This window comes from Hordeum vulgare, chromosome 2H (assembly GCF_904849725.1).
Source record: "Hordeum vulgare subsp. vulgare chromosome 2H, MorexV3_pseudomolecules_assembly, whole genome shotgun sequence".
In the NCBI taxonomy this organism is placed as follows: Eukaryota; Viridiplantae; Streptophyta; class Magnoliopsida; order Poales; family Poaceae; genus Hordeum; species Hordeum vulgare.
Genome location: NC_058519.1, coordinates 403,789,781 through 403,861,869, shown reverse-complemented (window position 1 = coordinate 403,861,869; position 72,089 = coordinate 403,789,781). Strand labels below are relative to the sequence as shown.

At 45.5% G+C, this 72,089-nt stretch overlaps 1 protein-coding gene across 2 annotated transcripts; it reads left to right on the top strand.

The window, feature by feature from the left end:
- The first annotated feature begins 20,197 nt into the window (after positions 1-20,197).
- LOC123426423 (beta-glucuronosyltransferase GlcAT14A-like) lies at positions 20,198-35,857 on the top strand. Of its 2 annotated transcripts, XR_006622203.1 has the most exons (5): positions 20,198-20,928; positions 30,186-30,261; positions 30,351-30,466; positions 34,694-35,378; positions 35,677-35,857. XR_006622203.1 is itself a non-coding variant. In XM_045110261.1 (4 exons), the coding sequence occupies exons 1-4, from the start codon at positions 20,424-20,426 to the stop codon at positions 35,218-35,220; spliced, it is 1,224 nt and encodes a 407-aa protein (XP_044966196.1). In that variant the 5' UTR covers positions 20,198-20,423; the 3' UTR covers positions 35,221-35,616. The 2 variants fall into 2 exon arrangements, 1 of the variants encoding a protein (XP_044966196.1); XM_045110261.1 differs by lacking the exon at positions 35,677-35,857 and having other exon boundaries at positions 34,694-35,616.
- Positions 35,858-72,089: the final 36,232 nt, after the last annotated feature.

Sequence of the window (72,089 nt, the reverse complement as noted above, 5' to 3'; positions counted from 1 at the left end):
CGCGCCTGGCAGGCTTGTCGCCTCCTCGCCCGCTTTCCGGACTACTTCCAATTTTTCTATTTTTTCAAATATTCCAAAACGGAGAAAAAAATCCTACTGGAAAAGTATTCGAGTCTGTTTACTTACCGAAACACATACCTCTTTGTTTTCGTAGTTTGAAACAGGCTGATAAATATCCCTTAGGTATTCTTCCGGAGTTATGGTATTGATAATATTGCTTTCAACATTTATGGGAGTACCTGAGATATAATGCTTGATTCTCTGCCCATTTACAACTCTCTGACAATTACCTTCCGTGTTGTTGATCTTGATAGCACCGGAACGATATACTTCCTCAACAATACAGGGACCTTCCCATTTAGAGAGAAGCTTGCGTGCAAAGAATCTTAAACGAGAATTATATAGCAAGACATAATCACCTACATTGAACTCACGTTTTTGTATCCTCTTATCATGCCACCTCTTAACCTTTTCTTTGAACAACTTGGCATTTTCATATGCCTGAGTTCTCCGTTCATCAAGCGAGCTAATGTCAAATAACCTCTTCTCACCAGCAAGTTTGAAATGAAAGTTGAGCTCTTTGATTGCCCAATAGGCTTTATGCTCTAGCTCAAGAGGTAAATGACATGCTTTTCCGTACACCATTTTGTACGGAGACATGCCCATGGGATTCTTATAGGCAGTTCTATAAGCCCACAGTGCATCATCGAGCTTCTTAGACCAATTCTTTATAGACCTGTTGATAGTCTTTTGCAGAATTAGTTTGATCTCTCTATTGCTTAGCTCTACTTGACCACTGGACTGAGGGTGATAGGGAGACGAATTCTATGGTTGACATCGTACTTAGCAAGCATTTTACGGAAAGCACCATGAATGAAATGTGAACCACCGTCGGTCATTAGATATCTAGGGACTCCAAATCTAGGGAAAATAATTTCTTTAAGCATCCCGATAGAGGTGTTGTGATCAGCACTACTAGTGGGGATAGCTTCTACCCACTTAGTGACATAATCAATAGCAACTAGGATATGAGTATACCCATTGGATTTTGGAAAAGGTCCCATATAATCAAAGCCCGAGACATCAAATGGTTCAATGACAAGTGAATAGTTCATAGGCATTTCCTGACGTTTGCTAATATTACCTATTCTTTGACATTCGTCACAAGACAAGACAAACTTACGGGCATCCTTGAAGAGAGTGGGCCAATAGAAACCTGATTGCAATACCTTGTGTGCAGTTCTATCTCCCGCATGGTGTCCTTCGTAGGCCTCGGAGTGAGACTTCTGTATGATCTGTCCCTGTTCATGTTCAGGTACACAACGTCCAATAACACCATCTACTCCTTCCTTATAAAGGTGAGGATCATCCCAGAACTAATGTCTCAAGTCAAAGAAGAATTTCTTGTTTTGCTGGTATGTGAAACTAGGTGGTATATATTTGGCAACAATATAGTTTGCATAATCAGCATACCACGGTGCACTACATGAAGTATTGATGACATTCAATTGCTCATCAGGAAAGCTATCATCAATAGGTTGTGGGTCATCAAGAAAGTTCTCTAACCTAGACAAGTTATCTCCTACTGGGTTATCAGCACCCTTCCTATCAACACATGCAAATCAAATTCTTGTAGGAGGGGAACCCATCTGATAAGTCTAGGTTTAGCTTCTTTCTTCTCCATGAGGTACTTAATAGCAGCATGATCAGTGTGAATAGTGACTTTGGAATCAACTATGTAAGACCTGAACTTTTCACATGCAAACACGACTGCTAAAAATTCCTTTTCCGTAGTAGCATAGTTTCTTTGGGCACTGTCTGGAGTTTACTAGCATAGTGAATAACATTCAACTTCTTATCAACTCTTTGCCCTAGAGCAACACCAACAGCATAATCACTAGCATCACACATGATTTCAAAAGGCAAGTTCCAATCAGGTGGTTGAACAATAGATACAGTTATCAAAGCCTTCTTAAGTATTTCGAAGGCTTCCTCACAATCATCGTCAAAAACAAAAGGAATATCCTTTTGCAAGAGATTGGTAAGAGGCCTAGAAATCTTAGAGAAGTCTTTAATGAACCTTCTATAGAAACGAGCATGACCTAGGAAACTTCTTATACCTTTGATATCTGTGGGGTATGGCATTTTCTCGATTGCATCAACCTTAGCCTTATCGACTTCAATACCTCTTTCAGAAATTTTATGTCCTAAGATGATGCCTTCATTAACCATAAAGTGGCACTTCTCCCAATTCAAGACAAGATTGGTGTCTTTACATCTCTGCAAGACCCGATCAAGGTTGCTGAGGCAATCATCAAAAGAAGACCCATAAACGGAGAAGTCATCCATGAAAACCTCAACAATCTTTTCACAAAAGTCAGAGAATATAGCCATCATACATCTTTGAAAGGTGGGAGGTGCATTACATAAGCCAAAAGGCATACGTCTGTAAGCAAAGGTACCGAAAGGGCAGGTGAAAATGGTTTTCTCCTGATCAGATTGTGCAACAGGTATTTGGGAGAAACCAGAATAACCGTCTAGACAGTAGAAGTGTGTGTGTTTAGACAGTCTTTCTAGCATTTGGTCGATAAAATGCAAAGGGTAATGATCTTTCCTAGTGGCTTTATTCAATTTCCTAAAATCGATCACCATCCTATAGCCGGTAATAATCCTCTGTGGGATCAATTCATCCTTTAGGGACAACGGTAATACCTCCCTTCTTAGGGACGCAATGCACCAGACTCACCCAATCACTATGAGCAACATGATAGATAATACCTGCTTCCAGGAGCTTTAGTATTTCCTTTCTTACTACCTCTTTCATCTTAGGATTTAATCTCCGTTGATGATCAGCAACTGGCTTGGAATCAGGATCAATTTTAATCTTGTGCTGGCATAGAGTGGGACTAATGCCCTTAAGATCATCAAGAGTATATCCAATAGCAGCACGGTGCTTCCTCAGAGTTCTTAGTAACTTCTTTTCTTCATGCTCTGAGAGGCTAGCACTAATTATGACAGGATACGTCTCTTTTTCATCCAGATAAGCATACTTAAGAGTATCAGACAACTGTTTAAGCTCGAACACAGGATCACCCTTTGGTGGGGGTGGATCCCCAAGCAGTTCAACACGCAAGTTATTCTTACGGGTAGGATATTGTTCTAAGACAACTCTATCTATCTCATCCCTTTCATCCATATGCATATTAATACGTCTCCATCGTATCTATAATTTTTGAATCTTTCATGCCAATATTCTACAACTTTCATATACTTTTGGCAACTTTTTATACTATTTTTGGGACTAACATATTGATCCAGTGTCCAGTGTCAGTTCCTATTTGTTGCATGTTTTTTGTTTCGGAGAATATCCATACCAAACGAAGTCCAAACGTAATAAAAACTTACGAGGATTTTTTTTGGAAATATTTTTGATTTTTGGGAAGAAGAATCAACGCGAGGCGATGCACGGAGTGCCCACAAGCCCTGTTGCCGCGGCCAGGGGGTGGGCCCGCGGCAGGCAGGCTTGTGGCCCCTCCTTAAGGCGGCTGGAGCCCTTCTTTCGCCGCAAGAAATATAATATCCGGAATAAAATCTTGTTATATTTTCAGCCCAATCGGAGTTACGGATCTCCGGGAATTTAAGAAACGGTGAAACGCAGAATTTGGGAGCGCAGAAACAGAAGGACACACAGAGAGAGATCCAATCTCGGAGGAAATCAGCACGATACTTTGTTTTACGACACAAGACTTCAACATCCCTAACAATTCCCACAGGGCAGATAGTATCTCTATTAGCAAGCTGAATAGTGAAATCAATAGGCTCTATCTCAATAGGTGCAATCTCGTCTTTTATTTCATCATATAAGTATTGAGGTATTGCACTAACACTAGCACCCAGGTCACATAAACCATGATAGCAATGATCTCCTATCTTAACAGAAACAACAGGCGTGCCAACAATAGGCCTATGTTTGTCTCTAACGTGAGGTTTAGCAATTCTAGCAGCATCTTCATAGAAGTGAATATTATGTCCCTCAACATCATCGGACAGAAGATCTTTGATGATACAATGCTAGGTTCAACTCTAATTTGCTCAGTGGGTGTAGGTGTTCTAATGTAGCCTCTACATATCACAGTTGAAGCTTTAGAATGATCCTTTATCCTAACAGGGAAAGGTGGTTTCTCAATGTAAGCACTGGGAACAATAGGATCATTATAGGCAATGACTTTCTCTTCAACTGGATTGGGTTTAACTACATTGACTTCTAAAGGAGGATGATATTTAAACCACTTCTCTTTGGGGAGATCAATATGAGCAGCAAAGGATTCACACAATGAAGCTACTATCTCATAGTCAAGTCCATACTTAGCGCTAAAGTCACAAAAAGTATTTGTTTCAACAAAGGATTTAATGGAATCAAACTTGAAATTCATACCTGACTCCTTACCTTCTTCAAGCTCCCAATCTTCAGAGTTGCGTTTAATTCTCTACAATAAATTCCATTTGAAGTCAATATATCTCTTCATAAAAGAACCGGTACAAGAAGTATCAAGCATGGTGCGATCATCATGAGAAAGCCGAGCATAGAAGTTCTGAATGATAATTTCTCTCGAGAGCTCATGATTGGGGCATGAATATAACATTGATTTAAGCCTCCCCCAAGCTTGAGCGATGCTTTCTCTGTCACGAGGCCAAAAATTATAAATATAATTCCGATCACGATGTACTAAATGCATAGGATAAAACTTTTGATGAAATTCCAATTTCAACCGATTGTAGTTCCATGATCCAGTATCATCACATAGCCTATACCATGTCAACGCCTTATCCTTCAAAGATAAAGGAAAGAACTTCTTCTTGACCTCATCCTCGGGCAAATCTGCAAGCTTAAATAAACCACAAACTTCATGTACATAGATTAGATGCAAGTCTGGATGTGATGTTCCATCTCCTGTAAAAGGATTAGCCAGCAGTTTCTCAAGCATACCCGAAGGAAATTCAAAGCAAATATTTTCAGTAGGTGCAGCAGGTTGAGGAGAAACTCTTTGTGCTTCCGTTCGAGGTGCAGATACCCCGAACAAGCCCCTCAAAGGATTAGTTTCCATAGTGACAAGTGACAATAAATTTTAGCACACTATATGAATGTTTCCTTACCAAGTTCCACTTACCAAAGGCGCTTCACTCCCCGGCAATGACGCTAGAAAAGAGTCTTGATGACCCACAAGTATAGGGGATCAATCGTAGTCCTTTCGATAAGTAAGAGTGTCGAACCCAACGAGGAGCAGAAGGATCTGACAAGTGGTTTTCAGCAAGGTAATATCTGCAAGCACTGAAATTATCGGTAACAAGTGATTGTGTGGTGAGATGATTCGTAGCAAGCAACAAGTAACAAAAGTAACAACGGTGCAGCAAACTGTCCCAATCCCTTTTGTAGCAAGGGACAAGCCTGGACAAAGTCTTATAGGAGGAAAAGCGCTCCCGAGGACACACAGGAATTTCTGTCATGCTAGTTTTCATCATGTTCATATGATTTGCATTCGTTACTTTGATAGTTTGATATGTGGGTGGACCGGCGCTTGGGTACTGCCCATACTTGGACAAGCGCATCCCACTTATGATTAACCCCTCTCGCAAGCATCCGCAACTACGAAAGAAGAATTAAGACAAAGTCTAAGCATAGCATTAAACTAGTGGATCCAAATCAGCCCCTTGCGAAGCAACGCATAAACTAGGGTTTAAGCTTCTGTCACTCTAGCAACCCATCACCTACTTACTACTTCCCAATGCCTTCCTCTAGGCCCAAATAATGGTGAAGTGTTATGTAGTTGACGTTCACATAACACCACTAGAGGAAAAACAACATACAACACATCAAAATATCGAGCGAATACCAAATTCACATGAGTACTATTAGCATGACTTATCCCATGTCCTCACGAAAAAAAGTAACTACTCACAAAGCATAATCATATTCATGACCAGAGAGGTAATGAGTAGCATCAAAGATCTGAACATAAACTCTTCCACCAAGTAATCCAACTAGCATCAACTACAAAGAGTAATTAACACTACTAGCAACCTTACAAGTACCAATCGGAGTCGCGAGGCGGAGATTGGTTACAAGTGATGAACTAGGGTTTGGAGATGAGATGGTGCTGATGAAGATGTTGATGGTGATGAGTCCCCTCCGATGAGAGGGGTGTTGGTGATGGTTATGGCGATGATTTCCCCCTCCGGGAGGGAAGTTTCCCCGGTAGGATCGTCCTGCCGGAGCTCTAGATTGGTTCTGGTCAAGTTCCGCCTCGTGGCGGCGGCGAATCATCCGAAAAGCCTCCTCCTGATTTTTTTTTCCGGAAGAAACCCTTCTTGTAGCAAAAGGGGGGAGCCAGAGGGCCAGCTGGGTGCCCACAAGCCCCCTAGGCGCGGCCAGGGGGGTGGCCGCGCCTAGCAGGCTTGTGGCCACCTGCTAGTGCCCCTTTGGCACTTCTTCGGCCTAGTATTTTTTATAAATCCCGCAAAAAATCCTCGTTGATTTTCACGGTGTTTGGAGTTGCGCAGAATAGGTATCTTAAACTTGCTCCACTTTCAGGCCAGAATTCCAGCTGCCGGCATTCTCCCTCTTCAAGTAAACCTTGCAAAATAAGAGAGAAAAGGCATAAGTGTTGTACCGTGAAGTGAATTAACATCCCAAAAAGCGATAAATATCAACATGAAAGCATGATGCAAAATGGACACATCAGATATCGTCATGACTTTCCGCGGTTCTATCAATTGCTCGACAGTAATTCGTTCACCCACCGTAATACTATCATGAGAGAAGCCTCTAGTGAACACTATGGCCCCCGGGTCTACTTCACTTCATATTTTCAGCTCTACACTTTCACTTTGTTGCACTTTCCGCCTTCAGATCTCACCTTGCAATCAATCGTGAAGGGATTGACAACCCCTCTATAGTGGTGGGTGCAAGTTTGTTTGTTTTTGCGCAGGTGCTTTGGAGACTTGCCTTGATACTCCTACTGGATTGATACCTTGGTTCCCAAACTGAGGGAAATACTTACTGCTACTGTGTTGCATCACCCTTTCCTCTTCAAGGGAAAAACCAACGCAAGATGAAGAGGTAGCATTGCCCTCCCCACCCTCCTCTATATATAGGATTAAGGGGGAGGGGCACAACCTCCCTTTCCCCCTCCTACAAGGAGGGGGCGGCGGCCCTAGGGAGGAGTGCCCTCCAAGCCAAGTGAAGGGACCTCCCCCTTAGGGTTTCCCTTCATCCTAGGTGCATGGTCCTTATGACGATGGTGCCCCTGGCTCAATAAGTCCAGGATGCCCCTATAGTGCATCCATGCCCTAGGGGCTGTGGGGACCCTTATGGACTCCTCTTGATCCCTCCGGAACCTTCGGAATGCTTCCGAGTACAATACCCGTAAAACCCAAAACTTTCCGGTAACCAAAATACGGCTTCCCATATATAAATCTTTACCTACGAACCATTCTGGATCTCATCATGACGTACCGGATATCATGTGGGACTCCAAACAACATTCGATCACCAACGTACATATCTCAATACTACTCTAGCGTCATCGAACGTTAAGCATGCAGACCTTATGCGTTCGAGAATCATGTAGAAATGACCGAGACATCTCTCCGGTCAATAACCAATTGCAGGACTTGGATGCCATATTGGTTCCTACATATTCCACGAAGATCTTTATTGTTCAAACCATGATGTCAAGGATTCAGTCTATCCCTTATGCAGTTCCCTTTGTCTGGCAGTATGTTACTTGCTCGACATTCGATCATCGGTATCTCCATACCTAGTTCAATCTCATTACCGACAAGTCTCTTTACTCGTTTTGTAATACAAAGTCCCGTGACTAACTCCTTAGTCACATTCCTTGTAAGCTTCTTGTGATGGTGTATTACCGGGAGGGTCCAGAGATACCTCTCCGTCACACGGAGTGACAAATCCTAGTCCCTATCCATGCCAACCCAACAGACACCCTCAGAGATACCTATAGGCTGTATAGTACCTATATGATCACCCGGTTATGAAGTGACCTTTGATACACACAAGGCATTCCTACGATGTTAGGGAGTTGCATGATCTCATGGTCTTAGGAGCAGATACTTGACATGAAGAAAGCAGTAGCAGCAAACTAAGTGATACAATCAAATCCTATGCTCACGGTTGGGTCTTGTCCATCACATCATTCTCCTAATGATGTGATTCCATTATCAAATGACAACTAATGTCTATGGTTAGAAAACCTTAACTATCTTTGATCAATGAGCTTTTATAGTAGAGACTCAGTAGGGACACAGTGTTGTTTATGTATCCACACATGTATATAAGTTTCCCGCCAATACAATTCTAGCATAGATAATAAACTTTTATCATCAACGGGAAAATATGATAATAACCAATTTATTATTGCCTCTAGGACATATTTCCAACAAGCAGGTCTCTAGAACTGTTCGTCCTTGTGATCCTACACCGGGAGAGGACGAATTAGATTTTTGGGAAGCGCTTTACGCGACTGCTCAAGTTAGTCATCACGAGTCATTTTCCATCCACGCTAGTTAGTGCTACTCATGATTGTTTCCACCGCTGTCAACAGCAGATCGTTGCCAACATCGTTATCAACACCGTCGCTCCTGCCGTAACTCACAAAGATTATATTTTACTCGTGTCTCTACATATAGTTATTGTTACATCTGCGATGTTGTTGTGCATGTTTTCATGTTCATCTACTTTACTAGATTAATACGTGTTATTATTTGTTCTAGCCATGGATTATTTACTAGAATTGATCATGAATTCGCCTAATATTCCAATAGTTTCGTGCAAGGTGAAGGCGGTCGAGCGGTTCGGCTGGTGGCGCATGATACAAGTCGATCAGGGATGCCGCGATGCTTGGCGGCCCCTCCGCCCCTGAAAGGACGATGACGACAGCGGATTGGATGCCAACCTCGACGAATGTGCAGTGGCCTTGGCCGGTCAAACTTAGGCCTCGTTTGGTTCATAGGATAGAAACATTGCAAGAATAAAAAACTTGTATAGAAAATAAGAAGACATGTTTCTCAAATCTTATAAGTAGAATTAGCAAAAGTTATGTCATTTGATTCACATCATAGAAATTTTCCTATTGAGTCTAGCCTCGTGAATTCTTTTCTTTAAAATGTGAAGGATATGAAACAATCCTATGTAGGAATAGAAATTCATTCCTATGAACCAAAAATCTCTAAAACAATCCTTCAAAAATTCTATCATATAGAATTCCTGTGAAATTCCTCCAAACCGAAGAAGGCCTTAGTTTTTGTTTAATAAATATCATCCGTTTTATGATATGTAACTTGCTTTCGAATATGATCTGCGTCGGTGTTGCCCTCGGCAAATTTGACAAAATTGACCCCTAGACGAAACAATCTCACAAACTGGACTGCCTTCAAAACAAATTCACTCAGCTCACCTTTTTGTGTGGCACCCGATAGTCAAGCGCCACACTACACTGTGTGACACCTTAGTCAAAGGCGCCACGCCTCTGGCCACGCTGGCGTCCGACCCCACCCGCAGCAGTGTGGGGCCTAAGCTGTAGGCGTTGCACTTCCAATGTGTGGCGCCGAGTGCTTAGGCGCCACACGACCACTTATCCACCTGTGGGCTGGCCCTCTCCCACCCCCTCCGCATTTACCTCCATCAACCAGAACAGAGAGAGGACCCCCTCGAGTTCCCCTCTCCCTTCCTCAAATCCCTCTCCAAATCAAGCAGATCTAAATTTTTGGTCCGAAGATTTCGACCCCAATCCCCCCTTAAGGTAATCTCCCCCGATCCCCTCCCTCTCATCCAAAAAAAATCTCATTTTCTCACTTTTTTGCAAATGTGAGTAAACCCTAGTTCTTCATGAAATTTGGGATGTGTATGATTTTGTTGCACTTGTTTGTATGTTATGATTAGGGGTATGATGGGGTTAGGATTAGGGTTGTTTGGATGTTAGGATTAGGGTTGTGTTGGGGTTAGGATTAGGGTTGTCTGGATGTTAGGCTTGTGTTTCTTTTGATTATGCAGATTTTGTAGTATTTGGATGATTGCTTATACAAAACATTGTATGTTGTGTTGTTTAGGGATGGGAAGAACATGTGTTCATGTTCATCACGTGGACAAGGATGCGTTTGTAAAAGACAATATTGATCCGGACCCGAATGAGCTTGACATGGTGTTTGAGTGTTGTCCTAACTATGCCGAGTTGTTGGAACAAGTCCGAAAGGATTTGAATTGGATGGACCCAAGTGATGTTGTTGAGTTTGATGGTAGGCATAATGTGGGATTTGGAATGCACATTCGTTGGAAGACCATGCGTGTCAACTCCGAGCAACGTTGGCTTGCGTACAAGGAGACAGTGGACAAATCACTAGACAAGGCTCTAGAGTTATCTGCCATAAAAAAGTTGATGCTAACTTGCACTTGGATTTGAACCGGGTTGCCTCTCCGATTGTTGATGCTAGTCCTCCACGCATCAACGAAGAGGCGAAAATTAAACCTCTTTCAACCAACAATTGAGGACAACATTGACCCAGAATTCGAAGATCCAACATGAACCATTGCTAGAGGAGAATAATGAGCATGATGATGATGAGAATGATTATCATGTTCTCCATGACAACAACGTTGGTGATTTGGAGAAATATTATTTGCAAGAGACAATGGACCGTTCCATAATGTACTCACGGGCTATGCATTGGAGTCGGACGATGACAGTCTCGATGAAGAAGTTGATGAGGAAGAGTTCATGACAAAGGAGGCCGAAGCTTTCATGAAGGTATTAGGGCGGGATCACCGGCCACCATTGTTTGAGAATTTTAGTCTTGCGGATGAAGCCGTGGTTGACGGAGGTGAAGGCATATTGTTTGGAGTTAGGCCATGTTCTCACTGGGACAAACATGGGAAGAAAGTTATTTTGCCCGGGTCAAAGTTCGAAACATTCGTGAAACTGAAGGTGTGGTTGGATGACTATTCAATTACGCATTATCGTCCGCACAAAGTTGTTCATTCGAACATGAATGTGCGTTACACGGTTGCATGTGAGGATTCAGGATGTCCATGGATTGTCCGTGCAAGACCATGGAAAGGAGGGCCCGGATGGAACATTGTGAGTTGTATGCCTCACCTGTGCTGAGGCAAGAGGGTTGATGGCGAGCTTTTGTCCCAAATCCATAGACAAAACACCTCTGAGTTCATCGCTTACAGGCTTTCCAACTCCATCTCCTCTCTTCCTACAATGGGCATAAAAAGCATACAAGACCTTGTGAAAGCCCTCTTTCACTACAAGGTGAAATATGGGAAGGCATGGAAAGCGAAGCAATCCACATTCAAGATGTTGTATGGTGATTGGGAGCACAAGAATGTGATGAAGAAACATCAAAGGGATTTTGGAGCAAACTTTAAGAAGCTTTCCGTGGAGAATGCAGCAAGGAGAGAGTGGGAGCATCTACGCTTCACACAGAGGGTGATGAAAGAGGGTTCAAAAATGCATAGAAGGGAAGAGGAAGAGGAAGAACAGAGGAAGAAGAAGAAGGGAAAGGGGCCTTGCTCGACATAATAGAGCATGCTTCTTTGTTTCGTCATGCACGCTTTCATCTTTGAACCTATTGTGTTGTTGAACCTTGTCGACTTGCGCGCTTTGTTATTTGGAACTTGTCTACTATGAAACTCCTCTATTATGAAACTCCTCTATTATGAAATTGCTCTATGTGTTACTAGGATAGATTATGATTTGCTATGCTGGGATAAATTATGATGTGGTATGCGGTGATAAATTATGATGTGATATGCTATGATAAACTCCTGAAAATATAACTTCCGTGTAGTTTTGAGTGTGTGGCGCCTAAGACTCAAGCGTCACATAACTTAAAATGGTGTGGCGCCTTACCCTTAGGCGTCACACAGGCGAAATATTACCAGCGAGCAAACACAAAGTGTTTACATTGTGTGGCGCCTTACCCTTAGGCGTCACATAGACGAAATATTGCCAGCAGACAGAGAGTATGTACATTGTGTGGCCCCTAAGTGTAAGGCGTCACACAAAATATGGTGTGACACCCTGCCCATAGGCGTCACACAACACTCTGTATGGCGCCTCACACTTAGGCGTCACACAATCTTGACAAAAATTTCCATTTGAACCGAAACAAGAGAGTAAGATATAGCATTTTGACAAAAACTTCATAAACAAATAATAAGCTTAATATAACTTCCATTTGAACCAAAAGCTTGATCTCATTGTACTACGAGTTCAACAACGAATTAAACCAAAGACAACAATTTAAGACACTTCTACTAGTTCAACAACTTAAAACACCGACAACACTACTACTCTATTCATCGTGTCTTGTGGCCTCGTCCCCTCTTAGAAGGTAGCTCCGTCCTCACAACCGGCTCTGGTTCCTCCAACTCATCGTCATCGTCCATACCTCTCATCCTTGTCACATCTTCTGTCATACGCGAGCCCTCGGAGACCGGCTTCTTTCCTTTGTTTGCATAGTTCTCCGGTGTGTACCGCTTAAATCCCCTCCTAAGCTTCAACAAGTAAGCGAGCGTTGAAAATCCTCCAACGTCATGTCCTCCTGAACCTTCAATACAAAAATGGTATCGTCATCATGAAGCGTGGTATGAAGAGTTGAAAGTGCAGATTCTATGATGGGTATGGCATACCTCTGGAGAGACCACACCATCCTCTGAATGAGCTGCTGAGGTACTGTCACCATCATCCATACAAGCTCTCGATGTATTTGAATCGTCTAGAGTATTCCTATGGGATGAACTGGATCTCGACAGTTCTGAATATTCGGGGTCACAACAACCTACAATGTTGGATAAGCGACGCAACTTCTGGCCCTGTTTCTGTAAGATTGAAAGATGAATGAGATATAGAATGGAGCAAACGTTGCACTGATCGGCAAATTGTGAAATATGACACAACACCTTGATGAAAAGTCAAAGTGCACATTCTCCCTTTTTCCCTCTATGTGTTGTGTCTAGAATATCCTCGGTTTCATCAGCTAGTTTCTTGATCTCTTTGCGCTATGATGACACGAAAATGACATGTAAGGCAAGCAAAGATGTGTAGTAATGTTCATAGATAACATAGGGGAGCACACTTTTCCACAAAGTTGAGCATTGGAGCAAAAGGCGTTTGGTACCCTTCGCGAATTAGCTTGTTGTATTCTCCATGGGAAAGTTCATCGAATAAAGTGGGATCTTCCAATATGCCCTCGTGAAAAGCCGGTGGACAAATCTCCACTCGAGCATTCTCCTGAAACCATCTGACATAGTTGTTGAATGCAAGTGGAAAATGCTCGCGGAGCTGGGTTCCTGGCGTAGTCCTAGCTTCCTCCACACTTTGCTCAAACATGATGACATACTTCTTATGATGCTTATTCTTATCCTTGATTTTCGCTGTCTCTTCCTATCGAACCTGCTTCTTACATACCTCATTATTAGCCCGCTCCACACTTAGCTTAAACATAGTTGTTTATTGTGCATGCTTTTTTTTACCTGTGAAGTTGTGTGTTTGTGTCCATCCACTTTGGCGGGTGACCTAGAAACAACCCAAATTGATGCAACACAATATGCGGGAGATGAAACTCAACCGCCCAATTGCATATTAGTGGGCACTGCATTAGCCAAAGATGTTTTTCGTGCAAGCATATTGGATTGAGATGGAACGTGCGTGCATCACCAAAGCTTGCCCCGGCACCATATGGCTGCCATTCCACCTACAACACAACACAAAGATGCACCATTCATTTTTCCTTTCATTTAGGGAGTCAGGCGAGTGATGTTTACCTGCTCGGCAGTAATCGAATCCATCTCGTTGGTGTATTGCTTGTACAAGATATTCACATCGCTCGTCACCTCTGATACCACGTCCCACTTGTAAGCCCAGGTGGGAAGCCGTAAATGGTTGTCGTGGTCATCCCAGTCCTTGAACATTACCTCTCTAGGGCGTCCAACAGGAAGACGTTCCCAGCTCCATACCGAAAGTAGGAGCATACAACCACCAATTCCACCATCTCTTTGTGGACCTACGACAAGCTTCGTCCAACTACAAGTAAAGCCAAACATGGATCAGTTATGGGAAAAGTATAAGCCAAATAAAAAACTTACTATGAACAATTTATTACCTGCTCGTACAAGTAGGCCAATGCGACCGACCCCAGCTGAACTTGTGGTCGAAAACTGTCAATGCCTTCAGCCACATCCATTGAGCATTCTTGCCACTGCTCTCAGTGAAGATGGTCCTAGAGATAACATACCACATGTACACACGAGCATAAGTCTGGATCACACTGTCATTGGCGTCCTCAGGACAATTCACAAAGTTGGTTGCAATCCAAGTGAAAGGAGCGCTAGCCGGGACTCTATCTTTCTTTCATCCGTCTTCTGGCTCGTCTCTGGAGGTTACATACCAATAACGGCCTCCATTTGTTGCCGCCATCCCTTAGAATCAGTGCTCATACAAAGAGGCTTCCCCTCGATTGGAAGTGAGGTGATCATGGAAACATCTTGAAGAGTCACAGTCATCTCTCCGGTCCGGAGGTGAAAACTATGGGTCTTCGGCCTCCACCGATCAGTAAGTGCAGTGATGGCCACAGTGTTCAGGTTGGACATTGATCGGCTCACAAGCTGAATGAATGGAAGGAGTTCTGTCATCTCGATGTACGATGTGTACCGCTCATCATACGACATGACAGCCGATGCCCCGTGAGACTGAATCTTCAAGGGCATAGGCTTCTACAAACATAGAAGTGATATGATTACGGTTTGATCTTTTTAAATAAACATAATATATTTGAAGATAATGGTATGATGTAGTTACTATCCCCTTATCCGACATCAAGTAGGCCCGATGTTCAACGTCATAGAATCATTCAAAAGCCACACCATCCTACATATTACAAAAAAATAATCATCTAATATATATTCATCTAAATAATTATACAGGAATACTCATTTGAATAATCATCTACTCATATAGGAATGCTCATCTAACAATTTGAATACTCATCTAGCAATTATAAAATCAACGAATATTATAAATTATGAATCCTAAATACTCATCTATGAATCGTAGATAATCATGTACTCATCCAGGAATCCTAAATACTCATGTACTCATCTAGGAATTATAAATCACATCTAACTTCTCATATAAATTTCGAATCCAAGCAAAACATGTCACTCATCCTAACTTATACAAATCTAAAAAATGTGCAATATTTTTTAAATAGAAAGATGGAAAACGGAAGAGATTACCTTCTAAAACGATTTGGGGTATAAATCCATGGAAGAAATCTGATCTGGCGGATTTTGAAAAGAGGATTGCGAGGAGGAGATGAGGCAGCCGCCATCGGCCTCTGGAGAAGAAGAACGAGCGGAAGTGGGGGTGGGGGAGGGCCAGCCCACGCGAGGATAAGTGGTCTTGTGGCGCCTAAGCGCTCGATGCCACACATCAAAAGTGCAATGCCTACGGCTTAGGCGCCACACTGTTGGGGGTAGGGTCGGACGTCTGCGTGGCCGGGGATATGACGCATTTAACTAAGGCGTCACACAATATATTATGTTACACAAAATGATCACTAATGCTGTTGGAGAAGCATCCCCCTTAGATACTGAGTGGGTAGGAGATGATGACTTAGATGTTAATGACTTTACTGTGTTTAGATCCAGGAAGAAAGAAAGGAAAAAAAGTGAATATCACTATTTCTAAACCTGTGACTAGAAGTCAAAAGCAAAAAGTGGGGGATGGTGCAGGTAAGGCTATGGCTCCTGGCAAACCTAGCACCAAAACTCAACTTCCAAAAAATAGGAAAAATGATTAGTCCCTTTTGGAATTGTAGGGGGATTGGAAAGAGAGGCATGGGGACATATATATCTGACTTGATCAGAGACTATAAGCTTGATTTTGTTGGGATTCAAGAGACTATGAAGAAGGACTTTTCCTCTAAATTCTTGAGGAAATTTGACCCTGGAGAAGTTTTTAGTTGGAAGTGGATTCCTTCGGAAGGGAAGTCGGGTGGGATATTAGGTGGCTTTAGAAATAATATGTTTGATCTGGTGGACTGTGTTGAGGGCAAGTATCTTATGAATTTCGAGTTGTGGAATAAGAACCTTAAGATGAAATGTTGTATTCTGGTGGTGTACAGATCAGCGCATGAAGAGTTCAAAACTGATTTCCTTACGGAGCTTGCGGCAATGTGCAGTCACATTACCTGCCCCTACATAGTGGGAGGGGACTTTAATATCCTTAGATTTGTTGGGGAGAAAAACAAGAGGGTGAGACTAGGACATTCCTCGGATCTTTTTAATTCCATTATTAATTCTCTTTCCTTGCGTGAGGTGGATATGAGTGGTGGCATTTATACCTGGTCTAATAACCAACAGGAGCCTACTTTGGAGAAACTGGATAGAGTTTTCATGTCCAAATCCTGGGAATATCTTTTTCCTTTTACTTTTGTTAGGAAAATAATAAGAGAGGTCTCGGACCACTGTCCCCTGTTTTAAATACTGATGATAATGTACCCATTAATTTGGGCAAGAGAGAGTTCAGATTTGATTTAAACTGGTTGAACAAACCTGAGTTTACTACTCTGGTGGCTAAAATCTAGATGCAACCTGTCCATTCTGTTAATCCCATTGATATCATGAATATCAAGCTGAAGAGATTTAAAAAATATTTTTAGTGTTGGGGCTCAAATAATTTTGGGCAAGCCAGGAAGAGAAGAAAATGGTTAAGGGAGGAGTTATGGCACATTGAAGAGTTGCAAGAGACTAATACATTCAGCCATGAGCTTTATTGCAAAAAATTGGAGATGCTAGTAGAATTAAATAGCTTGCTGCTGGAAGAAGAGGTAGCTTGGCTACAGAAGTCGCATGATAATTGGTTACTTAAAGGTGATAGTAACACTGAATATTTCCATAGAATGGTGAATGGGAGGAGAAGGAGGAATATGGTCGTTTCGCTTAGCTGTGGGGATATGGTGATTGAAGGGAATAAGAACATGCTTAATCATGCCACTGCATTTTATAAAGATTTTTTTGGGCCTGCTCCTGGAAACCTATGTAAGATAGATGGGAATATGTGGGATGATAAGGAAAAGTTGGGGGATATTGAAAACTTTATCTTACTTAGGCCTTTTTCGGACACGGAAGTTAAAAATGCTTTGTTCTCGATGAAACATAACAAGGCCCCTGGACCTGATAACATTCCGATTGAATTTTTTCAATCCTGCTGGGATATTGTTAAGAAAGATGTGATGCTGCTTTTTGAATGGTTTCACGAGAATAATCTTGATGTGGAAAGACTTAACTATGGTATAATAACACTGTTGCCTAAAGTGGCTGGAGCTGAAAAGATGCAATAGTTCAGACCTATATGTCTGTTAAGATGTATCTACAAGTTGATTACCAAGGTGCTGACTATCAGATTAGAACCTCATGTGGACATCTTGTTTAGTAGACATCAGAATGCCTTTATCAAAAATAGAGATATTATGGACGGGATCATGTCACTACATGAAATTTTGCATCATACGTATGCCCGTAAGAAAACAGGGATTGTGCTCAAACTTGATTTCGAAAAAGCATATGATAAGGTTAACTGGGAATTCCTGTTGGATTGCCATAGTAAAAGAAACTTTGACACACGATGGATAGATTGGATTCGGAGAATTTTGGTAGGTGGCACCATTAGTGTGAAGTTAAACGATGAGGTGGGGGGAATACTTCCAGAGTGCTAAAGGAGTAAGACAGGGTGATCCCCTTTCTCCTTTCCTCTTTAACCTAGCTGATGATTGTCTTACAAAGATGGTCCTGAAGGCACAAGAGAATGGCATGTTTACTTGGTTAGCGGCGGATTTAGTAGAAAATGGGGTGGCGATACTTCAATACGCTGATGATACTATTCTATGTTTTGAAGATAATGCTAGCAATGCTTTGAATATCAAATTACTGCTTTATTTGTTTGAGGTTATGTCAGGTTTAAAAATCAATTTTTTGAAAAGTGAGATTTTTTCAGTAGGTGCTGATGATGATACTATGAGAAATTATGCTGAAATGTTCGATTGTGAGATTGGGTCTTTCCCTATTAAGTACCTAGGTATGCCTGTTAGCTATGCTGGGCTTAAATGCAGTGATTGGCTTTTTGTGGATGACAAATTTATTAGCCATGGGGAATCCTGGATCAGTGAATCTTTATCCAGTGGGGTAGACTTATTAAAGTTAACGCGGTGTTATCCCATATTCCGTCGTACTATATGTCCATGGCCCTGATAAAAAAAAACTACGCTTGAGAAATGGGACAAACCCAGAAGAGATTTTTTTGGCATCGCAACGGGAGAAAAAGGGTATCATATGGTGAAATGGACTCGTGTTTGTAGATCTAAGGTAAAGGGAGGTCTGGGGGTTAAGGACTTGAGGAAACAAAATATCAGCTTGCTCGCTAAATGGTGGTGGAAACTTGAGAAAAAGAAGGGACTATGGCAAGATATAGTGAAAGCTAAGTATCTTAAAAGAACATCTGTAGCTAAAGTTAAGCAGAAAGCTGCTGATTATCCCCGTTGGAAAGCAATTCTGAAGGTTAAGGAGCATTACATGGCTGACAGAGGGGTGGTGCTTAAAAAAGGTAACATAGCTAGCCTATGGCTAGATGATCTGGGTGATAATGTCCTTCTACAAGACAGATATCCTGATATCTTTGAAATTTGCTTAGATACGGAATGTACTGTTGATAAGTTGGAGAGTATGAATCATTTATCTTCTTTTAGGAGAAGATTATCTCCAGATATGCTCCAGAAATGGGATGAAATGAGACAATATGTGTTGGATAAAATTTGTGCACATGAGGATGACGAAATATACTGGAAATTAGATAATTCCAGAGAATACTCCACTAAAACTATGTATAGATGGTTAGAGAGAAACCTTGCAGGGGCCAATTATAAGTGGATTTGGGGAACTAAGATTCCTTTGAAGATTCAAATCTTCTTGTGGCAGTTATTTCAAAACTCCATTCTTACAAGAGATAATATGAAGAAACGCCAGTGGAAGGGGGACCCTAAATGTTCTTTTTGTGATGAACCTGAATCGGCGCAGCATTTGTTTTTTGGGTGCTCGGTGGCCAAGGTTGTTTGGAGAACTGTTGGTGCTGTTTTTGGTACCAGTTATATTCCGAAAACGATTTGGAAAGTTTATTCTTGGTTGTATGCTTTTTTGCGAGGCTTATGTGAGATTTATACTGTTGGCTTAGCTGCAGTTTGCTGGTCTATATGGTTGGCTCGGAATCGGGCTACTTTTGAAAAGAAGTGGATTAACACTCCTTTTGAAATTGTTTTCACAACATGTGCGTTTGTTGAATACTGGGTAGGTATGCAAAAACCGATGATGGTGGAGACTGTCAAGAAGGGAGCTCAATTGCTAAAAGAGAGCGCATCCCAGATGTTGTTGCTATGTGGACCACCAAGGCCAGAATCGACCGAACAGGCACAGGAGGAAGAAGCCTGGGAGGAGTGATAAGTGCAGGAGAAGATGACGATTCCTTGGCGATGGATCTTGCTGGTTACAGTGCAAAAAGCTTGGTTCCTAGTGATGATTAAATTTTGTCAGTGTGTGACTCTTTTGTTTTATCTTGTGCTCTTTTGTGAGCCTGGTCTGGTTATGGTTGTTGGAAACCCTGGTAGCGGGTTCATGGTAGTGTAGCTTTTGATCTTTTGCGTAGTATCAGATGATATCAGGTTTTCGTCCCACAGTTTATGTTCCTGATGAGAGGCATAAACGGTGGGTTTCCTGATATTGTTACGAACTCGCTTTTTTTCGTTTCCCTCTCTTTCTGGTTCTGGTTTTAAAAACATTGTATTTTCGTTATGAAAGTAATGGAAAGGGGAGAAAGCCCGGTTCAAAAATGTTACACAAAACTATCAGTTGAGCGATTTTTTTATAAAAACAGTTTGTGAATTTTTATCAATTTTGCCGGTTGCCCTGAAATCGAACACCGACCCGCGTGTCCGCCGTGGCCTTTAAAGCCCCACGGCCCCACCACAACTAATTTTTCTTTTGAGACAACTAAATGCCAACTGGTAACTTCCCACCACGGCACGCACCTCCTTCTGGACCTTTCGGCCCACGGCGCCACCTTACGCCGTGCCGTGCCGTGCCGCCTAACTTTTAAAAACTCTCCCCTCCTGTCCCCGTCTCCCAGTCCAAGCATCCAATTCCAAACCACGCACTAATCGACTACGACCACCTCGCCCCCGCCGTAACGCGCACCCCTCAGGTCGCCGCCGTGCTCTCTCGTCACCATTTATTCCCGCGCTTCCAGTTCCGTACGCCTCATGCCGCCGGCCGCGCGGGTCAAACCTCCAACAAAATGAAACTCGGTGCAATGAGGTCGTGCCGCTTGCCCCCGGCCATCGCGGCCGCCGCGCTGGCCGCGGCGGCGCTGCTGGTCCTCTTCCGGGCCTCCCCTTACGGTCTCGCCTACCCCCCCGCGCGCGTCCGGCCGCTCGTGGCGAGGGGTCCCGGGAGCCCGCCTTCCGTCGCGTACTGGATATCCGGCACGGGCGGAGAGGGCCGCAGGGTCCTCAGGCTGCTCAGGGCGGTGTACCACCCGAGGAACCAGTACCTGCTGCACCTGGACGCGGGGGCGTCGCGGGACGAGCGGACGGAGTTGGCCGCCGCTGCGCGGGACGAGGCGGCGTGGAGGGAGTTCGCAAACGTCGACGTGGTAGGGGAGAGTTACGCGGTAGACAGGACGGGCTCCTCGGTGCTCGCAGCGGCGCTGCACGGCGCCGCTGTGCTGCTCAGGATTGGGGCTGACTGGGACTGGTTCGTCACGCTCAGCGCCTGGGACTATCCTCTCGTCACGCAGGACGGTAAGATAGATACTGCTAGCAAACACTCTTCCTATAGTTTAATTAATTTTCTATGCTTTTTAATATATATTTTTCTATGCTTTTTAATATATAATTTTATATGGAGTACGTACTGGGTGATTGCGATTGCCATTTGATGCATTGCTTACCTCTCAAGACTCATGAGATGGATTTCTTTCTTGCGAGTTACGGCTTAATTGTACACAAGTTAGTTACCATTGAGTTGGAGTGGCTGACATAGCTTTTTTTAAATTTTGTTGTTGCTGCCTGACATTACAAGCTATGAATCAGTCTAAAATCTCACATTTTGAAATTGGATACTCGAGGTGCATTGTGCTGTTAGTCCTGGAAACTGTTTGGTACTAGCTGCACCTTTGTACAACTCTATTTCTGGTTGTGCCAATGTAAGTGCCGTCCTTAAGGGCGTTGCAGTATGTTTTTGCGCTGAATTGTTCAAACGGTCTTCTACGAGTAGCTGTCCGTACTCCGCGGTGCTGTACTTAATCAATTCTGCAACAACCTACCAGAATCAATAAGGTCGGGCAACTCATGTGTGCTAGTACTGAATTTTTGATAATCAGCGAGAGCTATCATTGGGATATTGCTCAAATGTCACACAAAGCACTTTCACTTGATATGACAGATTGCCAGTGGCACCGTATTTAAGAGGGTTGAGGTTAGCCAGAACGGTGGCATTTTTATCTTTGACCTTATTTAATGTACGTATACCAATAGACGTCCCCTCCGTTGCCCCCCGCGCGGGCGGCCGAGGGGCTCCAACCCTAGCCGCTGGTCTATCCCCATCCCACCCCTCCCTTCCGCCGCCGCTGGAGGAAACCGCCGGGCTAAGCCCGAGCGAATGACGGCGGTGGCGGAGGAGCCTCTCCTTCTCGCGCGCGTGGGTGGCGCGGGGCATCCACGCGCGCGGATGTGCGTCCCCGGACCCGAGCCTCCGTGCTGCGGTGGCTCGCTCCCAGCGGCGAGCGGAGGCAGATGCAGCTACTGCATCTGGCCGTGGCGCTGCGTCTCCTCGGATCAGCGACGGCATGGAGGGACTTGGTTGGCTGGTCAGTTGCAGGCGTAGTTGGCCCTTTGGTCAGATCTGATCTGGTCTGAGTGGCTAGCTTGCTCTGCGGTGGCGGAGATCGGTGGTCGCCTGTGTGCACTATGTGAGACGAAGATTCATCGAGCGGATCCGGGAGAAAACCTTGTTCTTGGTTTATTGCTAAGACCGGCGATGGCGGCACTCTTCTATGTCGTCACCTTCTTGGGGGCATCGCCGTGGAGAAGCTCAAGACCTCTATCCGCTACCTTCGGGGGAAACCCTAGATCAGTAGATCGGATGACGGCGGCGCGCAGGTGTCGTTTTCCTCTTGGGGACGTCATTCTTGGAGGTGTACAGGGGCTTGAGGGACCAGTGGACGGCTTTTTTGGTGGAGCGGTGCTTCATCTTACTCATTGATGGCGGTGGATCTCGGCAGCGTGGCGCAGTTGAGACTCGGTGTCTGATGTGTGGAGATGGACTCGTGCAGGAGGTGGAAGCTCTCTGGCGTCATGGTGGCGTCGATGGCAGAGAGGTCTAGCAAGTCGGTGTGTTAGTTTCTTCTCTGAAGACGGATTGGTGGAAGATGGCGGCGACGACACATGAGAGTGCGTCGGACCGGTTTGTTCCCTAAACCCAGTATGTGGCTCGGTTGGGGCCTCCGGTTTTAGATGTTAGGCTTTGATGCGATGTCTGTTTGGTATTAGGCTCGGACTATCGGCACCCCTTCATCAAGTGGTTAGGAGTAGCCATAGTTGTTGCTAAGATGGTGGCTTCGAACAAACTGATGTACTACTTGTAAGGTTTTTGTGAATAATTAATAAAATGACTGCATGCATCGTCCAGATGCAGAGGCCGGGGGTAATCCTTCTTTTCTAAAAAAATAAAATAAAAAAAAGTATACCAATAATGCTTGACTTAGCAGCTGACCCTTACGGGGGGTAACTAATCCGTAAGAGTCTATATCCCGCAAATAAAAGAACCCCTTACAAGAAGGGTAATGCGCAACAGGGCTTAGTGCGCTACCCATGGTATGCCTTACATCCCGCTTATCACAAGCATGCGCGGGTTCATGTGGCCGGTCGCACCGTGCAAGGTCGGTGGCGTTGCGCACGATTTCTCGTTTGATTTTATACCATCAGGTTATGGTCAAAAGTACACATTTTCTTTTATATAAAAACCTGGCAAAATATGACAAATGTCATTTTCTGCACACAACCAACAAATGTCCACTAATGAAGACAACACATATGGAGCTGCTTGCCATATATTGTTTATTTGTTTGTTTTATAGAGATATATTGTTCATTTGTTTGTTTGTAGAGATATTGTTTTGCCAGAGTGCCAATGCACGGGGGACGAGGAACGAGGGGGGGGGGGTGTTTACTCGAAACAGGCTTTCGCCCCGCTTTATATATAAAGCACATAATCCAGCATCCAGACAGACAACACAACCCAACAGAGTGATAACACAAAAGAAACGCTGGGGCACCAGCACAATCCTGCCCAAGAAAAGAGAAAGAAATAGAAAATGCCATCATAGGGGCAGCCTAAGCAGCAGGCGAAGGAGCGGAGAGCCGCCGGGCGGTCGCAATCAGTGCATCCAGGTAGCGCTGAAGCCGGTCGTGGTCTCGGGTCCTACCGAGCGGATGCTAGTGCTGCAAAAAGGCAAGGAATTTGAAGAACGAGTCAGATGCACGCCGTTGAAAGACCCTCTCAATCACCATTTTGTTGCGAGTAGTCCAAAAAGTCCACATCATGGCGGCGAAGACCAGCCAGAACAGTCGGCGTTTACGGCCGACCTGGGTGGCCCGTAACTGCAGAAAATCTGCAAGGTCATGGGCCCCCCACTCCGGTCCCAGAGCCTCACGTACAAAGCACCAAAGGGCCTGTGCCGCGACGCAAGAGAACAGAATGTGAGATCCAGTCTCCGGGCAATGGCACAAGGGACAAGTGCCGTTACCCGGACCATGGCGTTTCAGCACCTCAGTCCCTGAAGGCAAACGGTCTCGGAGAAGCTGCCAAACGAAAATCTTAATCTTCAGGGGCAGCGGTGCCTTCCAAAGTGGAGATAACCACGGAAGGACCGGCATCCTGCACAGAGCCAGGTAGGCCGAACTAACGGAGAATTCTTCCGAGGGAGACAGACTCCAGGAAACACTATCTCTGTCCGACGAGGCCGGGAGGGGAACCACTGCCTGCAGTAATTCCCAGTCCTGGATCTCACCTGGACGGAGGGGACGGCGGAATGCAACCTGTCATCCATCCTCAGAGGCAGACGCCGAGACAAGGATAGTAGGGTCGTCGCAAATAGCAAAGAGCCTCGGAAAGCGTAATCGTAAAGGCTCTCCATCCATCCAGGGGTCCAACCAAAACTGGGTCTCAGACCCACTGCCCACCGAGACCCGCAGACCCAACCTAATATCGTTCTTGATGCTCTGGATAGATTTCTAGAACTGCGATCCATGCGCGAGCGAGCAGGCCAAGAGGGGTCTGCCCCGCAGGTACTTGGCCTTAATCAGTTGAAGCCACAAACCCCCGTCTCCCTGCAGGATCCGCCACACCCAACGAAGCATCAGGGCAACGTTCATGCGGCGGGACGCAGGGATGCCCAAGCCCCCTCGGTCCTTTGGCAAGCAAATATCGGCCCACTTCACCATGTGGTATTTGGGTCTACCATCCCCTTTTTGCCAGAAGAACCTAGCCAGCTCCTTGTCAAAGGCGCTGTGCACACCTTCGGGCAAGATATACATCCCCATCATATACATGGGGAGGCTCGCCAGGTTAGAGCTAATGAGGATGGACTTGCTCTCCTTAGACGTGAATCTACCGCACCAGGGCTCCGCACGGGACGCTACTCGTCCCACAAGCGGATCAAACCCGCTAACCAAGATCCTGGACTCAGCCAGGGGCATCCCCAAATAAGAGATGGGGAAGACAGCCAGCTCGCAGTTGCGGTTGTCCGCGATCCTGTGCTGCTCAGCCTCGGAGTAGCCCAGGACCACAACCTCACACTTATCAAAGTTAATCTTAAGTCCAGACATTTCCTAGAAGCAGAGCAAAAGGAACTTAAGATTAGCAATGTCCGAGTCGGATCCTATGACCATGATCATGGTGTCATCCGCGTATTGGAGGTGGGACACACCACCACCCGAGATGAGGTGGCCAACCACCCCCTGAATATGCCCGGCTAGCTTCGCCTTATCCAGGATGCCAGCGAGGGCGTCGACAGCGAGGTTAAAAAGCAGGGGGAAAATCGGGTCACCTTGCTTTACCCCCTGGAGCCTGGAAAAAAGGGGCCTACTACCCCATTGATATTGATCACGGTGCTACCGGATCTAACCAGTTGCATGATCCAGGAACACCACCTCTCGTCAAATCCGCGACGCTACATCACCATCCTCAAAAAGGACCAATCAAGACGATCATACGCCTTCTGGAAGTCCAATTTAAGGAAGACCCCCTTGAGTCCCTTGGACGCCACCTCGTGGACAATCTCGTGGAGGGCAAGGTCCCATCATGAATCCGCATGCCCTTCAGGAATGCGGACTGGAGGGGGTGAGCAATCCGTTCGGCCACAGGGGACAGACGAGTGGCGCAAACTTTTGCAAAAATTCGCGCCAACACGTTAATCACCGTGATGGGATGGAATTGCCGAATATCCGAGGCCCCAACTAGTTTGGGGATGAGAGCAATGACGCCAAAGTTGATCCTGCCCAAGTCCAGAGTCCCTATATAGAATTCATGGAACATGGGCATAATGACCGGGCGCACGGTCTCCCAGAATCTCTGGAAAAAAACAACCGGGAGGCCATCTGGCCCCGGGGCCGAGCAGGCCTTCATAGAGGCAACCGCCTGACCTACCTCCTCCGGGGAGAACGGAAGAGTGAGTTCCGCATTCTCCACGTCGGACACCTGATCAGCTAGCGGCCAGAAGTCCTCACGAAGGGAGGAACCTCCACGCAGCTCAGCCGAGAATAGCTCCTTATAGAAGGAGTAGATATGGGATGAGATATCCTCTGGGCTTTCCAAAAGAGCATCCCCATCCCAGAGGGAAGGGATGACACATTTCCGCCTACGGCCATTAGCAATGGACTGAAAGTAGGCGGTGTTTGCATCACCCTTCAGGAGCCAGTTCTGGCCTCCTCGACGCTGCCAGAACAATTCCTCGCTTTTGAAGATGTCCATGAGCGCGGCATCGAGGGAATATCTCCGGGTCCAGTCATCCGGTGATAGACCCGGCCCATCTGCCAAGTCATCTAGGGCCTTAATTTGACACAGCAGGTCCCCTTTACGGGCCCGGAGGTCAGCGCCCAAATTCACACCCCAGCCCTTCATGGCCTGTCTAGCCAGCTTAGCACAGTGATGCCAAATATCCACCGCACAGAAGACACGAGGCGGGGAAGCGGCCGCAAGGCGCCAGCGGTCGCGGACCAACTCGCAGAAACCAGGCTGCTCCAGCCAAAATGTCTCAAAGAGGAAGCGGCGGGATCTAGGGGGGGGGGGGGGGCATCACCCGACGAGAAGATCAGAGGCGTATGGTCGGAGCCAATCTGCGTGACCGCCTTAAGGCCACAGAGGGGGAACATCACTTCCCATTGGGGCGACACAAAGACCCGGTCCAAAACACTCCGGATGGGTTCCGCCTGTTTATTCGACCACGTGAACCTAGCCCCTACGCGGGCTATCTCAAGTAGCGCCATGTCCGCGATGCAGTCATTGAAGAGACGCATTCGGTACCGGTCCACATTTGGAGAGCTTTTATCAGAAGCCCACCTAACGAGGTTAAAGTCGCCGGCCACCACCACCAGAGTGGTGCATCTCTCCACCTTGTTTTTCAACTCGGCAAGGAACTCGGCCGAGCGACCATGATCCGCCGGACCATAGACGATAATCACCTCCCAACTGAGGTGAACACGTCGATCAGTGACGGCCATGCTCACCAAGAACTCCCCTCGGTCCATGTCTTCAACCGAGAACGCATCCTCCCTAACACCGAGCAAGATTCCCCCAGAGTGGCCCATCGCAGGGAGTGTTACGCAATCCCGGGTCCGCTAACACCAGCGTTTCCGACCGACATGCGTCAACAGGCCCAACCGGAGAGCAACACCGACTTATGACAGGCCTTGGGCCCTCTCCCCCCAAAAGACTAGCCTGTTAGGAGGGGACACCCTCACCCTTATAAGCCGTGTTATGTCTCCTCCCACAACCGATGTGGGACTAAACCCAACAATCTCCCCCTCACACATCGATCACCCATGGGCCCGCTAACACCAACGTTCCAGCCCATCTACCATGACCGATGACCCGTGAGTCCACCGAGATTTATTCCAGGCAGCTGGGCTTTGATACCATTTGTTACGCAATCCCGGGTCCGCTAACACCAGCGTTTCCGACCCACATGCGTCAACAGGCCCAACCGGAGAGCAACACCGACTTATGACAGGCCTTGGACCCTCTCCCCCCAAAAGACTAGCCTGTTAGGAGGGGACACCCTCACCCTTATAAGTCGTGTTATGTCTCCTCCCACAACCGATGTGGGACTAAACCCAACAATCTCCCCAAACTCTAAGAAATCTCGTTAACAAATCTCGGTGTCATGCCCCGGGGATGTAGCCATATCGGTGAACCTCGTTAACAAATCTCGGTGTCGTGCTTGTGTGATTGCTTGGTCCTCGGTAGATCAACGAAGTGCCTCGGATTAATTCTAACAAGTGGTATCATGAGCAAGGTTCGAAGAGGCTATGGAAGTTGATTTAGAGGTGGAGCAGAATTCGTGGAATCGATTGGTGGTCGAGACCTGCGACCGGAAAAATCGATGGAAGCGATGGGAGTTCTGTTTGCGCCAGGAGCAATCGAGAAGCAGCAGATCGGTTCGAGCGGGCAGCGGCGCACGTGTGCGGTAGGAGTCCCGATCGAATTCGATGGTGATTTCAGCAACGACGTTGTATCGCGGCGCGTGTGCGCACGTACAGCAGGGGGAGTCTCGTCAGATCGGATCAGGCGAGAGGTGGTGCTACGACCCAGGGTGGCGATTAATGCGAGCAGAATCACATACGGCGGCGACGATTGCGACTGCTTACAGATCGATTCGTTTGATCGGTGAGGCGGTAGCCGTACGGTGACTTGGTGATGCGTGGCGCGGGCCCATGGGGGCTGGAGCGGCGCAAGCGAGGCACCTGGGCGTGACCGACAGGAGGCCTGGAAGCTGGACGTAGTGGTAGGCTACGGTCGGGGAGACGTGGTAGCCGATTTCGCTTAGTGCGTGCTAAAAGCCAAGAGTGCTACTGATGCAGAGGTGTACGTGTTCGTGTGATGCGATACAGGAGCTAACGAGATTTGTTTGGTGGAAAAAAGGACGGCACAAGGACCAAGAGTCAAGACCGGAATACTATCAAGAAAAAAAAAGGAAAAGTCTAATAGCTATAGACGTGTGGTGTTCACACGGGAAGGCTGGAAGGGATTTTGCTTTGGTGTTCTTTGGTACACTTTTGTGTATGGATGGCGTTAGTTAAGGTGGAGGCTTGATATGTCTGGAACGTGCCGTGAGGGATTATGCAAACACAGAGCGTCAAGCAATGTTCGGAGATGTGCGGACGAAAACGATGCAAGGTGGAGCATAGTTGCAGTCAGTTAATTTCGGCTGGGTTGGACTGGACAGTTTGACGGATCGACGGGAATGTTGGTCAAAGCAGAAGACGGCGGTGATCTCGGCGACGAGGACATAGGACCGTGATGCCGATGGTGACCGACTTCTGGGCGTGGAAACACGCGGCGCAAGCTCTAGGGCTTGTGTGGCTTCGGCAAGACTATGGCGCGGGGTTGATTCAAGACGGTGCACATGTGAGCTTGAAGTCGATGGGGCGCAAGGGGTGGACTGATTATCTACCATGGAGTCATGTTGAAGGTGGAGCTGGAGTCTGAAGGACTTCACTTGGGGAAAAGCGAGTGACACATGGTTCAGACTGGAGCTCGGTGGTCTGATGGAAACGTGATACTCGTCATTGGTCGGTGATGATCGGTGGTATTCTGCAGTGGGGGTTGAGTGGTGTGGGTTCGCGACCCTTAAGACTCGACCGGGACAGCGGAGGCTCGATGCAATGATTGCGACGAGGCGTGCGGTATGCACGGGCATGGAGACGGACCAGGGCTCTGGTGGTCATACATGTGGTGAGACAACTGCGAATTTGACTCGGGATGACTACAAGCAATGGTGAAATTCCTTCAAGTTTCAGACGGACGGTCAAGGAAGAGCGATGATGTTGAGTTCAGGTAACTCTTATGTGTGAAACCCAACATATGAGTTGTTCACTTTCACGCAGGTTAGGGATCGGTGTGTAATGTGGAGCTTAATTTCGTTCAAGCATTGACTATGGTCAGGAAAAGAAGGAACTACAAGTTGCAGGTGGAGTCACATGGAGTCTTTGGAGTAGCAGCAGTGCTCATGGGATAAGCTCAAGTCCAATGTACATGGAAGTTTGATGCATGGATGAATTCAAGGTGGTGGAGAATATTCGCCAAGGTGGAGTTTATTAGAGTTGTGTTGAATATTGTGTACAAGGTAGGTTACAGTTGGACTTGTAGTTGTATTGTGTTTAGATATGATATGGAGTCGTGTCCAAGCAGGACACTTGTATCCTAGGCCTCTCATATATAGCGGGGCTAGACACACGATGTAACCTATGCCAACATAGTAGCACAGGTACGCGGGGGAGCCAGCAGCGTGTGCCAGCGCCCAGGGCTGTCGAGGTCCGGTATTGTGACGGTGTCACGGGGAGGAGCGCCCGTAGTCATGCCCCGGGGATGTAGCCATATTGGTGAACCTCGTTAAGAAATCTCGGTGTCATGCTTGTGTGATTGCTTGGTCCTCGGTAGATCAACGAAGTGCCTCGGATTAATTCTAATAGGGAGCCACTGCCAGGCAAACTGGTGACGGGAGAGCCTCTGGAGCTCGTGCATGCTAAAGTCCTGACGAATCGTTTCTTGTAGACCCACTATGTCAATCTCTTCCTGACGCAAATAGTCGATGAGCTGCCGTCGCCGGCTTGTGAGGCCTAAGCCCCTGATGTTTCAACATAGGAGCTTCATTTAATAACCTCGTCTGGATTCCTAGGCCCCGCAAGCGGGGGGTGTTTACTGTTTTCTCTAGTTAACTTATTGATCATCCCTTTCACTTTTATTTTATTAATTTAAAGCATCTTTTTGTTTTAATGCAGATCTCTTTTATGCATTTTCTTCTGTACCAAGGCACCTCAACTTTATTGATCACACAAGTGACCTCGGATGGAAAGAGTGAGTTCTGTAAGCAGGAAAATTTCTAGAATGTACTGTAGCTCGCATGTCCTGTTTCGTTCCCTAAATATTTTCCTTGGCCCTTTCAGGCATGAAAGGTTTGAAAAACTTATTGTTGACTCAAGTCTATATATGGACAAGAATACCCAGCCCTTTCCTGCGACAGAAACAAGGCAAATGCCTGAGGCATTCAAGATATTCACAGGTGTGTGCAAACATCGTTTCTAGTTCAGGTCTTTTTCGGTATTTAAAACATTTCTAAGAATATATAAAAGGACATCAGTGATTCAAATAGGTTTGTTTAAACCCCGGCGCTATTAAATCTGCAACAAAATCACGAACCGATTGTTCTTTTATGTGCTATTGATTAATTAAAGATCACTACGACTAGCCCTCATACTGAACCAGACATTATGAGTTTAGAATTATAAGCATACAAACACTTCTTTAGAAAGAAAGTACTCCCTCCGTCCGGAAATACTTGTCCTAAAAATGTATACAATGGATGTATCTTTAACTAAAATAAGTCTGGATACATCCATTTCTAGGACAAGTATTTCCGGATGGAGGGAGTAATAATTAAAGGGTCTGTCTAAGGCTCACCTAGATATGACATAAAACATCTAATGTGACATCATCACTGTTTTGTAGTCCCTGTTCTCAACTCCCTTGCCCTCCCCTTGGCCTTGTCTTTGCCGCAGCATTTTTTGTTCCTCTTGATGCGTGCATGTGTTCCAGTTGGGCTGGTTCGATGTGTGCGTTTATTTCAATTGGCTGTTTATTTGTGTAAACAAGTTTGGGCTGAAGCTTTTGTTTAAACAATTGGCCTTGTCTTTAGCTGTACTTTTGTTTTGTTCCTTGACCATTTGGATTGTGCTGCACAAAGCAGCAGCAACAACAACAAGGCCATTAGTCCCAAACAAGTTTGGGTAGGCTAGAGTTGAAACCCATAAGATTCGCCACTAACTTATGGTTTTGGCACATGGATCGTAAAGCTTCCACGCACCCCTGTCCATGGCTAGTTCTTTGGTATACTCAAGTCCTTCAGATCTCTCTTTGCGGACTCCTCCCATGTCAAGTTCAGTCGACTTTGAGCTCTTTTGACATTATCAACACGCTTTTGTCGTCCGCTATGGGCTGAAGCTTCTGGAGGCCTGCGCTCAATATGCCCAAACCATCTCAGACGATGTTGTACAAGATTCTCTTCAATCGGTGCTACCCTAACTCTGTCTATATATATCATCATTTCAGACCGGGTCCTTCCTTGTATGGCCACACATCCATCTCAACATGCGCATATCCGCTACACCCAACTGTTGAACATGACTCCTTTCAGTCGGCCAACATTCAACGCCATCCAACATTGCGGGTCGAATCGCTGTCCTATAGAACTTGCCTTTTAGCTTTTGTGGCACTCTCTTGTCACAGAGAATGCCAGAAGCTTGGCGCCACTTCATCCACCCGACTTTGATTCGATGATTCACATCTTCACCGATATCCTCATCCTTCTGTAGTATTGATCCAAAATATTGAAAGGTGTCCTTTTGAGGCACCACTTGCCCATCAAGGGTAACCTCCTTCTCCTTGTGCCTAGTAGTACTGATACCACACCTTTTGATTGCAAGGTTTGTCTCCATAGCTCTAACTTCTTATTAACCCCCGTCCAACTATCATTGCTTAGCACCACATCATCCGCAAAGAGCATACACCATGGGATATATCCTTGTATATCCCTTGTGACCTCATCCATCACCAAAAGCAAAAAAGATAAGGGCTCAAAGCTGACCCTTGGCGCAGTCTTATTTTAATAGGAAAGTCATCAGTGTCGCCATCATTTGTTCGAATACTATCATCTGACATGTCCTTGATAAGGGTAATGTACTTTCTTGGGACTTTGTGTTTCTCCAAGGCCAACCACATGACATTCCGTGGTATCTTATCGCATGCCTTCTCCTAGTCAACAAACAACATATGCACATCCTTCTTTTGCTACCTATATCTCCATAAGTTGTCGTACCAAGAAAATGGTTTCCATGGTCGACCTCCATACCTCAATGGGGATACCATCAGGGCCGATCGCCTTGCCTCTTTTCATCCTTTTTAAAGCCTGCCTGACCTCAGGCTCCTGCATTCGTCGCCCAAAATCCCTTCTGGTATCATCAAAGGGGTCGTCCAACTCAATGGCAAAGCTCTCATTCTCTCCATTGAACAACTTGTCGAAGTATTCACGCCATCTAATCCCCTCGTCCTTCACCAGGAGCTATTATGCTTATAACAATACATATAGTGCATCTACCTAATTTCCACGAAGTATACATATAACTAACTTTTATGATAATCAAATTATTTTATGAAGAATTTATTGGTCCACATAAGAAAAACAATTCCAATATTTAAAATATAACTCTGTCCTATAAGCATTCCAAAGAGCTTGGGCTTCCCTAACTTTTTCCACTGAAGTTGATTTTTTTTTTAGAAAAGGAGGATTACCCCCGGCCTCTGCATCTGGACGATGCATGCAGCCATTTTATTAATTATTTACAAAGACCTTACAAGTAGTACATCAGTTTGTCCGAAGCCACCATCTTAGCAACAACTATCGCTACTCCTAACCACTTGATGAAGGGGTGTCGATAGTCCGAGCCTAATACCAAACAGACATCGCACCAAAGCCTAACATCTAAAGCCGGAGGCCCCAACCGAGCCACATACTGGGTTTAGGGTACAAACCGGTCCGACGCACTCTCATGTGTTGTCGCCGCCATCTTCCACCAATCCGTCTTCAAAGAAGAAACTAACACACCGACTTGTTAGACCTCTCTGCCATCGATGCCACCATGACGCCAGAGAGCTTCCACCTCCTGCACGAGTCCATCTCCACACATCAGACACCGAGTCTCAACTGCGCCACGCTGCCGAGATCCACCGCCATCAATGAGTAAGATGAAGCACCGCTCCACCAAAAAAGCCGTCCACTGGTCCCTCAAGCCCCTATACACCTCCAAGAATGACGTCCCCAAGAGGAAAACGATACCTGCGCGCCGCCGTTATCCGATCTATTGATCTAGGGTTTCCCCCGGAGGTAGCGGATAGAGGTCTTGAGCTTCTCCACGGCGATGCCCCCAAGAAGGTGACGACATAGAAGAGTGCCGCCATCGCCGGACTTAGCAACAAGCCAAGAACAAGGATTTCTCCCGGATCCGCTCGACGAATCTCCGTCTCACATCGTGCGCACAGGCGACCACCGATCTCCGCCACTGCAGAGCAAGCTAGCCACTCAGGCCAGATCAGATCTGACCAAAGGGCCAACTACGCCTGCAGCTGACCAGCCAACCAAGTGCCTTCATGCCGTCGTTGATCCGAGGAGACGCAACGCCATGGCCAGATGCAACAGCTGCATCTGCCGCCGCTCGTCGCCGGGAGCGAGCCACCGCCGCGCCAGGAGCGAGCCACTCGGATCTGGGGACGCACATCCGCGCGCGTGGATGCCCCGCGCCACCCACGCGCGCGAGAAGGAGAGGCTCCTCCGCCACCGCCGTCATCCGCCCGGGCTTAGCCTGGCAGTTTTCTCCTCCGGCGGCGGAGGGGAGGGGTGGGATGGGGAGAGACTGGTGGCTAGGGTTGGAGCCCCTCGGCCGCCTGCGCGGGGGGCAACGGACGGGAGCGTGACGGGCCTCCCCCGTTAAATTTGAAGTTGAATTTGTTAATAAGATGAAAAATCAAAAGCAAATTGTAAGAGTACAATTTTCTACAGCCCATTCTACATTTTCTTTCCTGCTGGAGGTGGTGAAAACGTGATTCATGATGGTCATAGATAAAGGAAGAAAGCTATCGATGCTTGGCCATCGATGTGTTGGGAAAATGCTGAAAGAAATTGTGAGTGATTAAAAATCCTACACAAGTACTGAGTACAAATAAATCCACGCAAGAACTCGGGAAATATCGCACCATGATATAAGTTAAGGAAACAAAACAGAGGTACATTAAGAAAACTTTGGCCAAATTAAACGTTTGATACATAGCCAGGTAAGTCCTAATGTATTTCAGCCATGCACATCCCACTTGATAGTGATTTCGAAAATGGCAAAGATTTTGTTACTACCCCTAGTTGTTGCCTCTGTTTTCAATGGTATAATCTTAAGTGATTAGTTGTAGTGAAATTGTAAAAAATAATTCATAGCCTAAGTTTTTAATGGAAACATTAGGTCGAACATGAGAAGCATGTACCATTTGCTAGTATTCTTAAAAGTTAGTGACGTTCCATGTAATTAGGATGCTTGTCTTCAAATATAAGAAAGCTCACATGCTCCTTAAAGTTATATTTAAGTTCCCATTCACTAGCTTAACTTAACCTTGGCACCCCCACTAATTCCTACTTGACAGTACGTTGTGCACGTATATGCATTTCTGAATGGATATTCCTGTCTCGCAGGCTCTCCCTGGGTAATTCTGAGTAGGAACTTCACTGAACATTGCGTGCATGGTTGGGACAACCTCCCCCGCAGGCTACTGATGTACTTTGCCAATGCTGCCTACTCCATGGAGTCCTATTTCCAGACTGTCATATGCAGTTCATCTGACTTTAGAAACACCACTGTCAACGGCGATCTACGTTACTTTGTTTGGGACGATCCTCCTGGGCTGGAGCCGCGTATTCTTGATGAAACACATTTCGATAACATGGTGAAGAGCGGCGCTGCCTTCGCAAGGCGGTTTGCGGAGGATGCACCAGTGCTGAAGAAGGCTGATGATGAGCTACTGAACCGTTCTTCGGTCGAGTTGGTTTCTGGTGTGTGGTGCCCAAATTTGGGTGAAAAGCAAGGAGGTGGGGATGTGAAGTCGTGCTCGGAATGGGGCGACATTAACGTTGTCAGGCCTGGGCGTGCTGGAGAGCAGTTGAGGCGCTTCATATCTAAGATCATTCATATAAGAGGATGCACGGTCGCAGCAGCTAACTGAAAACCGAACCCGTCAGAAGTCTGGAATTCTTTGGCAAGAGGCCAATTAACCAAGAATTTGAGGAACACATTCTTCGCTGGAGGTAAAGCACGTGCTGCTGTAGTCGACAGTACAACGAGGCTGCATAATACCACTAACGCTCCTTCTACACGAACTAGGTACAAGTATAGATATATACTGTATAAAGGTGTAACTGATTTGCCCTTTTTTTTTAAACATATGGATAGGACATAGAATAGATTACACTGCAGTAGCTATAGTAAAAAAAAAGGTTGCACTGCACTAGTCACTTGTCAGATAAGTATATATACACAGTGGTTATAAAGTGGCGGCTTGAGTGGTCAGGTTAGATCATCACGGCCTACTGATTTTGCTAAATATTTTCGAATGATCGTATGAAACTTAAATTCCTAGAATTGACAAGTGATGTTGATGGGTTTTTCTTCATTTATTGAGGATCAAGCTTGATATGTGATGAAACCATTCATCCTCCGGGGGGATATAGGTGGCCTCTTCTGAGGACGATGGAGCGCTCTGGCGACCCCTTGGCGATTCGCCGCCTCCCGCGGCCACATCTCCGGCGAGCTCACCAGCGGCGTCCGGCTCCCCTCGACCACCCCGACCCTCCTCGCCCCCCCCCCCCCCCCCTTGTCGGTGACCCCGATGGCCCCAGGTGCACCCCCTCCCCGCGGATGCGATGCACCGACGACGGACGCCCCCTCCTGGACGGACCTGGCGGTCGAGGAGGAGCTCGCCGTCGCAGCTGCGCGGGTGGCTGGCCTCCCTTATCGCTTCGGGGACCTGCTGGGTGCTGGCTGCTGCGATCTCCGGGGAGCCGCTGGATTACCCTGCGGCGTGCCGCTCCCCGTCCATGCACACGTCTCCGTCCCCGCCTCGTCGCTTGCCCACACCTTCCCTGTTAAACCCCGGTGCTGGCCTTCGTGCCGGCTGCCGGGGGCGCGGGGCCCAAGCTCGCTCTTGGGGGGTGGTGCGCAGAGCTGATGTCGGGCGCGCGGCGACATCCTGACATCGGACCGACGACCTCGAGGCTCCTCTCCCGACGATGGCGGGTGGCGTGCAGGGCTTGGTGAGCGTGCTAGACGGCGGGGAGGCCCGGGGTCCGCGTTTTCGGGCATTCCTCCCGCCCCCGAACCGCCCCGCCACTGCCGCGCCTCCCTTCTCCGACCGTACAGGGAGAAACCCTTCCCTCCTTGTAGGATCGAAAGTATGTTAAGAGGGAAGGAGTGATTAGACTACGTAGAACTTAGCCTTTTTCCAAATTTAGTTGTGGACCAGTTTTAGCAATTATGACTAGTCAAGTTCATCCTACACATGCACATCTAAGAGCATAGCAGCGAAAAGCACTGTTCAAGAATTCGCCCGATTAATTAGTTAACTTGCCAGTTAATCGCTACTCGTTGGGTGGCTGAATCGAATAATACCTATTCATCATGTTAACTTGTCAGACCGATTAATCACTTGTGGTGCCGATTAATCCCTTGTTAGACCGATTAATCACTATTGGCCCACTAATTGGTGGATAAACAAAGCCCAAAATCTTGGCCCATAAATGCTCCCATCCCCCTCACGCTCCTTTCATCCTCTCTCGACCAAGCTAGTGTATGTCTAGATCCTTCCTGACACTAACCATGCACTAAATCTTCAAGATCCAACACCTTCATTTCTTGAGTTGCATGCATAGACCCCATCCCTTCGTGTTGACTACCCCCTAGACTTTCTTGAGTGTTGCGCCCCATCGCCTGACCCGTCAAATGCTCCCTAGCCGCTCCCGGCGGTTACTCCCCAACCCGTTCCTCCATGCTGCCACCAGCGAGCAAGGTAGTACCATCTGCCCCTCTCTCATTGGGGAATCCAATATTCTTAGATTATTGGATTACAACTTACTAATTTGTAGATTAACGCATGGAACTATTGCTATGGGTTGTTATTTTAGCACAATTTTTTTTATATCTTGGTAAGTATGTGGACAAGTTTAAATGTTTAATCGGTACTTTTGAATTTTGAGATTTTACATATTTGCATGCAAAAGGATTATCAATTTTACCTCTTGTCTATGTTTTTTATACGCATATCATATAATAATGTTTTACATTACAGTTGGCAGGTTCATATTTGATCTACTAATTAATGGTCAACCGATTAATTCAGTTAGTAGGCCGATTCACCGATTAATCATTACTCCCAATCCGACCGAGTAGTTACCAGTTACCAATTTCCTCAACAATGGCGAAAAGTAAGACATGCAAATGTAATGTAGAGGGTAAGGTAAGAAGATCAAGCGCAAAGGTTGACACGATGATTTTTGGCATGGTTTCGATAGGTGGTGTTATAGTACGTCTATGTTAGTGGAGACTTCAACCCACGAAGGGTAACGATTGCGAGAGTCCACGGAGGGCTCTGCCCACAAGGGGTCCATGAAGAAGCGGCCTTGTCTATTCCACCATGGCTTTCGTCCATACAGGACTAGCCTTACTCATAGTAGATCTTCACTAAGTAGGCGATCTCCTTGCCCTTACAAATTTCTTGGTTCAATTCCACAACACGAAGTAGGAGGCTCCCAAGCGACACCCAACCAATCTAGGAGGCATCACCCTTCAAAAGGTAATAGATGCGGTAGAACGATGAACTCCTTGTTCTTGTGCTTCAAAACATAGTCTCCTCAACATTCAATCAGTCTCTCACAGATTTGGCATGGATAGGAGAGATTGATCTTGTGAAAAGAAACTTGGGGAGGCTAGAAATCAAGGTTCAAATGGTTGGATTGAAATCTCTTGATTTTAACACATGAGTAGGTGGCTCTCTCTGAGAAAAATAGATCTCAAAAGTATAAGTGTGTTCTGAGTGCTTCCTCTATGAATGAGAGGAGATGGAAGGGGTATATATATGCATCTCCCAAAATCCAACCATTACAACATTATTATCCAACTCGGTGACACCGAAATGAATCTCGGTGGTACCGAGTTGCACTAAACGTGGCAACTTTTGAATTCTCGGTGAGACAGACATATGAATCTCGGTGGTACTGATACGATGACCTAGACCAGTTTCTAAATCTCAGTGAGAACGATTTCAAACTCGGAAATTCCGATTCTTGAAATCTTCTCAATAGAAAGCTGGTCACTCAATCTCGATGGCACCGATGTGAAAGTTGGTGGAATTGAGATAGTATGGTTTGGCATAGGATCCGTCAAGTGAAAAATCGGTAGGGCCGAGTGAAAATAGTTGGTGGCACCGATTTTGCTGGTTTGGCTTTGGACATAGATATTTGTGGGAGAATGGCTAAGTATTTTTGGTGGCTTCTTCTAACCACTTGAGCAACCAATTCATCATAATACCTCACCCCTTTTAAAAGTATTGGCTTTCCTATGGATTCAAAGTGATTTCTCACAAATGTAAAATATAGAGTCTTCTTGCTTGAAACTTGAGCCAATCCTGTTCCTTTCCTTTCATCAAGGGGCTTCTCCTCACAATCCTATAGCCAAGGCATCTTTGAACTTTTCTGAAATATACTTGAATAAGATCATTAGTCCAATGATTCATATGTTGTGATCAATTATGAAAACCATCTCAGGGAGAAATTATGATTTCAATCTCCCTCTTTTTGGTAATTGATGACAACATATAGATCAAAGCTTCGACAGAAGATATAATCAATGAATAGCATCGATGCTTTGAGAAGTATGTGCAAATCAAGAGCCCCCTACATTTATGCATTATTTTAAATTTGCATTTGAATGCAAATGCACAATCAATTAGGATCATGGGTCACTCTCCCATGTCACATACAACTTGGTGGTGCACATGAATTATATGAATGAATAATAATGCACATAACACCAAACAAGCAAGTGAATGATCATCATGTAGATAGCTCAAAGGTAAACGTGGTAGTGTCGAACAACCAAAGCGTATGATCAAACACTCTTCCTAAGGATAAAGTCATCCAAAAGACCAAAAGTTTTTAAAAAACAAATGAGAGCAAATAAAATGCAAAGCTCTCCCTCTCAAAAACCCTATTTGATCTATACACTTCTCCCCCTTTGGCAATAAGTTACCAAAAAGTTCAAAGGTCTAGAACTAATCGTCTCTCTGGGCTCGATCTCCTCTGGTAGGTGATGATGGAGTGGATAGAAGAGCGTCAACGAAGGCTTCTACAAATGTCCCTGGAGCTGGAGGTGTAAGCACTGTTGGTGCAGGAGCAGGAGTTGAAGGTGCTGAAGCTTGAGCTGATGAAGATGGTCTTGCTTCCAGTACTAGCACAACTTTTGACCTAGTCTAGGTCCTGAACTGAGTACTAGTAGGAAGTGGCGACTCTTCATCATCACTGCTGGAGTGGGGACTCTTCACATAATTAACTTCACGCTGGAGCTGCTCAACAGTGGTAGTCAACTTCGTTACCTTAATATCCAGGCCATGGAATTTTGTCTCCAGGATCCTCTCGAGGCTCTTCTGGTTCATAAAGATCTCAAAAATGTTCTTCTCCACCCCTTCGATGGTGTTGACCAAGAAACGCATATGCTCATCTCTGGTTCTGAGTTGTGGGGTTGGAGCTGGAGCATTCCTACCAGCCTCTGCCTCTACCGCCTTTGCTGCCTCTCGAGAAGTAGCTGAGCTGGGATGGCTTGAGTCCATGAAAGCTTCATTGTCTTCAAACTCTGGCTGAAGTGACAGGTGGGGACGATCAAACAGATATGCATGCTTGCCAATTTCGGCATTGATGAACATATGAATATATGGAGCATATCCACAGGATCTCTTCTGATATGAGTCCTCCTGACAGTCTCAACTATCAAGTCCATCACTCTGAATCGGGTGTGGGTGTCTAAATGATGCAACATATTGATGGAATAACCTCTAATCATCTTATCATCTCCTGATTTGGGCATCAGGGTGTATCTCATAAGGGTGTTTGTAGTAGGTATCCCTGCTTGCAAGAAATAGACAGAGCCAAACTTCTGCGTGTGCACATAGTTATGGGGCAGTAGCTTGTACATGCTGGCCATCGAGTTGTGATTCATGTTGGGTTCTGAATACACATCCAAATCTCCTTCTAGTGCCTTTGGAGCACCAATGATAGTGGCCCACTCATCAATTTTATATTCATACCGGTGACCTTCAGTCATCGATACAATTCTTCTATCAGAATAGAAATGTGCGGTGGAATAGAATTGCATGATCATCTCATCATTCCAAGTAGTCATCTCTATACCAACAAAATCTTCAATATCAACCACCCTGAAGTTTTCTCTCACATGAGAAAAATAATGTTCATTGCCTTGATGTATTCCGAGTCGACATATCTCATGTCGCTGACTGCTGGACTCTTATCAAGCAACACAGTCTCATAGAAATCTTGTTGCTACTTTGTGTGAAAGCGGGGATCAACAACAGTTCTCCTTCTTACATCATATGGATCAACTGATCTCCACTTCCTCAGTCCTTGATCTCTCCTCTTCTTCATGTCCTTAGCAGCTGGGTGAGCATCATTGTGCAGTCACAGATGAGCTCTCAACTTCATAAGCACATGGGCATCCTCTTCTTCCTCTGCAACAAATTCTCTGGACGCAGAGCCTTTGTTCTTCTCAGCTGCATTAATATCCTTTGTAGTCCTCTTGGGATCTACAGACTTTTTAGCCTTAGGTGTTGAAGGCTTGGGGACAGTCTTCTTAGGCATAGCATCAACCATCATCTTTTTCTTCTTAGGAGGAGGAACCTTAGCTAGAATTTCTTCCTCCTCATCATGAGCAGCTTATGCTGGATCTTCATACATAGAGGTTTGCCTACCAATAGCATGGACAATTCTCTTTCAGTCTCTCCTTTGGCCTGGCTTCTTTGCAACCCTAGCTTCTGGAGCTTTAATGTCAGCAGGATTGGCATACTCCTTCCTCATAGTCTTTCCTAACTGTCGTCTTCTCCTTTTGGGGAACAGATTCCTCAGGGATAAAGGCAACATCTTCTTTACCCGAGTTGATCTTCCTCCTCGACCTGGTAGCTTCCTTGGGCAAGCCATGGGAGCTAGGAGTACCTTGGTCAGATGGTGTCCTCTCACGACTAGTGCCTGAGTCCATCTGAGCATTGGGTTCACTTAAGTTGTTCTGACTATCCTCTGATCCTGACATCCTGACAAACAGCCACGCAGACAAGCAGACAAGTAGACCATGTGAAGAGATATAGAAGAGATGGAATGGATGAGCATAAAAAATTAGAAGTTTTTGTAAAGTTTGAACTCTGAAACATTAGATTTAATATTCGGCAAAAGGGGATTTCAGTTCCACCGAGTCAAAAAATTCGGAGCCACCGAGATCGACGTTCTCATTAACAGAAACTTGTCACCCTTTTTGGTTTCACCGAAAAGGAGAACTCGGTTCCACCGAGAACGTTCTCAGTAACCCTAAAACCAAATCGATACGACCAACTTTTATGAATCGGTGACACCGAGATTCAATTTTGCGGACTACTAACCCCAAAATTGCAATTGTTCTCTAATCTACAGGAACTTTCTTCTGGATAGAATTAGTGCAGAAGTGGACATAAATCGTTAAGACCTATTTGCGCATGAATCAGCATTGGGAGCGCAAATAGGGGCCGAATTTATACCCTAACTTGGTGGTGAATCCTCTACGGCGACGACGGCGGTGGATATTTCCGTCGACGGCGAAGACTTCGGCGGTGAGGGCGCACAGGAGAGTTAATGCGAAGTCCAGGGGACTAGGGTGCGACAACGAGGAGGTGCGGGAGGCGACGTTTGAAGATTTTTTGTACCGTCAGGTCCTCGCGAGATATATATCTCTTGGCTATCGGTGCCACCGAGTTCCTTAAGTGTCAGCTGACAGAGTAACTCGGTGAGGCCGAAAATAACAACTCGGTGGTACCGAGATGGGAAAACCTGATTAACCCTAGGCTTTGGTGGGACCGAGATTTTGATGTTGGTCACACCAAGATGCACTTTGGGAGGTTTTGGAATTCAACCCTTGTTGAGACGGATCTCTGAGTGCTCCTCACACAGAGTGTCCCTAAAGTGCTTGCTCAAATTTTGTGATGTAGCATGAATATAATTTGAGACGAGAAAGCATAGATAGCTAGAGAAAGGTACTTAGGCTTTCTTGTATATCCAACTGGCCAATGAAATAGAAAGCCAAATAACAATAATTGGATATCCTCAAATGAGCAAAATATGCATACCAACATGCTCACACAATAAGATGTGAAATAAAACATGGTGAACATGCACAAACATTCTAGCATCTATCAAGCACTTTGGCGATGACGAAGTCATCTATATATGAGTATGTTGACATAGGAGTCAAGTAAGAATACTTGATCATAGGTCATACTCATCGATTAAGCACAGGTGGGTTACCACTTTTACATAATGCATTAATGTGTTCACATCTTTTAGGAGACGCTTGTACTCAAGTCTTAGAGTAAAGCTCCCCCTAGATGTGACACCCCCCTAAGAGGGATAAACTAACCTTGGGTTTTTTCGTAGAAGACTTCAAGTAGGTGTAGTAGTGGTGGATGCTCATTGTTGATGAAGATCATCTTGAGTTGGGAGTAATCATTGTTGTTTCTTACTCTTCTCACCTACATGTGTTAGTCCCAAAGCACAAGGAACATATGCAAGAATATCTATGGACATAGAATGAAATACATGAGAGGTGATGTCCAAAGATGCATTAATTACCTTGTCCCTTGCTTACCTTTAAGGGAATGTGTGACTCCTTGAACTAATGCATATGGCTGGAGTTGATTGCATATAGTTCTTGCCAAAATGAATAAGAGTGAATTTCATTGGCGGAGCCACCTCTCAAGAACTTTCTAGTTCGTCCTCTTGGGGACACACATCAACTTGATGTGGATCCTTGGAGTTATGGTAGCACTAGATGAGGTAGTGCTAGAAGTGTCCTTGGGAACCCACTCGACCTTGGCTTGGGGTTCTTCCTCAAATAAGTCAATCTCCTCTTGAAGCTTTCCCTTGTCCTCATGATCTTGTGGTAGAAGGTCATCTTGAAAGCTTGTTCCCTTGGGAGGAGTAGGATCATACTTCTCCTCTTGAGGAACAAACTTGGGAATGTGATATGGACCTTCTTCCCAAACATCTGCGTTGACATTCAAGTAGCCAACACCTTGCTTCTTCCTATGTCCTCCTTGCTTGCGCAGAATTTCCTCAGATTGCTAACTTTCGGCAAGACTCTCGAAGATACCTCTCTATATAATTCCTTTCAATAAATTGTTTTCTTGCTCAAGTGTAACTTGGCTAAAAGAATCATTAGTGGAATCAGGAGAGCTACTAGCAACAACATCATTTGATCTGGCTTTAGCATTGTTGTTACTATATGAAGAAACTTTCTTGCCTTTGTTATTAGTCTTCTTAGGTTTAACTTGTGGACTAAATGTAGACAAGAGTAATCATTTGGCTAGATAAGAGGAACTCTTCTTTCAAAGATCATCATTGATTGCCTTTAGAAACTCATGCTCTTGCTCTAAATTTAGCTTCTCAAAGCGTAGCTTTTCATGAGTTCTTCCATGCTCTCTATGATCTTCTAGAGTAGTTTCATGAGCTAACTTAAGAGTGTTTAATTCTTTGGTTAGTTTTTCAATATATTTCTTATCATCATCATTCAATTTCTCTTGAGTAGCATGATTATTTTCAAGTTCATTTTCAATGTTATCACTACTCTTATCAAAGAGCAAGTCATCTTCTCCTAACAAGTCACCCTCATCACTATCAAAGTCAAAGTACTCGGGTGTGATACCTTGGGGCCTTTTGTCATGAATCAGGTTCCAATCCTTCATTTGGTGAATCAAATAAGTCGTAGGAGTTGGCGGAAACGAGTGCAATACCGGCAACACCTTGATCTTGATTGTAGTCATAGTGGGAGTGATAGCTTCTCTCAGATTGGTTGTCAGACTCGGAGCTGGAAACCCATTCACCAACGTGAGCTTGATGTCTTCTTCTTGAGCTGCTCTTGGTGTACTTGTCCTTCTTCTCTGATTTCATTCCTCTCCGGGAGTGTATACATTCATAATGATCTTCTCTACTCCTCTCTCTGCGAGGTGACTCATCTTTTGAGCTTCGTCTTCTAGGTGACTCTTCTCTTCTTTTCTGGGGAGCTGAGCACTCATTGGAATAGTGTCCGGGCTTTCCACCGTTGTAGCAGTTTTGGTCACGACTAGACGAACACTTCTCAACATATCTAGAACTCGAGATTCTCTGTTTGCCTCTGCTCTTGTAGAACTTGTTGAATTTTCTGACCATGAGGCTGATCTCTTCATTGGTAACAAGGTTGTCATTTAAAGTAGCGGGAGTATCACTTGAAGCTTTACAAGTACAACTTGACTTGTTGTGCAACTCATTTTTGTCCTTGAGTGACATTTCATGAGCAACAATCCTTCCAATGAGTTGAGTTATCTTGAGATCCTTCTACATTGGCATCATTTGGATTAATGTGCACACAATGTCGTATCTTCCATCCAAGGCTCTAAGTATCTTCTTTATGATGAATTTGTCGGTCATCTCTTCACTTCCTAAGCCGACAATCTCATTTGTGATGAGATATAGCCTAGAGTACATCTCAACGACTGCTTCATCATCCTTCATCTTAAACTTGTCAAACTTACTTTGAAGCACATCCAACTTAGATCCCCTGACAGAATTAGTACCTTCGTGGATATCAATCAAAGTGTCCAAATTTCCTTTGCATTCTAAAGGCGCTGATTTTGTCGAATTCTTCGGGACACAAACAGTTGAACATGACATCACAGGCTTGAGCATTGTACTGCAACATCTTCAGCTCATCCGCTGTCTCATCATGATCTGGTTCTCTCCCTTCTTTGAAGAAATCACCTTGCACACCAACACAAACAACAACCCAAACGACAGGATTATGACCAAGAATATGCATTTTCATCTCATGCTTCCAACTAGCAAAGTTTGTACCATCGAAATATGGACCTCTAAAATGATAATTTCCCTCGCTAGACACGATACTCTCCTAGGTTGTGAAACCAATGCAATGGAGACCAAAACTCTGATATCACGTGTAGAATCAAAAATATGTCTAGAGGGGGGGGGGTGATTAGACTATTTGACAAGATAAAACTTATCCTTTTCCCCAATTACTTGTGGGCCAGTTTTAGCAGTTATGACTAGTCAAGTTCACCATACACATGCACATCTAAGAGTATAGCAGCGAAGAGTAAGACATGCAAATGTAATGTAGAGGGTAAGGTAAGAGGATCAAACGCAAAGGTTGACACGACAATTTTTGGCAAGGTTCCGGTAGGTGGTGCTATCATACGTCCATGTTAGTGGAGACTTGAACTGTAGGATCGAAAGTATGTCTAGAGGGGGGGGGGTGATTAGACTACTTGATAAGTTTTTTTTGCCTTTTCCCAATTTTACTTGAGAGGTAGCTATGGTAGTTATAGCAGGTCAAGCACACCTTACACATGCTCTTCTAACAGTATTGTAGCGGAAAGTAAAACATGCAAGTGTAAAGTAGATGAGTAAGGTAAAGAGATCAAACGCATGAGGTTGACACGGTAAATTTTGGCACGGTTCCGATAGGTGGCGCTATCGTACGTCCATGTTAGTGAAGACTTCAACCCACGGAGGGTAACGGTTGCGAGAGTCCACGGAGGGCTCCATCCATGGAGGGTCCACAAAGAAGTAGCCTTGTCTATCCCACCACGGCTTATGTCCACGGAGGACTAGCCTTACTCACAGTAGATCTTCACGAAGTAGGCGATCTCCTTGCCCTTACAAACATCTTGGTTCAACTCCACAACATGAAGTAGGAGGCTCCCAAGTGACACCTAGCCAATCTAGGAGGCACCACCCTCCAAAAGGTATTAGATGGGGTAGATCAATGTACTCCTTGCTCTTGTGCTTCTAAATATAGTCTCCTCAACACAAATATCTCTCTCACAGGATATGAATGGGTAGGAGAGGTTGATTTGGTGGAAAGCAGTTTGGGGAGTCTAGAGATCAAGTTTCAAATGATTGGATTGGAATATCTTGGTCTCAACACATGAGTGGGTGGTTCTCTCTCAGAAAATGGGTTTGGAAATGAAGTGTGTGTTCTGAGTGCTTCTCCCACGAATGAGAGGTGGGTGAAGGGGTATATATAGGCAGCAACCAAAATCCAACCGTTACACACAAAAGTGCAAACTCGGTGACACCAAAGTGGACAACTCGATGGTACCGATTAGCTCAAAGGTGTGAACTTTTGAATCTCGGTGAGACTGATATATATAGAACTCGGTGGCACCGAAAAGGTGACTAAAAGTCAGATCGCCAAACTCGGTGGCACCGATACTCAAACTCGGAAATTCTGATTTTGTGTATTTGGGCAAGAGAATGTTGGTCACACAAACTCGGTAGCACCGATGCAGTTTCGGTTGCACCGATTTTGTGGGAATGGCTAGGGTTCTTTATTAGGATCAAACTCGGTGGGTCCTATGTGACAATGTTAGTGACACCGAATTTGTATATGTGGAACTTGACACAGTGGATATGTGGGAAAAATGATTGAGTGTTTTGGTGGCTAACTTTGAGCATTTGAGCAATCAATTCATTTTACCACCTCACCCCTTTTAATAGTATTGGCTTTCCTATGGACTCAAAAGTGATTTCTCACAAATATAAAATGAAGAGTCTTCTAGCTTGAAGCTTGAGCCAACATTATTCCTTTCTTGCATCCAGGGGCATCTCCACATAAACCTTAAGCCATAGCATCTTTTGAACTTCCCTGAAATATACTTGGAAAACACATTAGTCCAATGATGCATATGTTGTGATCAATTATCAAAACCACCCTAGGGAGCAATTGTGCTTTCAATCTCCTCCTTTTTGGTAATTGATGACAACATATAGATCAAAGCTTCGACAAAAGATATAATCAATGATTAGCATCGACGCTTTGAGAAGTATGTGAAAAGCAAGAGCTCCCCCTAAATTTGTGCATTATTTAAAATTTGCGTTTGAATGCAAATGCACAATCGATTATGATCATGGGTTATTCTTCCATGTCACATACATCTTGGTGGTGCGTAAAAAGGAATAGCAATGTACATGACACCAACAAGATAAGTGAATGATCATCACATGGATAGCTAAAAGATAATATCGTAGCATCACACAGGATAAAGTATATGATCACACACAGATAGGATAAAGTCATCCATCAAACCAAAGTTTCTAAAACCAAACGAGAGCAAATAAAGTCAAAAGCTCTCTCTCACATGAAGTCTATGATCTACATATTTCTCCCCCTTTGGCAACAAGTTACCAAAAAGTTCAAAAGTATAGAACTACTCGTCTCTCTGGGCAGCTGATGATGGAGTCGAGAAAACAGTGTCGGCGAAGGCTTCTGCTAACGTCCTTGGAGCTGGAGAGTTGATGCTTGTGCTGAAGACGTCTGTCTTGTCTCCTGAACAGGAACAACAGCTGACCGGGGCCTAGTGCTGTACTGTGTATTAGTGAGAGGACGAGACTCATCCTTGTCATCATCATCTTCATCCTCTGAGCGTGGAATCTCCAGAGAGTCAACTTCATGTTGAAACTGTCTGACAATGGTGGTCAACTCAGTTACCTTCACATCCATGTTGTGGAATTTTGTCTCCACAACTCTCTCAAGGCTCTTTTGATTCCGTATAATCTCCTGAATGTTCTTCTCCATGCCTTGGACAGTGCTCAGTAGAAATGCCATTTTATTAGCTTGAGTTCTGAGCTGTGGAACTGGACGTGGCCTGTTTCTAGCAGCTTCAGCCTCTGGTGCTTCAGCTGCCATTCTTGCTGCAGCTGAGTTGGGATCATTGTCATCCATCACAACCTCATTGTCTTCAAATTCTGGCTGAAGAGGTAGATGGGGACGATCAAGTAGATATGCATGCTTGCCTACCTTGGCATTGACGAGCATTTGAATATAGGTTGCATATCCACAGGATCTCTTATAATCCGCAGCAGCCCTTCTGATAGTCTCAACTATCAAGTCCATCACACGAAATCTGGTATGGGTATCAAGTAGGTGCAGCAGGTTGATTGAATATCCTCTGATCATCTTCTCATCTCCTGACTTATGCATGAGAGTGTACCGCAATATAGTGTTTGTAGTGGGAATACCAGCTTGCAGAAAATATACCGAGCCAAGCTTGTGACCGGCCAAGTACTGACGTGGAATGGTCTCGTACATGTTGGCCATAGAGTTGTGATTCTTCTTTGCATGTGCATACACATCAACATCTACTTCTTCCTACTTAGGAACACCAATGATAACAACCCATTCAACAATTGTAGCGCCATATTTGTGACCATATGTCATCCAAACCAGGGAGTCTTCATAGAAGTGCACAGTTGCATAGAATTGCATGATCATCTCGTCATTTCATGGGGTCATCTCCTTCCCGACAAAGTCTTCCATGTCAATTGCTTCGAAGTTCTCTTGAACATGTGGAAAGTAATCTTCATTCTCCTTGATGTATGCCCAGTTGACATACCTCATATCACTGACAGCAGGACTCTTGTCATACAAGACAGTCTCATAAAAATCTTGTTGTTCCTTGGTGTGAAACCTTGGATCAACATAGTTCTTCTTCTGACAACATATGGATCAACAACTCTCCACTTTCTCAATCCAACATCCTTCCTCTTTGAAAGGATCGATATGGTTGGCTAGAGGGGGGGGGGGGGTGAATAGACAACGACCACTTTTTAATTAATCTTAACAAGTTAAGGTAAACACTATACGGGTTCACAAATAATATGACAAAGAGGTGATCCCTATAGATGCTACCAACAAGACCTATTAAGGCAAGTAAGATATAGTCACAAGTAAAAGCAAATACAAAGTAAAGGGTAGAGATAACCACAAGTGGAACCGATGGAGACGAGGATGTGTTACCGAAGTTCCTTCCCTTTGACAGGAAGTACGTCTCCGTTGGAGCGGTGTGGAGGCACAATGCTCCCCAAAAAGCCACTAAGGCCACCGTATTCTCCTCACGCCCTCGCATGATGCAAGGTACCGTGATTCCACTATAGGTGCCCTTGAAGGCGGCGATCGAACCTTTACAAACAAGATTGGGGCAACTCCACACAAAGCTTGGAGGCTCCCAACAAGACCACGAAGCTTCACCACAATGGAATATGGCTTCGAGGTGACCTCAACCGTCTAGGATGCTCAAACACCCAAGAGTAACAAGATCCGCAAGGGATAGGTGGGGGAATCAACTTTTCTCTTGGTGGAAGTGTGGATCTAGGCCTTCTCAACCAATCCCTAAAGAATCAACAAGTTTGATTGGGTAGGGAGAGAGATCGGGCACTTTTAAGCTTGAGGAGCAACAATGGGGCTTAGAGAGGTAAGAGATAGGGTTCCTCAGCTAGAAGAACCCTTTATATAGTGGGGGGAAAATTCAGACCGTTTTCCCACTCTCTGCCCGAGATCCAACGGTACTACCGCTGGGAAGGAGCGGTACTACCGCTGGATGCAGCGGTACTACCGCTGGGGCTTCCAGCGGTACTACCGCTAGCACCAGCGGTACTACCGCTGGCCCCTTGGTAGTGCATAAGCACTACTACCGCCGGGAAAGTCTTCGCAAAAGGGTCCGTCCACGAACTACCGCTAGGTAGGTGGAACAAGGCACCTGGAGCGGTACTACCGCTGACCAGGGGGTGGTACTACCGCTGGCTAGCGGTACTACCGCTGTCAAGTGGCGGTACTACCGCCAGACAGCGGTACTACCGCTGGCTTCAGCGGTACTACCGCTGGCAGTCCAGCGGTACTACCGCGGACACCAGCGGTACTACCGCTGGGGACCATTTTTGCAGAGAAGCTCAAGACGAAGTAGGCGAGGGCCGCTCCAAACACAGAAGGGGAGAATTGTGATGAGTGCGTGTGTAAAGATAGATTCCATCCAAACCTTTCCACTACGGATCCCCTCTTAATAGTACGGCTTTCCTATGACTCAAATAAAGAGAATCGTAGAGAGCGCCGTGTTTCCGTTCCAAAAGAGAGGAGACTAGTTGTCTTGTGCCGTTGACGAGTGTTACCTGAAACCTTGACACACACGATTAGTCCTGTACGGTACTGTCATCAATCACCAAAATTACTTAGGCATAAACTATGCCTCAACAATCTCCCCCTTTTTGGTGGACTGATGACAATACCGGATTTGCACAGATAATAATATGAGAATAAAAAGATAGAGATATATGACATATGACTCACAGCATATGATGGAAATAAATCTAATCTCACATAAGAAAGATCATGTCTCACACAAGATAGCAAACGAATCAAACCGAGTTCAAAGCAAACCATACGAGATAAAGCAAAGCAATGCAAAGTTCGAAGTGAAAGCAAATCCTAGACTCTCTCCCCCTTTGGCACAAGACACCAAAAAGGGGGCACACCTAATGCCACAGGTAACTACTCCTCGTCTTCAGGATCACCAGACTCGTCTGTCCCTTCCTGGTCGGTCTGCTCCTCCTCTGCTGCCTCATCGCCAGACCACTGGTACCCCTGAGCATGCATCCAAGTGGCCTCCGGAGTGATGTCGTCCTCGGAGCCGCTGGAGATGTCCACATCCAAGTTCCTCAGAACACGTTTATGCCTCTGACGGCTCTGCTTCTGAGCCACATGTGTCTGGTACTGTCCCTTGGCCTGCATACAGAAAAGTGTCTTCATCTTGTCCTGTAGTTTGATAGCCCAAGATGGCATGGCAGATGAGCGGGGCTGAGAGGCAGGTCCTCTGCCAGCAGCGGTCTCTGTATCAGTGTCCCTGTGCTGAGAAGATGAAGATGGGTTGGCCCACTTGTCCTTGACGCGCAGACTGATTGGGTCATGCACAATGTAATCAGATTGTGCGTACAACACCTCATCCGGAAAAGCCTGTTCCCACTTATGGCAAATGTATGCAAACAGGTAAGGCCCATAGATAGGAACCTTACGATTGATGATGCAGTTCCAGAGCTCTGTGAACATCACATCTGCAATATCCAGCTGAGCAGACTCCTGAGACATAGCATCCTCACACAGTAACAACATCTCAGCCAAGTAGCCATGTACCTCATCGAAGTTACCAATCCGAGGAAAAAGAGTGTTGCGAAGAATCTGATGCATGATGTCCAGGTGCTTGGGAAGCACCCCCTTCCTCAGATACAGTGACTGCAGTCTGTCCTTTGTGGAGGCCCTATTGGTGGGGGCGGCAGCATGTGGACGCAGCCCAAGAGGAGTGTCAGCACCCTGAAAGTCAATGTGAAGGAACTGCATGAACTCAGTCCAGGAACCAGTCATCTTTTTTTGACCCAGTCATCCAGATCATGGAACGCTGATCATCAGGTGAGAAATGGACTGTGACATAAAACTGGGCCACTGCAGTGGGGTCAAAGTCCGTCTTGAAGGTAATGATGTCTTTGATGCCCAGTTTGTCAACCAGAGAGAGGGCATCACCAAAGTACTCCATGTGCCGCTGAAGATGTGCCAGATCAATCCACTGAACAGAGACATGGTTCTTCTTGAAGGAAGCAATAACATCCCGATATATCCTGCACTGGTCCTTTACCCAGACATTTTCAACCCCATCAATCACTTCCCTCTCCTTGAGATAGGGGTTCTTGGTGCGGAATTGCAGAAAGTCCTTGGAGGACATAGAACGGATATTGACCCTCTTCTCCTTGTGAGCGACCTTCTTGAAGGTCTTAATCTTGCGAGGCAGACCAGACGTGGCAGACCCCTCGGGCACCTCTGTGTTGCGAAGCTGTTTGGATGCCGTGTCCCGTGGGGGGTTCGAGCGGCGAGCAGAGCCACCTGTGACACAGACCACAAAGCAAAAAAGAGGCGACAAGAAAAGTCAAGGCAATGAATCTTGAAAACACAGAAAAAGGAAACATGCATTGCTAAGCAAAAGAAAAATACACCGTGAATGCTCCTGGCGGTAGTACCGCCACCCCTGGCGGTAGTACCACTGGGGGTCATAGCGGTAGTACCGCTACCCCTGGCGGTAGTACCGCTGGGGCTCAGCGGTAGTACCGCTATACCTCCTGGCGGTAGTACCGCTGGGAGTTTGACTTTCAGATCTAGACATATAAAACTCGTTTTCGAGGGCATGGACTGAATATGAACATTAAGACATACACCCCAGCCCTACTGTCAAGAGGAACACATAGTAACACGAGGTACAAACATGCCTAGGCAAGAGAGAGCACGTTTTAGATCTAATCCAAAAGTTCAAATATTCGATCTAAGACGATGAAATCCTAAACCATGGCAGCAATCATAACAACAAACCATTGGACCCATACTCCCCTCAAAAATTTCCTTCATGCCATCCAATAACTAGCCGTAGGATCAACAAGATGAATCCAATCCCCAATGCTCCTAACCCTAGAACACGAAGAACAACCAAATAGAAGAAGGGAGGAGCTTTTGTTACCGGGATTCATGGCTTTGGAGGAGGAAGAAGAAGTGAAGCAGCCCTTCCACACCAACGGGGAGAAAGAGCTCCACGAAGTGAGATCCAATCGGGGGGTTTTCGGTCTAGAGGAGGGAGGAGCCGCGAGGAAGAAGAAACAGATGGGAAAAACGGGCTCCCCCTCCCTTTATATAGCCCAAGGGGTACGGACAGCGGTAGTACCGCTGGGGTGCAGCGGTAGTACAGCTGGGGTCCTGGCGGTAGTACCGCTCCCCCTTGAAACCCTAGAAATTTTCTAGCCGGTCGTGGTAGATTTTGAATCCTGGCGGTAGTACCGCCAGGTATGGCGGTAGTACCGCTGGGGTCCTGGCGGTAGTACCGCTACCCCTGGCGCTAGTACCGCTGGGGTCCTGGCGGTAGTACCGCTACCCTGGCGGTAGTACCGCTGTACATGTTTCAACACGGCTAAGGAAAGCGGGAAAACTTGGGCACATGACAAGTGAGTAAAAATGGATGACTTCCAAGAAAAAGTACTGACTTGTCATTGTATATCCTCTCCTTTATACGCAAGAGAGGATGGAGGGGCGGTGGCCGAGGCCACCTATGTTTGAGACATTGGTATGACACCTCGAAGAATTATCCTTGGGTTCATGACCAATGCTCGTCTTTGAAGCACAAGTGCCATTTGACAATGGCTAAAGTGAAAGACTAGATTGATTTACGCATAATGGGGGGAGGGAGAGTTCATTTGAGAGAACAACACTCCCCCTATGTCCATGCCTACATCTAGACCAAGATGAAATGTAAAGTGAGGTGCAACATGCCTAGTTTCAATCCACATTACTTGAATCAATGATATTTAGCTCATGCCTTAACTCCCGGAACCTTGCTTCATCTAGTGGCTTGGTGAAAATATCTGCAAGTTGCTCTTCAGTGTGAATGAAGTGAACCTCAATATCACCTAGCTTGATATGTTCACGGATGAAGTGATGACGAATATCAATATGTTTGGTTTTGCTATGTTGCACTGGGTTGAGGGAAATCTTGATGGCGCTTTGGTTGTCACATAGAAGAGGCACTTTGTCACAAGTGACACCATAATCCTTTAAAGTTTGCCTCATCCATAGCAATTGTGCACAACAACTTGCAGCTGCCACATACTCAGCTTCGGTGGATGATAAGGAGACACAGTTCTGCTTCTTTGAAGACCAACTTACCAAAGAGCGATCAAGGAATTGGCACCCTCCAGATGTTGACTTCCTCTCCACACAATCTCCAGCCCAATCTGAGTCAGAATAGCCAACTAGATTGAAGTTTGCTCCTTTGGGATACCAGAGGCCAAAGTTTGGGGTATGAGCCAAATATCGAAAGATTCGTTTGACAGCCATGTAATGACTTTCTTTTGGTGCGGATTGAAACCGTGCACATATCCCTACACTCAACATAATATCCGGTCTAGATGCACAAAGGTAAAGGAGGGATCCAATCATGGAGCGGTATACCTTTTGATCCACTGCTTTACCATTGGGATCACTGTCAAGCTTGCATCTGGTTGGCATGGGGAACTTGACCGGTTTGACATCTTCGAGCTCGAACCGTTTGAGCATGTCTTGAGTGTACTTGGCTTGTTTGATGAATGTCCCTTCTAGACCTTGTTTAATCTCGAATCCGAGGAAAAACTTCAACTCTCCCATCATGGACATCTCAAACTTCTCAGTCATTAGCGCAGCAAATTCTTCATTGAATGAAATGTTAGGAGAGCCAAAGATAATATCATCAACATATAGTTGGCATATGAACAAATCCCCTTTAACCCTCTTAGTAAAAAGAGTGGGATCAATCTTCCCAATTTCAAACCCGCGATCTTGTAACAACTCAGTAAGGTACTCATACCACGCGCGTGGGGCTTGTTTAAGGCCATAGAGTGCCTTATTGAGTTTGTACACATGATTGGGGAGCTTGGGATGTTCGAATCCCGGGGGTTGTTTGACATATACCAACTCATTCAAAGGACCATTAAGAAATGCACTTTTCACATCCATTTGCTGTAATTTGAAGTTATGATGAGAAGCAAATGCAAGTAACATGCGAATAGATTCTAGACGAGCAACAGGGGCAAAGGTTTCACCGTAGTCGATACCCTCGACTTGGGAGTAGCCTTGAGCCACCAATCTTGCCTTGTTTCGAATCACAATTCCATTTGCATCTTGCTTGTTCTTAAATATCCATTTGGTCCCAATGACATTATGTTCCTTCGTTGGTCGAGGCACTAAATCCCATACTTGGTTGCGCTCGAAGTTGTTAAGTTCTTCGTGCATGGCCATAAGCCAATCCTCATCATCGAGCGCTTCCTGTACCTGTTGAGGTTCACAGTACGAGACAAATGCGTGATGCTCACAATAATTCCAAAGCTGTTGGCGAGTAGATACTCCCTTTTTTAAACTGCCAAGAACATTCTTCATAAGGTGTGATTTGACTCTCAGTTTGTTCGCATTCTTGGATGCTCGACGCTCCAAGAGTTCTTCATTAGATAACGGAGGTGCGTCTTGAGCCAGTTGTTGGGGCTCCAGACGGGAATTGTGAGGCAGTCTCCTGATCATCTTGTCCTTCGACTTGAGCAAGTTCACTGGTTTGGTCTTGTATTAGTGGTTGCTCTTGATCTTGATCTCGTGTTGGTTCAAGGTCTTGGGATAGTGCTTGAGTGGGCATATCACCATTGTTAGGCAATTGATCTTGACCGAGAGCTTGATCAACTTGTTGAGAGTCTTCTCTTTGTTCATCGGAAGCGTGTGGGGCTTGTGGGGGTGATGGATCCACTTGAGTAGAGCATTGTCCTTCTCCTTCGGCCACAAGGGGTTCCTCAATGGGGAGTATTTGACCAACCCCATTCTTCTTATGGCTTCGGGAGGAATTTCATCACCTATATCACAAAGACCACTTTGCTCCACTTGGGAGCCATTATTTTCGTCAAACTTCACGTTACACGTCTCCTCAATTAGTCCGGTGGACTTGTTGAGGACACGGTAAGCATGAGAGTTTGTAGCATAACCAACAAAGATACCCTCATGTGCTCTAGAATCAAATTTAGCTAACCGAGCTCCCTTTTTAAGAATGAAACACTTACAACCGAATACCCGGAAGTACTTGAGATTGGGTTTGTTTCCAGTTAGAATCTCATACGGAGTCTTGTTCAAGCCTTTGCGGATGTAGAGCCGATTGGACGCATGGCATGCTGTGTTGATGGCCTCTGCCCAGAAGTTGTATGGAGATTTGAATTCTGCCATCATTGTTCTTGCAGCGTCTATCAAGGTCCGGTTCTTCCTTTCTGCCACGCCGTTTTGCTGAGGGGTATATGGTGCAGAATATTGGTGCTTTATTCCCTCATCACCTAGAAACTCATCTAGGGTGTAGTTCTTGAACTCGGTGCCGTTGTCACTCCTAATCATCAAGATCTTTGCTTCATGTTGACGTTGCGCTTCATTGGCAAAGTTGATGACCGTTTGTTGAGTTTCACTCTTCCTTTTGAAGAAATATACCCAGGTATATCTTGAGTAATCGTCAACAATGACTAAGCAATACTTTCTGCCTCCAAGACTATCAAATGTTGGAGGACCAAACAGATCCATGTGAAGAAGTTCCAATGGCCTCTTAGTGTAGATAAGAGTTATTGGACGATGAGCAGTTTCATGAATCTTTCCTTCAATGCAAGCACTGCAAACACGATCTTTAGCAAAGCTCACATTTGTTAGTCCACGAACATGGTCCCCTGTCAGAAGACTTTGCAAAGATCTCATATTGACATGAGCTAAACGGCGATGCCAAAGCCAGCCCACGTCAACTTTAGCCATTAAACATGTCGCAGTCTTAGTGGGTCGCTTTGAAAAGTTTACCACATAGAGACCATTTTCAACATGTCCAACATAGGCTACTTTAAGAGTCTTGCTCCTTAGGAGGACCACAGTGTCAATATTAAAGAATGTGGAAAAACCCATGATTGCAAGTTGACGAACGGAAAGTAAATTGTAGGCAAGAGACTCAACAAGCATGACCTTCTCAATAGACAAATCTTGAGAGATGACCACCTTACCAAATCCCAATACCTTTGACGAGGATGCATCGGCGAATTGGACATGGGTGGGCATAGATGGAGAAGGATGCACATCCACCACTAAGTCCTTGCTTCCGGTCATATGATTTGTTGCTCCACTATCGAGCAACCATGAACCCCACCGGAAGCAAACTCCTGCAATAGATCAAGGCTTGGTTTTAGGTACCCATTTCTTAATGGGTCCTTTCATGTTAGAGACAAGGGTCTTAGGAACCCAAATAGCCCATTCAATGTCTTCATCGTAGGAACCAATAAATCTGGCATAAACATGCCCATCACTAGCACAACATAACACATATGAGGAATTGAGTTTGCCGGCTGTGTTAGTAGGAGCGGCTTTGCCCTTCTTGAGGTTCCCATAGTCCACCTTGTTCCTGTTCACCTTCTGAGTCCCCTCACCCTCCTTGACAAAGATGTCCATGAGGGTGAGAGATCGTTTGTTCTTGTTCTTCCTTTTACCTTTTGACTTGGAAGTAAGTCCAAGTCCTTCCTTTCCTACAACACCCTTTTGAGTGCTCAAGAGATCGTTCAGACTCTTCTCACCTTGTCTGCATGACACAAGGCCCTTCTCAAGTTTCTCCTTTAACTTGGCATTTTCCTCCACAAGATGAACATGCTCACAACAGGGGTTAGTTGCACAAGTATTATCAATTAACACAAAGGGAGGACAAGTAGAGATCTCCTTGGTAAGCTTTGCTTGGAGTTGATCATGGGACTCTTTCAGAGCGAAATGAGCACCTTTCAAGGCTTTGTGGGCCTTGTCAAGTATGTCAAACTCTTCTTTGAGTCTGTCACGGCCAACCTCAAGAGCATACTTTTCAGATTTAAGCATGCGAGTAAGAACAACATCATGATCTAGTTTCTTTTGCATTTTAGTGCAGTCATCGTTATATGACTCCTCAAGAGCCAAACGAAGAGTGCGCTCTTCTTCTAGAGTACTAGATAAGTCGGCAATTTCATCGGCATAGTCACGGCTATGTCCATGAAGCTCGGAGATGGTCTCCTCATGAGACTCAATGAGGTCAGTGGCCTCACCCAGTTGTTCCAAGAGGGCAACAAAATGCTTCTTGGTTTCTCCCTTAATAGTGCATAGAAACTTATCAAGATCATGCTCATTAAGTTCTCCAACATCACTATTTTCTACACAATTTAACAATGAAGGAGCAGAAGCAATGTTGGTCTTAATGATAGGAGTTACCTGATTGGTACCTTTTGCCATGAGGCACTTGGTGATGTGGTTCTCGTTGGGGGCGTTGAAGAGAGACACCTTCTGGGAAGGGGTAGTGGCTATAGCAACAGTTGCCGTTGCCACTGTGTCATCATCATCATCATCATCAGAAGGATACTCCTCCAGGGCCACCATTCCTTTTGGGTGAGGTTTCTTCACAAAGTTGTTCTTGATTGGAAATGATTTGGTTTTGTCTTTGCGAATGAGCTTGCCTCCGTTGTCTTCTCTCTTCTCATAGGGGCATTCTGCCACGAAGTGACTCACGTTGCCACAGTTATAGCATGTCCTTACTCGTTGTTTGGGTTTGAATCCACTAGAGTTGTTCTTGTTGAAGGTTGGTCTTGAGTTCCTTTTATTTCCCCAGAATTGCCTTGATGCAAGAGCCATGTGCTCATGATAGGCATACTTTATGTCTTCTGGGCAGCTCTCCTCTTCCTCATCTTCTTCTTCTTCTTCAAGCATTGCTCTTGCTTTCAACGCAAGTTTGGGTGAAGTGGTTTTTGATCGGACACGAGCAAGTGCATTGTCGGCTGTTTCGTTCATGATTGACATTGCAATGAACTCATCCAACACTTCACTGGAAGACAAGGAGTGGAAGTCTGGCCGCTGAAGAATGACAGATGACATGGCTTTATTGAAAGGCATGATGGCTATGAGAAACTTGCGCTTGACCCAAGTGTCATCCACATCCTTACTCCCATGGTCTTTTAGTGCCACAGCAATAGCCGTCACCCTCCGATAGAGATCACGAGGGTCCTCTTCTTCCTTCATCACAAACTCATCGGCCTACTCAAGTATCACTTCATAGTTGGATCGTTGAATACTTGAGCTTCCCTTGTACAACACCATAATATGCTCCCAACAATCCTTGGCCAATGTGAAGGGACGTAAGTGGGGAAGATCTTCAGGTGGCACAGCAGACTGGAGAATAAACAGCGCAGAGTGATTATATTGATTGTCTGCATCTTCTCTTGGAGTGAGGTTGCTTGGGTCATGGGGGTAATATCCTTGCTCGATAATTCTCCACAAGTTTGTTGAGCTGTGATTCAAATGAGACTTAATAGAAAATACCCAGTTAGCAAAGTCACCTTTTACAAGTTTAGGAGGAGGACCAACAGGATTAAGACGAGGTGCGAGAACGGGTCCTCCATATGTCATGGGAGGTGGAACGAAGCATGTGTTCCCGTTCCATCCTTTTCGTGAGGTGAAGCAGGTTGCATACCTTTAGCCGCTTCCGTAGAGGAGTTGGCCTCCGAATTGGAAATGGTGGGTTTAACCACTAAAGCCGGTTCGGGTGAACTTTTAAGACCATCAATTAATTCCTTAAGCATGGTTTTGACTTCGCTCGTCAAGGACGTCTTGAGGGCGGCCATAGCCGTATTCAAGTCGTCCCTTGTGACCGAAGTCAAGTCCATGTCCTCGGGTTGCCCACGGTTAACTTCCTCTCCGCCTTCCATACTCTTCGGGTGGTTAAGCCCTTAATAAAGAGACATGGCTCTGATACCAATTGAAAGGATCGATATGGTTGGCTAGAGGGGGGGGGGGTGAATAGACAACGACCACTTTTTAATTAATCTTAACAAGTTAAGGTAAACACTATACGGGTTCACAAATAATATGACAAAGAGGTGATCCCTATAGATGCTACCAACAAGACCTATTAAGGCAAGTAAGATATAGTCACAAGTAAAAGCAAATACAAAGTAAAGGGTAGAGATAACCACAAGTGGAACCGATGGAGACGAGGATGTGTTACCGAAGTTCCTTCCCTTTGACAGGAAGTACGTCTCCGTTGGAGCGGTGTGGAGGCACAATGCTCCCCAAAAAGCCACTAAGGCCACCGTATTCTCCTCACGCCCTCGCACGATGCAAGGTACCGTGATTCCACTATAGGTGCCCTTGAAGGCGGCGACCGAACCTTTACAAACAAGATTGGGGCAACTCCACACAAAGCTTGGAGGCTCCCAACAAGACCACGAAGCTTCACCACAATGGAATATGGCTTCGAGGTGACCTCAACCGTCTAGGATGCTCAAACACCCAAGAGTAACAAGATCCGCAAGGGATAGGTGGGGGAATCAACTTTTCTCTTGGTGGAAGTGTGGATCTAGGCCTTCTCAACCAATCCCTAAAGAATCAACAAGTTTGATTGGGTAGGGAGAGAGATCTGGCACTTTTAAGCTTGAGGAGCAACAATGGGGCTTAGAGAGGTAAGAGATAGGGTTCCTCAGCTAGAAGAACCCTTTATATAGTGGGGGGAAAATTCAGACCGTTTTCCCACTCTCTGCTCGAGATCCAACGGTACTACCGCTGGGAAGGAGCGGTACTACCGCTGGATGCAGCGGTACTAGCGCTGGGGCTTCCAGCGGTACTACCGCTAGCACCAGCGGTACTACCGCTGGCCCCTTGGTAGTGCATAAGCACTACTACCGCCGGGAAAGTCTTCGCAAAAGGGTCCGTCCACGAACTACCGCTAGGTAGGTGGAACAAGGCACCTGGAGCGGTACTACCGCTGACCAGGGGGCGGTACTACCGCTGGCTAGCGGTACTACCGCTGTCAAGTGGCGGTACTACCGCCAGACAGCGGTACTACCGCTGGCTTCAGCGGTACTACCGCTGGCAGTCCAGCGGTACTACCGCGGACACCAGCGTACTACCGCTGGGGACCATTTTTGCAGAGAAGCTCAAGACGAAGTAGGCGAGGGCCGCTCCAAACACAGAAGGGGAGAATTGTGATGAGTGCGTGTGTAAATATAGATTCCACCCAAACCTTTCCACTACGGATCCCCTCTTAATAGTACGACTTTCCTATGACTCAAATAAAGAGAATCGTAGAGAGCGTCGTGTTTCCGTTCCAGAAGAGAGGAGACTAGTTGTCTTGTGCCGTTGACGAGTGTTACCTGAAACCTTGACACACACGATTAGTCCTGTACGGTACTGTCATCAATCACCAAAATTACTTAGGCATAAACTATGCCTCAACACTCTTCTTCATGACTTCATCTACAGGATGAGCATCATTATGAAGTGGAACATATGGTCTGAGCTTCCTGAGAACTGGAACATTCTCATATTCTACCTTTTCTGCAGCATGGGCACTGGATGTAGGGCCTTTGCTCTTAGCAGCTGCAGGTACATCTCTGGTGGTCTTCCTGGAAGCTACAACCTTCTTTGCTTTTGCAGCAGGCTTTGGAGCAGACTTCATTGCATCTCCCATCAACTTCTTCTTCTTGGGAGGATCTGGGATCTCCTCAGCTTCTTCCCTCAGCTTCTTCAGGGTCTTGAAACATAGAAGTCTTTCTGCCAATAAGATGGATAGTTATCTTCCTGGGCCTCTTTACACCAGCCTTCTTTGCGGGTGCATCCTTGGCAGAAGCTTTGCCCTTCCTGACATACTCAGGTGCTCTCTGTTCAGCAGCACCGGCAGATACCTTCGTGACAGCTTTCCTGGGAGGAGCCTTAGGAGGTGCTGAAGTTTCTTCAGGCATGAAATCTAAGTCTTCCTCATCAGAAACTATCTTCCTCCTTTACCTGGTGGCTTCTTTGGGCAAGCCATGGGAACTGGGAGAACTAGGCTCTGAGGCAGTCCTCTCTGGACTAGTGCCAGCTTCCAAGTCAACACTTTGCTTTCTGAAATCATTCTGACTGTCATCTTATCTTGACATACTGACTCACAAGCACAACAACAAACAGTAGAACATGTGAAGTGGATGTGGGAGAGACAGATTGGATGAGCATCACAAATTCAGATAATTTTTGAAAATTTGAAGTCTGAAACTCAGTATATGATCTTCTCCAGGATGTAAATCAGTGGCACCGAGTTGGCATTTTTGGAGTCACCGAGAAAACACACTCACTTAACAGAAACTTGGTAGTCATTCTTAGTGGCACCGAAAATAGCTGCTCGGTCTCACCGAGTTGCTTCTCAGGAACCCTAAAACAGGAATCGTTGGAACCGATTTTACAAACTCGGTCTCACCGAGTTGCATTCTGCAGCAGATCAGATCCAGAATTCCATACTTCTCCTATTCTATTGATTCTATCTGGTGGACATGAGGTTTGCACAGAGTGAAAAGAAGATTAAACTGTCACAATGCATGTGAATCAGATGGGGAACACAGAGGGGATCGAACCGTACCCTAGCTTGGCGGCGGTTCGGCTACGATGACAACGACGGTGCAAATTGCATCGTCGGTGGCGATTCCCAGCGGCGGCGGCGCTCGGGGAGTGAAGACGATGACATGGGGTATCTAGGGGCAGCGAAGGTTTGAGGACAAACCGTTTTGAAGATAGGAAATCGAAAGGTCCGGTCCGCAGGTATATATACCCATGCGATGTCGGTGTCACCAAGATGGCACACTCGGTGTCACCTAGTTCCTCAACTGTCAGCAGACAGGGAAACTCGGTGGAACCGAGTTGGGGATTTCGGTGGTACCGAAATGAGAAAACCAGATCAACTTTTGAAATTCGGTGGCTCCGAGTTTGTGGAGTTGGTCACACCGAGTTTTTCAAAGAGGTTTTGGAAGGTAGGCTTTGACGATACTGAACTCCGAGTGCACCTTGAAAGTGCGTTATATCGACTGGAGGGGGGTGAATAGGCGATTTTTACAATTTCATCACTGAGGAAATTCCTAGTGAGGAAAGTCCTCAGTCATGAACTAAGTGCACCGGAAGTGGAACCAAATCAGGGGCGCAAAAACGTCTACGACGAAGTACCCAACGAGATTTCAGAGATTCGGTTTGCACATGTCACAAGTACTGGATAAGCATGTGAAGATTAACTCAGGTGAAGAATTTGAGGTTGAGGAAATTCAGAGAAAGTCTTTGTCACGCACAAGATGCGACCCTATCCTCGATTTGGCACGAAGGCCTCGTCAGGGATAGAAGCGCATCTCGTCGTGTCACAAGAATGGATATCGTTACAAGTACATGTGCTGAAAAGAAGAGTTATACATAGAGAGTTGGCTTACACTCGCCACAAGCTACATCAGAGTCACAACAGTACATTACATAAACATCATGAGTAAGAGGAGGGTCCGACTACGAACGAAAACAAACGAGAAAAATAAGAACGACGTCCATCCTTGCTATCCCAGGCTGCCGGCCTGGAACCCATCCTAGATCGATGAAGAAGAAGAAGAAGAAGCAACTCCAAATGAACAATCAACGCGCTCGCGTCAAGTAACCTTTACCTGTACCTGCAACTGGTGTTGTAGTAATCTGTGAGCCACAGGGGACTCATCAATCTCATTTCCAAAGGTCTCTAGACTAGCAAAGCTTAATGGGTGAGGTAAGGTTAAGTGGTGAGGTTGCAGCAGTGGCTAAGCTTATATTTGGTGGCTAAACTTACGAGTACAAGAATAAAGAGAGGGAAGATCTACGCATAACGGACGTGAACTACTGATGATCCAAAGAATAATCCTGAACACCTACCTACGTCAGACATAACCCCACCGTGTCCTCGATCGGAGTAAGAACTCACGAAGGAGATAGTCACGGTTACGCACACAGTTGGCAAGTTTTAATTAAGTTAACTTCAAGTTATCTAGAACCAGTGTTAAACAAAGCTTCCACGTTGCCACATAACCGCGGGCACGGCTTTCCAAAAAGATTTAACACTGCAGGGGTGCTCCAACTAGTCCATCACAAATTACCACAAGCCGCATAGAAATCCTCAATCACGAAGCTCGCGATCTCGTCGGATTCCCTAGTGGAAAACCTCAACTCTGAGATTACCCAAAGCATCACCGGAATCCCGATGCACAAGATATCTCATCAAAGGTAAAACTAATCCAGCAAGGCCGCCCGACGTGTCGACGATCCCGATAGGAGTCGCGTACCTCATTCTCAGGACACGATGGATGGGTCACACTAGGAGAACCAAACCTCGGGTTGCCCCGCGGTGGCCCCGTAGTCTGCCAATTTGGACCAACACTCATGAGGAGCACTGGCTCGGGGGCTGATTAAATTATCCTCGGGGTTCGGAAAGTCCCTATGCAATTTTATTAGGTGTTTAGGCAAATGTAGTACTAAAGTTGGGCCTTGCCACACCAGTCTTAATCTAAAACAAATTATCCAGGGGGTCCCCATAACAACCCCGATCGTGTTAGGAACGCTCATTTATGGAACATAACACCGGTAGCCGAAACTAAGGAGGCAAAGGTGGAACAAAACACCAGGCTAGAAAGGCCGAGCCTTCCACCTTTTACCAAGTATATAGGTGCATTAAATTAAATAGCATTTAATATGGTGATATAACAAGGAACCCATGTTTTCGCATGGAAGCATTTGCACCTGCAACTAGCAACGCTATCAACAGGGTTAAGCAAGCAGTAACATAGCCAATCAGTGGTTTGCTAGGTCGAACAGGTTGAAGGTTTCATGACATTGTTGAGAGGCTGATATTTAACATGTGGTAGGCAACGAGACATAATAGATAGAAAAGGTAAAACTACCATGGCAATAATAGTAATGGTATCTGGGGAAATGGTCATCTTGCCTGAGATCCCGCTTGGAAGAAGAATGCCTCCGTGAAGCAGACGAACCGATGTAGTCGAACGGGTCCTCACAATCCGACACGCTGCGGAACTCTATCGAGACGAAGCAAACCGGAAACACAAATCAACACACGATATACACCACACGATGCACAACATATATGATGCATGAGCAGCTGAAAACATGCAAGTCACGGCATGATAATTCACACAATCAAACACTACACATTAAGTGAAGTTCAATATGCAACAAGTTGCATATTGATGAAACTCCACGTTAATTACTTAGTTCTATCCCGATTAGGTACTCGGCAATTTTAAAGGTGGTTAAACATGGCAAGAGGTGGAGCGTAATTAAACTACGTATCTAGGCATTTTAAATGAGGTCGGAAACGACTTATAGCACCTCCGAGACGACCTCATATGTTAATTTACAATTCTGTCCAGATCTGAACTAATGCATTTAATTAGTTGTTAAACAACAAAACAAATAGGTTCACGTGATTCTACGTGCCATTTCAAGCAATTTACACATAAAGAACATCTCCAACGGAGCTACGTGTCAAAAGTTACAAGCACCGCAAGATATGATGGCATGAATGCAATATGTGTGCAACGACGGTCACGAGCACTTCAAAACATACAACCAGCAAGAGAAAATGAAACTACACGATATTCTAAGCAAGTTTCATGTAGGACTCGATCACAACAGAGCTACGGATCTACATCTACGAGCAAAACGGGAAATCACTACAATCCGCCAAAATCAGCCACATATCATTTTCTACACCCCTCAACTACGGGCTACACAACTCCGATAAACTCAAGAAAGGCATGACACGAAAGAGGGCAAGAATCACTACTATAAACAACTAACAACAACTAGCATGGTAGCAAGGAACACTAGGAAAAGAAGTCACAAAATGGCTTCCCACACACTATTTCAGACTTAGTGAAAATTACACTTCATGAAAGTGCAGTTTTCGATCTGAAGCCATATTGACAGCAGCAAAACAATCGAAGCCATATTGACAGCAGCAAAACCTATAGCTACAGGACTCCAAATGGCATGAAAATTTACAACATGCTAGAGAATCACAAGGGGTACAATTAACTCCATTGGACCAACCTCAAAAGAGCTACAGAGCACAAGATACAAGCAAGACAAGAGAGCAACAAAATATAACAGATTCCAGACTTAGAAATATTTCAGCTACTCCAAAACAGCACTATTTCTAGCAACTTGAGAGCAAGCAAACTACACCGAAAAATGCTTTTCTATTGCAACTAAAAATACCGGGGGCTAGACAAAACATCAAAGAAGAACTCCCTAGTTGACAACTCCTTCAAACGAAGCAGGGAATAAATCCTACAAATTAAACAAAAGGGCATCACGGCAAAATATCGCGCGAACTAACTTACTCGAAAGCTAAAACTAATTGCACAAAAAAATCACATGGATTTTTCTACCCCGAAAACATATAAAATATGTGCGATTGCACAACAATATAATGCCACACGAAAATGCGAGAAAAATAACCTATACACGGGAAAATAAACTACCGGCAATCCCTACACGCAAAAATACGAGTGACCGCTCTAAAATACACGGAAAAATAGTTCCTAAAACATAGGCATTTCTAATACGGCATTCGGGCTATACGAACACGCGCGGAAAAATAATACGGGCTATATTCTATTTGGATAGCACACTAATCTATGCATTCGGCACGCAAGACTACATCAAACAACTATGCAAGTTGTAAATTCGTGATCTACGCGAAAAGTTACACAAGATACATATGCTACTCGTCGCGATCCGACACACGAGTTGGAAACTACGGACGTTTAAATATTTACCTATTTTCTAGAATTTAATATATTCCGGAAATCCGTAAAAAGGAAAAAATACTACTGGGCCTAATTTACCTAATGCTACACAGGGTGTGGGAAGAGGGTCACCTTGGGCCTAGGGCGTTGGCAGGCCTGGAGAAGAGGAGGCAGGCCGAGGCGCTGGCCTGGGCCTCGCGGACAGGGCGAGCTGGGCCAGGAGGAGGCGCTGGCTGAGGCACCTGGTGGTCCAAGCGGCCCACGGGGCGGAGCGCTCGCGCGGCCCTCCTGGCGCTGGCGACGCGGGAGCTGCAGGGCCTCGATCCGATCTGGATCGGAGCCACCGACGGCGGCGACGAAAGGAGCCGGCGGGGAGGCATTGCAGACCCGACGGCAGGGGCCGGGGCGGCCGGATCTGCTCGCAGCGGAGGCAGCACGGTGGCGGAGTTAAACTCATGAACAGAGCTACTGCTCCTGGCGGCGGCTGGGCGAGGACGCCGCTCCGGCCGGCGGGCTGCGGAGGTGGTCGGCGGCACGCTGCGGGCAGGGTGGCAGGGCGGCGGGGCCGAGCTGCGGGGAGGCGCGTGAGGCGGCGAGGTCCATGGCGGCGGCGCGATTTGAGGCCGGAGGCGAGGCGGCTTCGGCGGCGCACGACACATGAGATCGGGTAGGCTGTGCGAGGCGGCGGCGGCGCGATGGGCTCGGCCGGGCCCGATCTGGGCCTGGCGGGCCCGCGGGAGGAGGGGAGGAGAGAGGCTGCGAGGTGGGAGGAGAGAGCGTGGAGCTGTGGGGCTGGCGGCTGGGCACGGAAAAAGAGGGAGAGAGAGGATTGTTGTCTAATTAGTAAGGGCTAGCTTCCTTTTATAGCCGGGGTAGCTAGGGTTTGGGTTTTTCCGCCCCGATTTCGACCACACGATTGCAATCGAATGGTCACGGACGCGGGAGGTTCAAGGTGGCTGTGCAGAGTGGCTAGGCGGAGGTGAGAGGGAAACGGTGCGGCCCGACAACGCGATTTACAATACCGAAAAACGTCCAACGATAGACCGGATACGGTGCCGCTACGGTCGACCGTTCGGGTACCAGACGGACTCCTATCGCGACGAAATTCGAAAGGCGGCCTAGCTATATTAAAATAACACCGCACGTCAAATCTCAATCCGATCAGAGAAAGTTTTACGCACACTTTTAAAACAGGGTTTCGACGGTGCTGCGGGCGCGTGCGAGTGCGGTCGGACTCAGAACGGACAACGTCGAGAACCGGCAACTATTAACGGATGCAAGTTTTGGAAACGGGCGGCAACGGGATGCCGATGCAATGCATATGATGCGATGATGATGTGACAAAATAAAACAGACACACGACGAAAACGGAAAGGAAAGGGAATCTTCTGGAACGTCGGCATCAGGCTGTCACAACTCTCCTACACTACAAGAGGATCTCGCCCCGAGATCCAAGAATGAAAGGGGGGAGAGGATGAGAAAAGCAAAAGGTAAAACTTAGTCGCTTCTTTGACAAACGAGTGAAACCAACGATCTTTGAAAGTTGCAAAGAGATGAGGACTGATATGAGAAGGAAGCAAGAATTCACGGAAAATTTTGACAACACTTCGGTCGGAAAATGGGACAAAAAATTCGAAAAGGTGGAAGAAATAAACAATATTCACAACAAACAAGTAAATAGAGCAAGAGAACACCAAGATCTTGATAGAACAACATAATAGACCCAAAAGAGCAACAACACAATGCCTCCGGAACAATAGAATAGGAACTAACTCATACGGAAGAAGAGAATGAAGAGAGAATGACAACTACTACCTCAAATGAACTTGGCAAGCATCCTTGCAAGAAGAATTGAACGGAGTTGTTGGAAAAACGACAACGAGAAGAACAAGATAGTAGTGGGCTTATGGAAACCTTTCCAAAGTAATGAAGTGACAACCAACCACTAAAAGAAACAAGGATAGATTGGGAGCAACAAGATATGAACACTTCTTCGCCAAGAGGATACATTTAGAACTTGGATTAATGACAAGCACCGTGATAGCAACAACCCATAGGAAAAGCTTTAGGTAAAGCCAAACCAAGATAGCTCAATGAAGAAATCATGGGTTGAAATATCTCATGACCATAGAATTGATGGTTTTATTTGTATCATTCTTGAAAGGAAAAACTCTTCGAAACTCCTACACTAACAAGAATGCTATAATACCACCTCAAAGGATAAAGGAAGAACAATTGCACATATAAATGCAAGAGAAAGGATACTTGAGGTTCTCCAACAAGAATCTTGAAGAAGACTTGAGAATGATTTGAAACCTTGATGAACCACCATGAAGGACCACCGTATACAAATGAATAATGCAAATATATGAAGGTAGAAATAATAAGATTATGAGCTTGCCAAGATTTAGATGAAGCCTCACAGAGAGATACCTAAAAGAACTTGGAACTCCGGAAAAGAAAGATAAGCACTTGAGAAAAGAATTGATATCATGAGTCCTCCGGAAGAAGAATCGAAATCTTTTGGAAGAAGGAAGGACAATAATAAGAATTATGATATGCTCATCCTTCATCAAATTAAATTGATGACAAGCAACGGATTTAGCATACCCCTTATTCTTCCTGAAATGATCTTGAAGAGACAGAGAGATAATCACCACTTGAAGCATGATTGAAGGACGTACCGGTAAGAATTCACAGTTGAATGGATAACCAAGAATCAATGGAGGAACATGAGAACGAAGAGATCATGAGCCACCTAAGAGAAAAACTAGAACAAGGCACCGGAATAACCGAGAGACGAACGAAGAGACAACAATGGAGAAGAATTGAGGATGAAAGCTGAAAGCTGAGAACGAAGATTCTTCTGTAATGATGGCCTTCGGAGAATCGAGAATGAAACAATTCAGAAATGCACCGAATAGCAAGAAAGGGATACTCATGATTGAAAAGAATTGAAGATGATAACACAAAGCTAAAATGATGAGTATCCAAGAGGATGGACCAAGATTTGAGAGAAACACTCCTTCGAATTTGTAAGGTGAGAATGATGACGAGAAACAACACCAAGAATACTGAGACACTCCGGAATAATGAAGAATGAAAGGTTGAGCCAAATATTAGAATTAATTCCAATTGATCTTGGAGAAGGGATATGATTGATGAAATTCATACTTACGTCATAGCTGAAAAAAATTAATGATCTCCAGAAAGATTACAAGAGCTATATAAGATCCTGGGAAAAACCTGTGGGTTATGGGCCCACTTAAAGAAACCACCATTGAAAAGATTGCTAGAAAGATTGATATAGCACCAGCACAAGTGAAGACTAGATGAGGTTAGCACCTCGAAATAATTGAAAAGATTGGAAACAAAAACTTCTAAGATAGCTTCAACGCTCGGATCAAAAAGAGAGGAATAAAGAACAAGATAGGCTCATAAGAATTCCCAACATAGTAAAGAATTACAAGGATGAATGGATAAGATGACACGGACAATTAAATTGAATTCACCGGTAAGGATGACACGAATGAACAAATGTGACACGAATCTCCTGATAATCTTCACAATGAATCACCGGGTAAGAGAGAAAAGAACAGACATCGGAAGCACAATGAAAAGAAAACTCTTGGATGAAAATCCAATCACTGAAGAAAAGGGTGGGAGGGCGGGAAAAACAAAGACAACTTGGGACATATGAGACAAACTCTGGTAAGAATTGAGAAAATGATCTGCAAATTTTTTAGAGAGGATTGAATTCAGTTGCAGAGAAGCACACCGGTTGAATGGATTTGATAAGATGACTCCAGTTGTCAAAAATTGATATGACAATTGAACGAACAAAAGAATTTGCATTCTCACAAAAAAAATATGAGAACACCTCTTAGAAACAATCTGAAATCACCACTCGACATCGAAGCAACTTGAATTACCATATTCCAACACAAAGGGTGCGGCTTATGAAACAAGCCAGAACAAACTCATGAGGAAGATTTCGTCCGATATTTTCGTGGACAGGAATCCACTAGATGTCGAACCCCAACCTAACATCATGCATTTGTTGGAAGATTGTCCTATAAGCAACTACATGAATTCCCACCTATGAATTCCCGAAATATTTGGTCATGCAATCTGGTACACGGATACAAGGAGTAATAACACACAACTCCTATACTAACCCGTCACCTGTATCACATCCGTCAACACACAACCAGAATCTCGGACCTTCATCTACAACAGACCCTCGTGATCACAATGATACAAAGTATGGCAGTACTCCCGAACAATCTGCACCAGTACTGGGGACATCGGGGTTATCTTGCCACTACTAGTATTGAAGCAATTACGATCATCCTTCATTCTAAGATACTAAGAAATCTGAATGATAACGATGTGCTCGAGAATCCCCTGGAGCTCAACTCCCCTGAGACTTAGAGCAGATAGGAGGCACCAAGACAAAACTCCGTCACATCGGCATCATATAGATTCCAAAACTATCCTCATGATCCTAATTTTTTTTTGAGTGAGAAGAGGAGTAGAATTAAATTATTACGTCAAGATTCCTCACCAGAGCATAGAAGAGGAGAAAAAAGAATCCTACTCTCCGATATATAACTAGACTCAAAGCAGTTTTTCACTAGACTCGACTCGGCCAAGTTCAATCAATCAAGGGGGCCCCTAGGTCGGTACTTCTTTGATACCAACTTGTCAGGCCCAAGATGCGACCCTATCCTTGATTTGTCATGAAGGCCTCGTCAGGGATAGAAGCGCATCTCGTCGTGTCGCAAGAATGGATATCGTTATAAGTACATGTACTAAAAAGAAGATTTATACATAGAGAGTTGGCTTACACTCGCCACAAGCTACATCAGAGTCACAACAGTACATTACATAAACATCATGAGTAAGAGCAGGGTCCGACTACGGACGAAAACAAACGAGAAAAATAAGAACGACGTCCATCCTTGCTATCCCAGGCTGCCGGCCTGGAACCCATCCTAGATTGATGAAGAAGAAAAAGAAGAAGCAACTCCAAATGAACAATCAACGCGCTCGCGTCATGTAACCTTTACCTGTACCTGCAACTGGTGTTGTAGTAATCTGTGAGCCACAGGGGACTCAGCAATCTCATTTCCAAAGGTATCAAGACTAGCAAAGCTTAATGGGTGAGGTAAGATTAAGTGGTGAGGTTGCACCAGCGGCTAAGCTTATATTTGGTGGCTAAACTTACGAGTACAAGAATAAAGAGAGGGAAGATCTACGCATAACGGACGTGAACTACTGATGATCCAAAGAGTGATCCTGAACACCTACCTACGTCAGACATAACCCCACCGTGTCCTCGATCGGAGTAAGAACTCACGAAGGAGACAATCACGGTTACGCACACAGTTGGCAAGTTTTAATTAAGTTAACTTCAAGTTATCTAGAACCAGTGTTAAACAAAGCTTCCACGTTGCCACATAACAGCGGGCACGGCTTTCCGAAAAGATTTAACCCTGCAGGGGTGCTCCAACTAGTCCATCACAAATTACCACAAGCCGCATAGAAATCCTCAATCACGAAGCTCGCGATCTCGTCGGATTCCCTAGTGGAAAACCTCAACTCTGAGATTACCCAAAGCATCACCGGAATCCCGATGCACAAGATATCTCGTCAAAGGTAAAACTAATCCAGCAAGGCCGCCCGAAGTGTCGACGATCCCGATAGGAGTCGCGTACCTCATTCTCAGGACACGATGGATGGGTCACACTAGGAGAACCAAACCTCGGGT

What these genes read in the sequence shown, in the direction of transcription:
- LOC123426423 (XM_045110261.1), top strand. Translation starts at nt 20,424, where the DNA reads ATGAAACTCGGTGCAATGAGGTCGTGCCGCTTGCCCCCGGCCATCGCG. An exon ending in TCCTCTCGTCACGCAGGACG is followed by an intron (nt 20,929 to 30,185) that starts GTAAGATAGATA and finishes GTTTTAATGCAG; the next exon opens with ATCTCTTTTATGCATTTTCT. An exon ending in GGCATTCAAGATATTCACAG is followed by an intron (nt 30,467 to 34,693) that starts GTGTGTGCAAAC and finishes CCTGTCTCGCAG; the next exon opens with GCTCTCCCTGGGTAATTCTG.